We start from the raw sequence: 72,089 nt of genomic DNA, 5'->3' as shown, positions 1-72,089 counted from the left end.
TTACATTACAGAACAAGTTTGAACAAGACCTTGACTTAACTTTGGAGTGACTGACAAGTAGCGGACATGTATTGGCCTTTACCTGTGATCCTGAGTCTTGCAGTCCTCAATGTTGGGTCCTTGGTCTGTTCTGTTCCTGGCTCTGGTCTTCCTTCTGCTGGTTGGGTTGATGGTCTTCTTCGTTGGCCGGTGATGGTCACCATTGTGGTTGCTGCTGCAGAGAGAGTTTGTGGGGTTGCACAGCATCTTTTATCCCTGGGGATTTTGCGCTCTTTTGTGCGGTCCCAGGTGGGTCACCAATCAATCAATCAAGGTTCGATCACCCTGATCGATAAAGTCCAATCAAGGTCTGCCACTTTGGTAGGACGTGTCCTTACTGGCCATGTCCGTTGGTGTCCAGGGCATATAGGCCCTTCCAAATAAGGAAAGTAGGCTCCGTTGTGTCTGCTAGCTGAGTGAAATTAACATGTTATTCCTATTGTCCCAGGATTGCCTGGAGATGGCCTTTTTCCTGTGTATTTGCAAGAGTCTTGGCTGCAGTTTTAGTGTTTATTCTGAGCTGCAGCCAGCTTATCCTCGATGTTGGCCACTTTTCCCAGCATCCCTTGCCGGATGCTATTTCAGGTGGCCACAATCCCCTCTCATTCTTCTAAACTTCACTGAATACAGGCCTAGTCGACGCAATCTCACCTCATATGACAATCCTGGCATCGCAGGAATCAGACTGGTGAACCTTCACTGCACACTCTCCTTAATTAAGGAGACCAAAACTGCACAAACTACTCTAGGTGTGATCTCATCAAGGCCCTGGATAGCTGTTCCTGTACTCAAGTCCTTTTGCGTTGAAGGACAATACCATTTGCCTCCTTAACTGCTTGTTCTACCTGCGCGCTTACTTTCAGTAACTGGGTGTACAAGGGCACCCAGATCCCTTTGTACATCAATATTTCCCAATCTATCACCATTTAAATAATACTCTGCCATTCTGCTTTTCTTTCTGAAATGAATAACTTCACACTTAACCATGTTATACTGCAGCTGCCATGTATTTTCTTACTCACTCAACTTGTCTAAATCACCTTGAAGCTTCTTAACATCCTCCTCACCACTCACATTCCCATCAAGTTTTTGTATCATCAGCAAACTTGAAAATATTACTTCTGGCGTCCTCATCCAAATCGTTGATGCATATTGTGAATAGCTGGGGCCCAGGTACTGATCCCTGAGGGATCCCACAAGTTGCTGCCTGCCACTTCAACATAGACCCATTTATAGCTACTCTCCGTTTCCATGCCAATATACTACCCCCAATCCCATGTGTTTTAATTGTGCACACTAGCCTCTTATGCGGAACTTTATCAAAAGCGTTCTGAATGCCACATCCACTAATTCTCCCTTATCTATTCTACTAGTTACATTCTCAAAAAACTCCTGGAGGTTTGTCAAACATGGATCGGAATTCTCGGGCCGTTCGCTGGCAGAGAGATTCTCAGGTCCCACTGGCAGCGCACGGTGGGTTTCTCAGCGGCGTGGGGTGGCTTCAATGGGAATTCCCATTGACAGCGATGGGAAGAGAATCCTGCCGCCAGCGAACAGCGCACCGCCTCCCGCCACCACGAAAGACACGGCTGGGAGGCCAAAGAATCCCACCATTGATTTCCCGTTCATAAATCCATGTTGACTTTGGCTAATCCTGTTATCGCATACTTTATTATAGACTGGAGCATTTTCCTTGCTACTGATATTAGGTTAACCAGTCTCTAATTCCATTTTTTCTCCCTCCCTCCTTTCTTTAATAGTGGAGTTACATTTACCAGCCTCCAATCTGCCGGGACTGTTCCAGAATCTACAGATTTTGGAGGATGACAACCAATGCACCCATTATTTCCATGGCCACCTCCTTTAGTAGCCTGGGGTATAGATTATCAGGTCCTGGGGAGGTTTCAGCTTTCAATCCCATTTATTTTTAGTAATACTAATTTCCTTAAATTTCTCCTCCTCATGAGATCCTTGGTTCCCTAGCATTTCTGTGAAGTTATTTGTGTCTCCTGTTAAGATCCCAGACCAGACCCCGACACTTGTTAGGACACTGGACAAGAAACCTAAACACTTTTTTTAAATTTGTAAAACTGTGAGGAAAGGATACTTCAATCCAGGTGTGGTTCCACTGACAAATAGGGATATGTTATATTAAAACAAGCTTTATTATTAATATTGGATTAAACTACATCAACATCACAGAAAAATAGCTTACAATTACCAGATAAACAATTCGTAACAATAAAAGGGAAACACTTTGGACGGGATTCTCCGACCCCCCGCCGGGTCGGAGAATCGCCGGGGGGGGGGGGGGGCGACGTGAATCCCACCCCGCCGCACCGACGCCTGCTGCGGAATTCTCCTGCGCCGGTTTTTGGGCGGGGCGGATATCGCGCGGTGCCGGTCGGGGGACGTTGGCAGTGGCCCCCCTGGCGATTCTCCGGGCCCTGATGGGCCAAGCGACCACCCGTTTTCAGCCAGTCCCGCCGGCGTGGATTAGACAAGGTCCATACCGGCGGGACCTAGCTTTGAGGGCAGCTTGCGGAGTCCTCAGGGGTGCGCGGGGGGATCCGGCCCCAGGGGGGGCCCCCACGGTGGCCTGGCCCGTGATCGGGGCCCACCGATCTGCGGGCGGGCCTGTGCCATGGGGGCACTCTTTCCCTCCGCGCTGGCCTGTGCAAGGCTCCGTGATGGCTGGCGCGGAGAAGAACCCCTCTGCGCATGCGCAGGAATCACGGCAGTGGTTCTGCGCATGTGCCAGAACACGCTGGCACTCCTGCGCATGTGCCAACTCACGCCGGCCGGCGGAGGCCCTTCGGCGCCGGTTGACGCGCCGCCAACCACTCCAGCACCGGCTTAGCCCCCGGAAGTGCAGAGGATTCCGCATCTTCTGGGCGGCCCGATGGCGGAGTGGTTCATGCCACTCTTTGGCACCGGTACGGCCCGCCCCGCCGATTGCAGGAGAATCCCGCCCCCTAACTTCTAACTGATACGCCCTCTATCTACAAACAAGCAAAGCCCATCACAGGTCAAAAGCCACTTGTTAATAAAGTTAGAAAACACAGGGTTACTTTTGGTTCTCTGGCTAGAGATTTCTTGGAAAGACTGCTTAGAGAGAGAGAAACGCTTTCAGAAACCAGCTGCAAGCTTTGCTGTCTTTTGGGAGACCAAAACTAAATCTGACAGAATCATCGAATTTACAGTGCAGAAGGAGGCCATTCGAGGAGGTCCATCGAGTCTGCACCGGCCCTTGGAAGGAGCACCCTACTTAAGCCCACGCCTTCACCCTATACCCGTAACCCAGTAAAGCCACCTAACCTTTTGGACACTATGGGCAATTTAGCATGGCCAACCCCCCTAACCTGCACATCTTTTGAAGCCTTTAGCAAAAGCATCTGCTCAGCTTAAAGCTCTTAACATACTAAAATCTAAACTGCCCCTACAGACGTGGCTCTTCTCCTTAATGATATCATCTCTATTCCCACTAACTGGGTTATGACCATCTTACTAAGGCTAACCTCAACCCCTCAATCATCTAAATCCCAGGGAACCTTCTTTCTGTAAACACAATTCCATTACCCCTATTTATGTAAACAATATACATGGTTGGGAAAAATGATGATCTCACCTTATACCATCTTAATTGCACATTTTGCAGCCACAGAGTTTGGATACCTTAACCTAGATTATTTAATAATATTACTGCAACAGATATATATGCCTGAACACAGGTTTTTAAAAACATTACTGCAACAGATATAACATGCAATATATATATCAATTTCTCACACTCCCTTTGTGAACACAAAACTAAAGAAGTTGTTAATTGTTCTGTTATTTCTTTGTTCTCCCTTACACATTGTCCTGTTTTGGACTGTGAGGGACCTACATTTGCATTCACTAATCTTTTTCTTTTTACATACTTATGAAGCTTTAATTGTCTGCTTTTATATTGCTTGCAAATTTATACTCATACTCTATTTTTCCCCTCTTTATCAATCCCCTTGTCCTCCTTAGCTGAATTCTAAACTGTCCCCAATCCTCAAGTTTGCTACTTTTTCTAGCAAGTTTATATGACACCTGTTTGGGTCTAAAACCATCTTTAATTCCTTTTGTTAGCCATGGTTGGGCCAGTTGCCTTGCGTTTTTGCACCAGAAAGAAATGTATAACTGTTGCAATGCATTCATTCCACCAATATTAGCCATTGTCTATCCACTGCTTGCCTTTTAATTAAGTTCCCCAATCTATCTTAGTCAACTACCGGCTCATACCTTCTTATTTTCCTTTGCTTAGAATTAGGACCCTTGTTTCAGATTGGACTTCTTCACTTTACATCCTAATGATGAATTCGATCATGTCATGGTCACTGTTCCCTAAGTTACCTTGCACAACAAGGTTATTGATTAACTCCTTCTCATTGCATAATACCAAATCTACGAAAGTGTCTTCCGTAGTTGGTTCCTTGACATATTGGTCTTAAAAACCATCTTGTACACACTTCAGGATTTCATCCGACACAATATTATTGCTAATTTGGTGGGCCCAATCTATGAAGCTTAAAGTGACACACGATTACTATAGCATCTTGTTACATACAACTCTAATTTTCAGTTTAATGTTATCCTCTACATTACCAGTTCTGCTTAGAGGGCTATAGACAGTCCCACTAGTGTTCTCTGTCCTTTGTGCCTTCTTAGTTCCACCCAGGCTGATTCCGTCCTGAGATTTTCTGAGCCAATATCCTCTCTCAGTATTTCCATGATTTCATCCCAGCCCACCTCCTTTTCCTTTTTGCCTGTCCTCCCTGAATATTGAGTACCCTTCAATATTCAGCTCCAGCCTTGGTCACCCTGCAGTCATATCTCCATCATCGCTATCATATTGTACCCATTTGTATCTATTTGTGCTGTTGGTTTGTCTATCTTATTGTGAATGTCCTATGTGTTCTGATTCAGTGCCTTTAGACTTGTCTATTTAATATTTTTATAATTCCTGCTCACGCTGACACGATTCTAGGTCTCGTTGGCAGCGCATCTGGGTGGCTTCAATGGAAATTCCTATTGACAGCGGCGGGGGCAGAGATTCTTGCCACCAGCGAATGACGTACTGCCTCCCACTGCCAAAAAACATGCAGCTGGAAGGTCAATGAATCCCACTCGTAGTGTTTTCCTACTATGACCCTATTTGCTTCTAGCCCTTGTTTCCTCTGCCTTCCACTTTTGCTTTCTACTTTTCTAGTCTTTCATTTCTATCTTTGTTTCCCTCTCATGAGTCTCCCTATTCAGGTTCCTATTCCCAATAGCACTAACAAATGCTCCTGCAAGGATGTTGGTCCCAGGTTGGCACTGCCAACGTGCCAGGGGACAGTGCCAAGGCATTGCACTGCCATGTCCCCGACCACCCCGGGGCTACAATGGCATTCAAGACCCCAGAGTGGTCATCGCATCTGGACTTTGTGGAGACCAGTAGTAATTCACGCTGGCACCACATCACGCTGATGGGTGGGAATATAGCACATACCTTGAAGATTTGGCGTCAAGCCGGCTTCGCATATTGAACTCTATTTAAATGCATGATAATCAGGGATGACATGAACCTGATTACGTCTGCTGGAAGGGCCTGGGAACACTGCAAACTATTTGCCGCCCGGTGCAAATCCCATTTCAGCGCTCTCCCGGCATTTTCCCGACAATGCAGGATTTGAACCGGTTGCAACATGGCTGGAAAAGCCCCTCCAAACCCTCCCCCGCACCTATGTACTGAACGTGGGGAGGTAGATTTTAAGAGTGATAAAGGTGATTTTGAACACTTGAACAAGAATCTGCAAATGTATCCAAATGTAAGAGGTCGAATTTTGAGTTGACTAGTAGAACTGTGGACTGGGCGAAATCCAATCATAAATCAGATTCCTCTCCTCAAAGAATAATTTTAATGCTGAGTGGCCCAGCCAAACTAATTGTGAAACAAATAAAACTAACAAAATAAAGTTATGATAATAAGAATGGAGTAAGGAATGTGACACCCACAATATCTACCGCCTATTCAACCCTGGAGCCACCCATCCATGGCTCCATCATCACCCATCAACGTCAATTGTTGCTCCTCCCAACACCTCAAATTGAATGTTCTAATTCATGCTTTTACTCCCTCTCTGGCCTAGCCTCTTGTGTAACTCTATCGCTCTGATTTCTTACATATTCTATACAAAATAAACCAGTGCATTGATTTGCAATTAGAGCCTTTGTCACTTTTCAGGAGTAGGAGACATGCACATGGGGGCACACATGTGACAATGACGCTGGTCCCAGGTTTAATTGTTGTTACTCCTGGATTGTGGTATCATATGGATAGATATTGGGTAATAAAGCATTCAGATCAAAACAGAAATCCCCGCAAGCCACGGGAAGCCAGTGTATATGATACTGCCATGTTATTCCACCTTTGTTAAGGGACAGAATTTGAATTTACATCTCCAGTTCATTAACCTGGACCACTGGATTCCTCGTCTAGCGACATACCAGCATGTTACTACACCTGCTGTACATGCTGAGCTAAAACAAGAGTGTCTACATTTAGCTAGCGTGGTGATCTGAAGCTACTTTTCCCAGGTAAATAGTACGGGACTGAGGGTTAACCATATAAAGCAAGATAAAAGATCTACCAAAGGTATCCAATCACTTGTGACTTTAAAGAAATGGCGTACCTGTCGTTGGCTCACAAAGAATGTATTGTGACAGTATCAGAATGCACTATGCACACAACATTCTTTTCCACTTATATAAGCTTTGTCCTATAGCTTAAGGTATTTTAAATAAACTCAGTAACATAAGATGACAGTTCTACTGTAGAAAAAAAAGCTGTAAAATTTATCAACAAACCAATAAAAGTGCTTTGTAGTGTCCTGGCTTAAGTTTCAGGAACATTACAGAGAACCTTTAAGGTTCTATAATGGGAGAGTGTCAGATGATACACTGCAAGATTTTTGCTGAGGAAGAGGTCAGGATTATACCCTACAGTGCACAAATGTGATACTTTACCTTTAAGCACTTGTCTCTCTGTTGTTAAAAGTTTCAAAGTCCAGGAAATCTTTGAATATCTGGTTTAAACTCTGAGGCTTATGTATTATTTTTGTAGTTTGGTAATAGAGGGGCAAAAAGGCCATGCATAGCAGCACATCAGTTAAAATCTTGCTCGGTGGTGTAATGCGGAGATCAGCCCCGGTAATTGTCAACTCATGTCTGTAGCCACCTGGGTTGGCCAAGTCCTGATTTAAAATGGAGAACAGCAAAGGCTGAACGGAAATTCAGCCAACATAGGCAGAAACTAGCAGGTGCAAGTTACTGTGTATTAAACTCTGCAAAGCCCAGACAGCATCGATACAAGCAGCCGTCTGCATAATAATGTAGCCGCCATCTACATACTAATGAGCGATCCCCGGGAACAATCGAAACATTTGGGATAAACAAAGCCAAACCAGACTCCCCGGCGCCAGCAGGAGCCAACACAAAAGAGGTTAACGGACACCTCAAGACAGCCCAACGATCAGGGAACCGCTCCAGTATTGGAGAAATCGAACCAAGCGATTGGAACAAAGTCCAATCACTTGAAACCAGGTACAGGGTCCACCCCGAAAGGCGGGAAGCCCCTGGGGACTATAAAGTTAAGCCCCCAAGTTCAAATCGTTCTTCTTGACCGGGTCACTCAGCAATGCGAACCAACCCTTGACAGTGACCGGTGCAGCTGCCGCCGATATCCAGTAAGTCTTAAGTCAACGCTCGCTATGAGATAGGCGCTCCTAGCTACCAATCCGTATCAACATCGAATCCCGCAGACTCCGAACCCGAATGAAAGGCCATTTGTTCCCCTGACCTGGTGGGCCAGTCCAAAGCTAAGTATAGGCCTGTTAGTTGTAGAAGTAGCTTAGAAGTAGAATTTGTGCATGTGTAGCGATTACTGTGTATAATAAATGTGCTTTGATTTGAATCTTACTAATCGGTGTATTGAGTTATTGATCATTACTTAAACTTGAACCTCGTGGCGGTATCATAAAGATACCTGGCGACTCGAGAGCAAAGGTTATAAAACAGAGCCAATTGAACCAACCAAAACTTCGCAACATGTCTTAGTGTAGAACTAAGACCCAGCCCTTGAGAGGAATGTCCTGGCACAGGACAGGAGACTGTCGTGTTGGGTGTTCTGATGTACAAACGATCCAACACGGCTGGAGATGGTGTAACTCAATTTTATTAACTACTCAACTGTAACAGCACACTGCTAACTTGGGTACGTGCATTACCAGCTAATCTGTGGCAGAGGCTTAAATATCATGACAGAGGCTTTCAAGACATTTGATTTCCCTTTAAAGCATTGAAACATACAAACTAAAATAATAAGGTGCAAGTATCTGATAAAATACTGTTATTGCTATACACCTGGGTTTTGTAGTTTGAAATATGCAGTCAATGATTTCTAGAGGACAATAAGTAAATCAAAAAGAATTACTGGTCAGCATGGGCTCAGAAGGTCCTGTGGGTCACCTTCATTCGGCTAGACCGCCATTCATCTGGACTTGTCAAGCCACCAAGGTGAGATGTGTAAGACCGAGAGAGTAGGGCTGTCAAAGCACAATCCACCTTCACTGCAATCAGCTCACTTGCTGGTGAGTCTTGTGGGCACACTGTACCGATTCCTGCATTCACATCTCATTTGTTCATCCTCGCCTGAGCTAAGCCATGCTCCAATTGGGCTCCACAGCCACGTTAGAACACATGACAGATTACTCTAAGGGCGCAAGGAACAGCCATCATCAATAACAAAGAGTTACCCCATCTCTGGATCTGTAAAGATTTAATCACCTGCTAATGCTCGCATTCCTAGCACTGTTTGGCATCTTTGAATTTGTCTATATATGTGTTTCTGGAACAGACCTCTTCATTCACCTGAGGAAGGAGCAGCGCTCCGAAAGCTAGTGACATCGAAACAAACCTGTTGGACTTTAACCTGGTGTTGTAAGACTTCGTACTGTGCTCACCCCAGTCCAACGCCGGCATCTCCACATCAAGAGAAACCAATGATAGAACAAAGAACATAGAACAGTACAGCACAGTACAGGCCCTTCAGCCCAAAGTGTTGTGCCGACCATTTATCCTAATCTAAGATCAACCTAACCTACACCCCTTCAATTTACTGCTGTCCATGTGCCTGTCCAAGAGTCGCTTAAAAGTCCCGAATGACTCTGACTCCACCACCTCCGTTGGTAGAGCATTCCACGCACCCACCACTCTCTATGTAAAGAACTGGGGCGGGATTCTCCGCAGACAGGCGGGGCGGGCCACTCCGGCACTGAGGAGTGGCATGAACCACTCCGGCGTCGGGCCGCCTGAAGGTGCGGAATCCTCTGCACCTTCAGGAGCTAGGCCGTCAGCGGAATGTTTGGTGCCACGCCAATCGGCGCGGAAGGGCTTGGCGACATGCCAACTGGCGCCAACGAGCCTCCGCCAGCTGGTGCGAGTTGCCGAATGCGTGGGAGCACCAGCTTGTGCTGGCGTCATCCCAGCGCATGCGCAGGGGGCGGTTCATCTCCGCACCGGCCATGGCGGAGGTTGACAGTGGCCAGTGCGGAGGGAAAAAGTGCCCCCACGGCACAGGCCCGCCCGCGGATAGGTGGGCCCCGATCATGGGCCAGGCCACCGTGGGGGCACCCCCCGGGGCCAGATCCCCCTGCGCCACCCCAAGGACTCTGCAGGGTGCCCGTGGAGCCAGGTCCCACCGGTAAGGACCTGTTATGATTGACGCTGGCAGGATCCGCCGAAAACGGGCAGCCACTCGGCCCATCGCGTGCCGGAGAATCGCCGGGGGGGGGGCGGTGCCAGCAGCCGCCAACTGGCGCGGCGTGATTCCCACCCCCGCCAAAACCCCGACGCTGGAGAATACGGCAGCTGATGGGGGCTGGATTCACGCCTCCCCCCCCGGCGATTCTCTGACCTGGCGGGTGGTCAGAGAACCTCTGACATCTCCCCTCTCCCTTCCTTCAATCACTTTAAAATTATTTCCCCTCGTGACAGCCATTTCCGTCCTGGGGAAAAGTCTCTGGCTATCCACTCTATCCATGCCTCTCATCACCCTATACACCTCTATCAAGTCACCTCTCTTCCTTCTTCGCTCCAGTGAGAAAAGCCTTAGCTCACTCAACCTTTCTTTATAAGACATGCCCTCCAGTCCAGGCAGCATCCTGGTAAATCTCCTCTCTACCCGCTCCAAAGCATTCACATCTTTCCGATAATGAGGCGACCAGGACTGGACACATTATACCAAGTATGGTCTAACCAGGGTTTTATAAAGCTGCAGCAAAACCTCACGGCTCTTAAACTCAATCCCCCTGTTAATGAAAGACAATACACCATACGCCTTCTTAACAAGCCTATCAACCTGGGTGGCGACTTTGATGGATCTATGTCCATGGACCCCAAGATCCCTCTGTTCCTCCACACTTCAGAGAACCCTGCCTTTAACCCTGTATTCAGCATTCAAATTCGACTTTCCAAAATGAATCACTTCGCATTTATCTAGGTTGAACTCCATCTGCCACTTCTCAGCCCAGCTCTGCATCCTGTCAATGTCATGTTGTAACCTCAGGGGTCCACCCCTCTCTGTGCTGGTTCACACTCTGAAGCTGCTCTCCTTTACCTGCAGTTTAACTCATCACGTTTGCCTTTGCCCCCCTTGTTTCTCATTCTGACGTTCCTATCCTTTTTCTGCGACTCTCCCCTTGCTGCTTCTCACTCTGAGTCTGCTCTCCCTCTTCCCACAGCTTTAACTGGCCGGGCCCGCCTCTCTCTGCCATGTTTCTCACTCTGAATCTGCTCTCCGTTTATCTGCTGTTGTATCTGGCCTACTCCGCCTTTGTCCGCACTCTTGATGATGGCAAGTCAGTAATGTATCCAAGATCCACTTAAAATAAATTTAGTGTACTCAATTCCTTTTTTTTCCCAATTAAAGGGCAATTTAGCATGTCCAATACACCTAGCCTGTACATCTTTGGGTTGTGGGGGTGAGACCTATGCAGACATGGGGAGAATGGGCGGCACAGTAGCATAGTGGTTAGCATTGTTTCTTCACAGCACCAGGGTCCCAGGTTCGATTCCCGGCTTGGGTCACTGTCTGTGCAGAGTCTGCATGTTCTCCCCGTGCCTGCGTGGGTTTCCTCCGGGTGCTTTGGTTTCCTCCCACAAGTTCCGAAAGACGTGTTGTTAGGTAATTTGAACATTCTGAATTCACCCTCTGTGTACCTGAACAGGCGCCGGAGTTTGGCGGCTAGGGGCCTTTCACAGCAACTTAATTGCACTGTTAATGTAAGATTATTATTATGTGCAAGCTTCTAAGATCCACTTTTAATCACCTTCCTCAGGGCCCCCTAACTTATGCTACACAATCTAAACCTGTGATCTTCCTAGATTCTCTCACTGCCTGAGTTATCAGAAACCTTGCAGGCAATTTAACAAAACTTAGGTCCACACATGTGCAAATTTCCAGAACTTCCTTTGTAAAACATGGACCTGTTGTTCACACTTGCGAGGGTAACAGTCATGAGGAGTGATGTTATGGTAGCAAAGTGGTTCGGTTACTGGGCTGGTAGTTCAAAGTCTCCAAACTAATAACCTGAAAACAAGAGCTCAAATCCCACCATGGCATCAGGGGGAATGTCAGTTCAATTAATAAATCTGGAATGAAATACTTAGTCTCATCATTAATAATGACAAACTACAGACTGTAGTAAAATCCATTTGGTTCATTAAAGCCCTTTCGCGAAGGAAATCTGACAATTCTTACTACCGTGTGATTTCAGACTCACAAAGCAATGCACTTGACTCAGATGGTCTTGCAAGGCATTCAGTTCTCCAGGAAGTGGCTCACCACCATTTTCTCAAGGACAATTAGGGATGGATAATAAATGCTAGCCTTCCAGCAATGCCCAGGTCCTGTGAATGAATGTTTTTGAATCATTGACGGTAGCAATCATGATTGTCTCACCCACAGAAATGCAAAATACATTGGCGGGATTCTCTGTCAGCTGATGGCAGAATCGGGAAACTCAATTAGGCAGAGAATCGGTTTAGATGGCGAAAACGTGGCGGCGCTGATTTCACGCCAAATCACTATTCTCCGGTGCCTCGACAGTGACGACAAAACGTTCCACTCCTCATGTACGGTAAACACCTTTGCCATATCATTAACGGGCCTGACCCGTTATTCTCCGGGGCCTCCATCGGGGTGAATTCCCAATAATGAGGTTCACTTGTGCTTTTAAAAATCGTGAAGCAGGCACCGTGGCTGCTGAGGGAAAGAGACATGGTACGGAAAGTGTCCAACATCACCATAGTTTGCTGACAGTCATGCCGCTGGCTGGGGGACTTCTGCCAGGGCCAGGGGAAGTAGCGGGGGGTGGCCAGGAGGTGGGCTGTGGAGTCGGTGTGGACGGGCATAGAACACCATTGCCACGGCCTGAAAGGCAGCCAAGCCACTGACTGCCCACTGTGAACCCAGGTCCACAGGTCGAATTGGTGTCATCCAAGGTCACCCCCCTAGTCGACCCATCAACGGGTTGGGCATGCTCCAGGATAGCCCGTGCCATCTTGTTGGCTGGGATGAGTGTGTGTGGGGAGTGAGGTGTGTATGTGCGGCTGCAGCTTGTTGACCTCCCGAGTGCCAATTGCGAATCCGGCAAATTCGGCACCGTTTCTCATTGGAATCAATTGTGTCCCGCGTGACGCCGGTGGTAGCCCCTTAACAGTCGCTGAATCGGTCCAGGTGCGGCGCCAGTCTTGCTGTTGTGAAAGTCCACAAATCATGCCCTGGCATCAACACTTAGTCTCAGGAACGGAGAATCCCGCTGAAGGCCTATCAGTGGAAGAGAGAAATACTTCGAAGATCAAAAAGGATTTTTATTTTATCAAAATGATATATATGTTGGATCACATGTCTCTAAACTTGATTAAGCTTTAAATAGGAATAGTCCATTTTGAAAAGTCACTTCTACACATTTCACACTAGGGACGTGATCTGGGACCTTCCGGTCCCGTCGATGCCACACCCCTGTCGGAATTTTAACGAAGATTGGCTTTGCTAACAGCGTGTGAGAGGTCAAAATCAGAGGATCTTCAACTCAGCAGGTTCAATAAGCGTGTTCGAGTGAAGGCGGTTTTGCACAGGTGGGAATGCATCACAAATATGTTTGCTGTTCTTTAAAGCAAAACTCGGTACTCCTCTGTGCAGTACAACATTGTGCATGGTATAGAGAGTGTATTGTCACTGGTACAGATAACAGTTAATGGGGAGCTCTGGCTTCCCTATCTCAAAGTGACACAGCAAGGTCACCAAGAGAGAACAAGCAATGGTCACAAAGAAAAATGAACGAGGAAAAGAATTATCAGTGAGTGAGTTCCCCCAAGACCCTCAAATACAGTTCCCGCGCAGGGTCGGGTGCGTCCCAGAAATCAATTAGGAATGTTTACATTGGCTCACTTTTGGCTGTCGCTTGATTCAAGAGTGACGTCTATTCAGGGTTGCATGTTTCTGCCATGGGTCTTCATGTGACTGAACAGGCCAATTCTTGACCCACAGATCTTTGGGCACAGGAGGCTGGACACCCCATGAGGTAGCGGGATCAGGAATGGCGGATTTGCTTCCATTTCCTACCTGCTCTGCCGCCGCTCTGCCCCATCATTATGATGTTGGGTCTCAAAGCACGATGCAGCTTAAGGATAAGTTGTCCTTTGACCGCAGAACCCACTTGATGGAGATCCTCCTGTTGCCAGGAGTAGGACAGCCTGTTTTTAGGGCACCTGTTCTAGTCCCCTTTGTATTTGGGGTAATAGGGGTTTTCCTGAAAAGGCTTGATCAGTCACAGATGATTCTGTCCAAGAATGCTTCTGATAGGTGCCCCCCACTGCACTTAGTCTCAAAAACAGAGAATCCCACCTATATATTCCAGACCGTTGCACTGCAAAAAATATGCAAGTCTATGAGAAAGAGCAGGGGAGTAGCGTAAATTGGACAGCTCTTTTAAAGAGGGGGAACAGCTAGGCCGGATGGGACATATGGCTCCTTCTTAACCATTCTATGAGTCATGTGTGGTGGTATGGCCCTACGTGGGCCACATGACCAGGCTGGCGACATTGGGGTGTGAGCACAAAGTCAGGGCTGGTGAATAGCATTTGGAGCCAGGCCGAAGCCTTTGGAGCATGAACGCATGAACCCGGGGCTCGAGGTTGTCGGTTGGAGCCAGAGCATTGTTAGGAGTCGGTCTATATAGTTGTGCTGTTAAAACCCTTTGTGCATATAATTGTCCTTAGTCAATAAATCCTTTGACACATTAAGTCGCTTCGAGTTATTTCACTATGATAGCAAAAAGGTTCCATCTGTTGTGCTACAGGCGGAGACTCTTGCTCTCACAAGAATTCGTGTTTACGTAACACAGTCGACAAAATTCTTGCCATTAAATCTCAGAATAAGATTGAAGGTGGAGCTCATGATCGACATGGATTCAGACTGCAAAGGCAGGCACAAATTGACTAGGGCCTGGAAATTCTGCTGATTACAATGCATGCAATGCTGCACGTCCTAGATTAGATCATGCAAAAGATATTATTCTTCAAACAGATGTTTGTTTGTTTTTTAAAATAATTTTTATTAAAGTTTTCACAAAATATCAACAACAAAATGTAAAAGGAACCCAATAGAATTAAATACAAAACAAAACAAAACAATCCAGTGCCCCCTCCGCCATATACATAAATAATATATTAACACCCGCCGAAACACATAGCAAACATAGCAAATATATACACCCCCTCAGATCCCCAAGTTTAGACAAACAAAAATAAAATAGAACCCCCCCCCCCCCCCCCCGGGTTGCTGCTGCTGCTGACCAATGTCTACCGTTCTGCCAGGAAGTCCAAGAACGGTTGCCACCGCCTGAAGAACCCTTGCACCGATCCCCTTAAGGCAAATTTCACCCTCTCCAATTTAATAAACCCCGCCATATCGTTGATCCAGGATTCCACGCTTGGGGGCCTCGCATCCTTCCACTGAAGAAGAATCCTTCGCCGGGCTACCAGGGACGCAAAAGCCAGAATACCGGCCTCTTTCGCCTCCTGCACTCCCGGCTCCTCTGCAACCCCAAATACTGCAAGCCCCCAGCCCGGTTTGACCCTGGATCCTACCACCCTCGACATCGTCCTCGATACTCCCTTCCAAAATTCCTCCAGCGCTGGGCATGCCCAGAACATATGGGTGTGGTTTGCTGGGCTCCCTGAGCCCTAACACACCTGTCCTCACCCCCAAAAAACCGGCTCATCCTTGTCCCGGTCATGTGTGCCCTGTGCAGCACCTTAAACTGTATGAGGCTGAGCCTTGCGCACGAAGAGGAAGAGTTCACCCTCCCTAGGGCATCTGCCCATGTCCCCTCCTCAATCCCCTCCCCCAACTCCTCCTCCCACTTACCTTTCAGCACCTCCATCGAGGCCTCCTCCTCCTCCTGCATCACATGGTATGTTGCCGAAATCGTCCACTCTCCAACCCACGCCCCCGAGAGCACCCTGTCCTGTACCGTGCGTGGCGGCAGCAGTGGGAATTCCACCACTTGCCACCTGGAAAACGGCCTTACCTGTAGATACCTAAAGGAGTTTTCCTGGGGGAGCCCGTACTTCTCCTCCAGCTCACCCAGGCTCGCGAACTTCCCATCCACAAACAGGTCCCCCAACCTCCTTATCCCTGCCCTGTGCCACCCCGAAAACCCTCCATCTATTCTCCCTGGGACAAACAGGTGGTTCCCCCGTATCGGGGTCCACACCGAGGCCCCCACTTCCTCCCTGTGCCGCCTCCATTGCACCCAAACTTTGAGGGCAGCCGCCACCACCGGGCTCGTGGTATACCTCATTGCAGGGAGCGGCAGCGACGCCGTTGCCAGCGCCTCCAGACTCGTACTCTCACAAGACGCCGTCTCCAGCCACTTCCATGCCGCCCCTTCCCCCTCCATCACCCACTTGCGCACCATCGGCGCATTGGCGGCACAGTATTACCCACAGAGGTTGGGCAGCGCCAGCCGCCCCCCCCCCCCCCCCCCCCCCCCCCCATCCCTACTCCGCTCCAGGAACACCCTTCTCACCCTCGGAGTCCCTCGCGCCCACACAAACCCCGTCATACTCCTGTTGATCCACCGAAAGAAGGCCTTCGGGATAAGAATGGGGAGGCACTGGAACAGGAACAAAAACCTTGGGAGCACCATCATCTTGACTGACTGCACCCTACCCGCCAGGGACAGCGGCAACACGTCCCACCTCTTGAACTCCTCCTCCATTTGCTCCACCAGCCTTGTGAAATTAAGCCTATGCAGGGCCCCCCAGCTCTTGGCCACCTGGACCCCCAAATACCTGAAGCTCCTCTCCGCCCTTTTTAGTGGGAGCTCGCCAATCCCCCTCTCCTGGTTCCCTGGGTGAACCACAAACAACTCGCTCTTCCCCATGTTGAGCTTGTACCCTGAGAAATCCCCGAACTCCCTGAGGATCCTCATTACCTCCGGCATTCCCCCCACCAGGTCCGCCACATATAGCAGCAAGTCGTCCGCATAGAGCGACACCCTATGCTCTTCCCCACCCTGCACCAGCCCCCTCCAGTTCCTCGACTCCCTCAGTGCCACAGCCAGGGGTTCAATCGCCAGCGCGAAGAGCAGGGGGGACAAGGGACACCCCTGCCTCGTCACTCGATGCAACCAAAAGTACTCAGACCTCCTCTTGTTCGTGGCCACACTCGCCATCAGGACCTCTTACAACAGCCTAACCCACCTGACGAACCCCTCCCCAAACCTGAACTTCTTCAGCACCTCCCACAAGTACCCCCACTCTACCCTATCGAAGGCCTTCTCAGCGTCCATCGCCGCCACTATCTCCGCCTTCCCCTCCCTCGCCGGCATCATAATAACGTTCAGGAGCCTCCGCACATTCGCGTTCAACTGCCTACCCTTCACGAACCCCGTCTGGTCTTCGTGGATGACCTGCGGCACACAATCCTCAATTCTCGTGGCTAAGACCTTCGCCAGCACCTTGGCATCTACATTTAACAATGAAATCGGCCTGTAAGAGCAACACTGCAGGGGATCCTTGTCCCGCTTCAGGATCAAGGAGATCAGTGCCCGGGACATAGTCGGGGGCAACGCCCCCCTCCCTTGCCTCATTGAAGGTCCTAACTAGCAACGGGCCCAACAGGTCCACATATTTTTTGTAAAATTCGACTGGGAAACCTTCCGGCCCCGGTGCCTTCCCCACCTGCATGCTCCCTATCCCTTTGGCCAGCTCCTCCAACCCAATCGGGGCCCCTAATCCCGCCACCAGTCCCTCCTCCACCTTCGGGAACTTCAGTTGGTCCAGAAAGCGGCCCATCCCTTCCTCCTCCAGTGGAGGCTCGGACCGATACAGTTCCTCATAAAAGTCCCTGAAGACCCCATTGATACCAACCCCACTCCGCACCACACTCCCCCCCCCTCCCCCCCAATTCCCCCAATCTCCCTAGCTGCATCCCACTTCTGAAGCTGATGTGCCAGCATCCAACTTGCCTTTTCCCCATATTCATAAATCGTCCCCTGGGCCTTTCTCCACTGCGCCTCCGCCTTCCTGGTGGTCAATAGGTCTAATTCAGCCTGGAGGCTACGCCTCTCCCTCAACAGTCCCTCCTCCGGCACCTCCGCGTACCTTCTGTCTCCCCTCACCATCTCCCCCACCAGCCTCTCCCTCTCCCTCTGTTCTCTCCTCTCCTTGTGGGCCCTAATGGAGATCAGCTCTCCCCTAACCACCGCCTTCAGTGCCTCCCAGACCATTCCCACTCGGACCTCCCCGTTACCGTTGGCCTCCAGGTATCTCTCTATGCTTCTTCGGACCCGCTCGCTCATCTCCTCGTCCGCCAACAGCCCCACCTCCAAGCGCCACAACGGGCGCTGGTCCCTCTCCTCCCCCAGCTCTAAGTCTACCCAATGCGGGGCATGATCCGAAATGGCTATCGCCGAGTACTCGGTATCCTCTACTTTCACAATCAGTGCCCTGCTCATAACAATAAAGTCGATCCGGGAATAGGCCTTATGAACGTGCGAGAAGAATGAAAATTCCCTCGCCCCCGGCCTTGCAAATCTCCAAGGGTCCACCCCTCCCATCTGGTCCATAAACCCGCTCAGCACTATAGCCGCCGCCGGCCTCCTACCCGTCCTAGACCTGGAGTGATCCAGTGCCGGATCCAACACAGTGTTAAAGACCCCCCCCCCATTATCAGGCCCCCCACTTACAAGTCCGGGATTCGACCCAACATGCGCCGCATAAAACCCGCATCGTCCCAGTTTGAGGCGTACACGTTGACCAGCACCACCCTTTCCCCTTGCAGCTTACCACTTACCATTACGTATCTGCCGCAATTGTCTGTCACAATGCTCGACGCCTCGAACAACACCCTCTTTACCACCAAGACCGCCACCCACCCCCCCCCCGATTTTTGGCATCCAGCCCCGAATGAAACACCTGGCCTACCCACCCCTTCCTCAATCTTACCTGGTCTGCCACCTTCAGGTGTGTCTCCTGGATCATGACCACATCCGCCTTCAGCCCCTTCCGGTGTTCGAACACCCGGGCCCGCTTAACCGGCCCGTTCAGCCCCCTTACGTTCCAGGTTATCAGCCGGATCAGGGGGCTACCCGCCCCCCTCCCCCGCCGACTAGCCATAACCTCTCCTCGGCCAGCCACGCGCCCGCGCCCCATGCCCGGCCCGTTCCCCACGGAGGCAGACCCCCATCCCAACACCCTCTACTCACTCCAGCTCCCCCTTGACCCTACCAGCAGCAACCCGGTTCCCCCCACCCCACCCCTGCCCAGCTAGGACCCCTCTTAGCTGCATTGCTCCCCCCATTGCACTCCCGCAAGTCAGCTGACTCCTGCTGACCCCGGCCGCTCCCGCCTCTCCTTCAACTCCTCCCATTGTGGGACTTCCCCTCCCCCGCCATTACCCACCAGCAGGCTCTCCGCCTCCCCCTTCCATCCCAAGCGTGGGAAAGAACCCGCGCTTCCCTGCCCCGGCCCCGCCTCCTCCAGCCTTCAGCGCGGGAAAAAGCCCACGCTTTCCACCTGCTCGGCCCCGCCTCCTCTGTCGCAGCTCCTTTTACAGGCCCAGTCCCCTCACCCCTGACCCGGGCCTCACCCTCCCCCGCAGGGCCCCATCCCCCTACCGGCCATCAACCCCCTACTCCATTTACTTGCCCCCCTCCAAGAGCCCACCCGACAGACCCAACCAAAATAGTGCCCAACCCACCCTAACCACCCACACCGAACCAAAACTGAATAAGAACAAAGAACCCCTCCCTCAAAATGTAACACACCAACAGCAATCCCCGACCACCCATCCCGACCCTCAGTTTGTGTCCAGCTTCTCGGCCTGAACAAAGGCCCACGCCTCCTCCGGGGACTCAAAATAATGGTGCCGGTCCTTGTAGGTGACCCACAGACGCTCCGGCTGCAGCATGCCAAACTTCATCCCCTTCCTGTGCAGCACCGCCTTCGCCCGGTTGCACCCGGCCCTCTTCTTCACCACCTCCACACTCCAGTCCTGATATACTCGAACCTCCGCGTTCTCCCACCTGCTGCTCCTCTCTTTCTTGGCCCACCTGAGTACGCACTCCCGATCAGCGAACCGATGAAACTGCACCAACACCGCCCGTGGCGGCTCGTTAGCCTTGGGCCTCCTTGCCAGCACTCTATGGGCCGCTTTCAGCTCGAGGGGCCCCTAGAAGGACCCCAGTCCCATCAGCGAGTTTAACATGGTAACCACATAGGAACCCACGTCCGACCCCTCCAGCCCCTCCGGGAGGCCCAGGATCCGCAGATTATTCTTTGGGCAGCACAGTAGCATTGTGGATAGCACAATTGCTTCACAGCTCCAGGGTCCCAGGTTCGATTCCGGCTTGGGTCACTGTCTGTGCGGAGTCTGCACGTCCTCCCCGTGTGTGCGTGGATTTCCTCCAGATGCTCCGGTTTCCTCCCACAGTCCAAAGATGTGCAGGTTAGGTGGATTGGCCATGATAAATTGCCCTTAGTGTCCAAAATTGCCCTTAGTGTTGGGTGGGGGTGCTGGGTTGTGGGGATAGGGTAGAGGTGTAGACCTTGGGTAGACCTTTCCAAGAGCTGGTGCAGACTCGATGGGCCGAATAGCCTCCTTCTGCACTGTAAATTCTATGATCTATGATCGACCAAATCTCCACTCCTCGAACCGTTCCTGTCATTTCTTGTGGAGCGCCTTGTGCGCCGCCACCTTTACCGCTAGGCCCAAGATCTCATCCTCGTTATCTGAGATATTTTGTCGGACCTCGCGGATCGCCACCCCCTGGGCTGTCTGGGTCTCCAGCAGCTTATCAATAGAAGCCTTCATCGGCTCCAGCAAGTCCGCTTTGATCTCCCTGAAGCAGCGCTGGATAACCTCCTGCTGCTCCTGCGCCCACTGCATCCACGCTGCCTGGTCCCCACCCGCCGCCATCTTGCTCTTCTTCCCTCGCACTTTCTTTGGCTTCACCACCACTTTTTTAGTCGCCCCACTCCTGGTCCAAGCCATACACTGTCGGGGGAATGTTGCAGTCTTCTTCCCACACCGGAAAATGTCGAAAACATTCCGTTGGGGCCCTGAAAAGAGCCCAAAAGTCCGTTCCAAACGGGAGCTGCCGAACGTGCGACATAGCTCCGCATAGCCGCAACCGGAAGTCCCTTCAAACAGATGTTAACAAATTGGTAAATTACATTAATGTCTTCTCTCAATCTTCCAGCCGAATTTCTGTCCCTATTCTGGCCCCACAAAGAAACCTATCCTTGTGTCTACCATGGTGCTGTGCAAACAGCTTACGATGATTCACAGGAACAAGCCTGGGCTTATTGTTCAGGCTATTTTGCATGTTACAAGATCACTTATAGTCACTTGTTGGTGAGGTGTGGTAATTATTACACAAGATACAGACCACAAGTTGTATGTGGATTCCACATCCAAAACACTTCCTGACTGATGGCAAAGAAGCTCAGAGCCTCAATTACATTTCTGATCACTTCAGTTAGTCAGACTTTTTTTAAAAATCGTGGGCAGGATTCTCCGTCGGCTGACGCTAGAATCAGGAAACGTGATTGTGCGGAGAATCGGTTTTGATGCTGAAATCGTGTCAGGCGCCGATGTCACGCCATCGCAGAATTCTCCGGTGCCTCGTCAGCGGCGTCAATGCGTTCCACTCCACAAGTACAGTAAACACCGTTGGCATATCATTAGCGGGCCTGAGCTGGTATTCTCTGGGGCCTCCGTGATTCTCCGCCTCTACTGGGGGGAATTTCTGACTGCGAGGTTCACTTGTGCTTTTAAAAATCAAGAAACAGGCGCCGTGGCTGATGAGGGAGAGAGAGGAGGTAGGACACGGAGAGGCGCGGTCGTTGTCTGCCGGTACTGACACCAGCCAAGTTGGCTGGCAATGGAGCGGGGATTGGGGGTGTGATGGGGGACAGGCTGTGGGGACGGGTGTTCCCCCACAGGACTGGGGCAGTGTCCAGGCACAGACCGCCATTGCCACGGCCTGCAAGGCAGCCATCTTGCTGCACACCCCACTGACCACCCACCTGGGCCCCTGGTTCTGCAGAGTGACACCGATCGCATGTGTGCCCCCACCCCCGCACCCCACCACCCACTCTCCCATTCCACCAGTCTCCACCCACCACTCCACCATCCCCGCATTCCAGCCCTACCCTCCATCCCACCAGCCCCCTCCCCAGCCCCCACTCACCCACCCCACCACCCCCGCGCCCCAGCGCCTACCCCAGCACCCCACCCTCCACCGTTCTGCACCCCCAACCGACAACCACCCGCTGGCAGTAGCCCCTACAGTGAGCGCCAGATGGGGGCCGCAGAGCGCACCGCTGGCGAGGACCAGCCAATGATACCCCTGGCAGCAGGGACAAGTGACAGGGCCAGAGACCGCATGGTGCCGGCCGGCCCCAGTGGCCTCAGTTGGCACTGCGGCCTCTGCGTGACCCCCCTCCCCCACCGATGGGACCATGCTTGCATAGGTGGGAAGGGGGACATGCAGAGTCCGCAGTGCCAACTGGGGCCACTGTGTAGCCCAGTGGACCTGGTTGGGCATGGGGGCATGCACCATGCTAACATTTCAGCCTTTCACCCCATACAGACAATGGATATTGGAATACAACCAGCAATGGTGGCCTTCCTCCTAGTGGCCATAGCCCTGTGGGATACGCTGCAGCTGTACGAGCTGGAACTGCTCACAGAGGAGGAAGCTGCAGCAGCGGAGCGTGCCCTAGAGGAACAGGAGGCATCCGCTGAGCCGCCCAACAGGCCGAGGAGGAACAGGTGCAAAGGGTCCAGGAGGTGATTGATGGGATGCATGTCGCCCTACGAGCAGCTGCAGATGTCAGGCCGCTCTACACAAACCGAAAGGGGTTCCACTCGACGAACCCGCAGCTGATATGTGACCATCAGATGGGCATCATGCACGTCTGCGCCCGATACCCGGGCAGTGTGCACAATGCCTTCATCCGGGCACACTCGATGATTCCCTACCTCTTCGAGGCGCACCCCCGGCTGGGGGTATGGCTTCTGAACAACAGGGTTTATCCGCTGCAGTCATGGCTGATGTTGCCTATCCGATGGCCATAGACCAAGGGGAGACCCGCTACAACGACGCCCACACAGCGACCAGGGGTGTGATCGACAGGTGCCTCGGCATCCTGAAGATGCAGTTCAGGTGCCTGGAGCACTCTGGAGGGGCCCTCCAGTATGACGCTGGGACAGTCCCCCGCGTCGTGATGGCCTGCTGCGTCCTCCACAACATCGCGCAGCAGAGGGGCGATGTGCTGGCGGAGGAGGAAGAACGCTACATCTCCTCCAATGGGGAGCATGCGGGAGAGGGTGAGTATGGACTGGACATGGTGCCCAGGCAGGCATGGGAGCGTATGTGCGCCAAGGCCAACGAGCAGGGGACGCTCTGATCGCCTCCAGGTTTACTGATTGGGGAGGGGGAGGGGGGATTGGTCAGGATGCGGACATCACATCCCGCCCCCACCCCCCACTGGCCGAACTGCAGTCCCTGAGCCAGCCCACCCCCAACGCCCACCAGTTCCCCTCCCCCACACACACCTGTGGCCAGCCGGAAGCAGCCCACCCCTCACATCCATCTGACAGAGCACTGAGGCAGGTTGTAACAGTGAACAGGTGCTTAATGTGCAAACATTTATACAGATACGTGCCCTAGCACCTATCATTAAACTGTGCCCTGCACCTGTGCCAACTTAACCAGTGTGCAATTTTCTTGCTTTATGGGCCCTAACACCCTCACGCTACGTCTAGGTGGATCCCCAGGCAGTACATCACAAGTGGAGGCATTCAGCTGTGATTCCCACCCTGCGTCCTAGGTCCCCTTTGGCACCCGTCTTCTGGGGCGACTGGATGGGCCCAGCTGCTGGTCAGGTGTCCCAGGTTGCGTGGTGGTGCGCTGTTCTGCCCGCTGCGGTTTTCCGGCACCTCCCCTGCGGGAGTCACCGGCATGGACCTCATCACCTCCTCCTCCCTCTGGGTGCCCATTGCCCCCAGGTACTCATGGGCCGGGGGTGCGGGCGGATCTATCCTCTGAGGCTCCCCCGCCAGATGGTGCTGCCAGTCCTGGAGGCCCACTGTCGTCTCAACCAGGGTCTGCATTCTCGCAGCCATGGAACACAGCGAGTGGGCCATCTCTGTCTGGGAATGCACCACATCTCTCTGTGACTGTGCCACAAACTTCTGGGTCTGTGTCACATCAGCCAGTGACTGCACCATCTCCCTCTGGGACTGGGCCACCTCCCTCTGCATCTGTGCCATGCTGTCAGCACCTGGACAATGCCGGCGCGCTGTCAGCCATGGCCCGCTGTGGCTGGGCCATGCTCAGGAGCACCATTGCAATGTCCAGGTGGCTTTGGCACATAGATGCCTGTGAGATGGCAGCCCTGTCCCGAGCCTCAGCCAGCACCTACACAGAATGCTCTAGGCCTTGGACATGCTGATCCATGGCCGAAACCCTCGCTTCCAAGGCCTCCATGCAGACGCCACCCGTGCAGTGTTGGCCTGGGTGCCACACATGGTCGGCACCACCTCCTGCTCGTGCATGCGGTTATACACCTCCACCTGTGCCTGCAGGTGCTGTATGCTCGCCGACTACCCCTCATGTCGTTCCTGGCTCTGTGACTGCATTTCCACAATCAATGGGACTGTCCGTTCAAGAAGCCCGAAACCCGTCACCAGATAGTGTCCCAGGAGTCTCTTCCCTAAACTGCCCAACCGAGGTGAATATCTATGGGATGGTGGAGGGTGCTGGAGACGGCTGTGCCGGGAAATCCATGTCATCCTGGGACTCGAGCTCCAGGGGTGTCCTGCATCTCGGTTATATAGGTCACCGTGTCGGTGTCCTCATCGCTGCTCAGCACCTGGGGATCTGGCTCTGGCTGGGGCCCGGGGTGGAGGGGGCGTTATGGGATGGTGGGTGTGGTTTAGGAATGAGGGTGATGTGAGTGATATTGCCGGTTTCCACCCATACTTTAGCTCAAGCCTCAAGCCTACTGCAGCAAGCATGCTTTCGTTACCTCCCCATTTGACCATTCCAGCGCTCTCCTGACTGCCCTTGAACCCCCTGTGAACTTGAGGTCATCCAAAATTCTGCTGCCTGGGTCCTAACTCATACCAAGGCCCATTCACCAATTGCCCTCTCTACTCACTAACCTACAATGAGTTCCAGTAAGGCAACTCCTCAAATTTGAAATTCTCATCCTCCGTGGGCTTGAGCCCTCCCTATCTCTTTAATTTTCTCCAGCCCCATAATTCTCCAAGATACATAGACAGCTCCAATTCTGGCCTCTTGCGCATTCCCTCTTCTAATCACTCCATTGTTGATAACTGTGCCTTCAGCTGCCTGGTCCCTCAGCTCTGAAATTACCTCCCTAAACCTCTCTGCCTCCATATCTCTCCCCTCTCCTTTAAAATCTTCCTTCTTATGGTCACTTGCCCAAGTATTTCTTAAGTGGCTCAGTTTTAAAGTTTGTTTGATAATTGCTCCTGGAAGCAATTTGGGTTATTTTACCACATGGAAAAGGCTATATAAATACAAGTTATTCTTTCACATTCATGGGGTGTGGGTGTCGTCAGCAAAGTCAACATTGATTGCCCATCCCTAATTACACTTGAGAAGGTAGTGGTGAGCTGCCTCCTTGAAGCGCTGCCGTATGTGCGGTAGAGATACACCCACAGTGCTGTTAGGGAGGGAGTTGCAGGATTTTGACCCAGTGAAGGTATAAGTTATCATTCTAAGTCACAATAGTGTGTGGTTTGGAGATTGGTGTTGCCATGCCTCTGTGGCCCTTGTCCTTCTATGTGGTAGAGATCACGGGTTTGGAAAGTATTGTCGAGGAAACTTAGTAAGTTGCCGCAATGCACCTTGTACACTGCTGCCATTAAGTGTCGGTGGTGAAGAAAATTAATTGTGATGGTTATTGTTTCGTCTTAGATGGTGTTGAGCTTCTTGAGTGGTAGTATCTTACATACCTTCACACCCATACTTTTTTTTTATCCTTTGGGGAATAGTGGTAGAGGAGTCCCAAACTGATTATTCAACCCGTATGACTGTGACCTGAACACTCCTTCCGTGGCTAACAAGCCCTAGTATTGGCCTCAAACCTGACCTTCTGATCCAGAGGTAGTGACGCTACCCACTGTGCCACAAGACCTCCTGTTCTAGAGTGTTGTTGGAGCAGCACTCATCCAGGCAAATGGAGAGTAACCCATCACACTCCTGACTTGGGCCTTGTAGCTTGTGGACAGGCTGTGGGGAGGCAGGAGGTGAGTTACTCACTGCAGAATTCCCAGTCTCTGTGGGGAGGCAGGAGGTGAGTTACTCACTGCAGAATTCCCAGTCTCTGTGGGGAGGCAGGAGGTGAGTTGCTCACTGCAGAATTCCCAGCCTCTGTGGGGAGGCAGGAGGTGAGTTAATCGCCACAGAATTCCTTGCCCCTGCTCTTTTTGCTGAAGGAAATTTCAGCCTTTTATCAAAACGGACCATTTTTTCTCCATGGAGGAATTGCGCAGAAGCAAATTACTTGGACTTGAGGGCCACTTTTCGAGTTGAAGCTATCATCTTCCATTGCGGCTGAACTGGATGAACAGGATATTTTGAAAAACAATCAGAACAGACATACTGATGCAATCTTCTCCATCACTGACACCCCTCCCAACAGACCATAATCATCAGTTATGCAGCAAAGTAATTTTACTATAGTAGAAGCATGGGGATTATTATGACATATAATAATGCAGATGAAGTGTGCAGATAATTATTTACCGTGAAGCGGCAGCAGTAATAATTACAACCTATTAAAACTTGAATGTCCATAATTACATGTCTTCTGTAGACTGGGTAAGGGCCAAGCACTTGAACTGTTGGGAAAAGTAAAAGCACACCTTTAAAGTGAATTGTTTTGATGATATTGTATTGTGAATCGCTGAGGTCAGAAATTAGGGCTATCGATTCTGTATAGTATTTTTGCCCCTGATTGATGATTGATGATTGACAAGAATTGAAGGGAGATAAGGAGAATTATTTTTACACAGCAGGCTGTTGTGATCTGGAATGGAGTGGTGGAAGCAGATTCAATCAAAACTTTCAAAAGGAGATTCAATAAATAAGCAAAGGGGAAAGTTTTGCAGAATTTGGAGGAGAAAGTAGGGGAGAGGGGCTAATTGGACAGCTCTTTCAAACAGCTGACACAGGCACGATGGGCAGAATGGCCTTCTGTGCTGCATCATTCTCTGATTCCTTGAAGAGTGGAAATCAACATAGTGTAAATTAGTCGTTTGGTAGAACAGAAATTGAGCACTGCTGAAAAAAAGAGACATCCTGTCGAAGCTTTTTACTTTGCACTCTACAGGAAAGATCATAGAATCATAGAATCCCTACAGTGCAAAAGGAGGCCTATTGGTCCATCAAGTCTGCACCGACCCTCTGAAAGAGCACCCTACCTAGGCTCACTTACTCGCCTCATCCCAACAACCCCTTAACCTAACCTACGCATCTTTGGGCATTAAGGGGCAATTTAGAATAGCCAGTACACCTAACCTGCACATCTTTGGACTGTGGGAGGAAACGGGAGCACCCGGAGGAAACCCATGCAGAAACAGGGAGAACATGCAAACTCCACACAGACGGTGACCCAAGACCGGAATTGAGCCTGGGTCGCTGGCGCAGTGAGACAGCAGTGCCAGTCATCGTGCCACCAAATGCAAGAATACCAAATTTTAAAGGAAGAAACAATTGATTCTGCATGGGAAAAGGCCGCTGTTTGTTTGGCAAGTGGACTCTGATTGGTCGAGGCACTGCCATGGAGGATGCACCGGTGAATTATCATGCTCAGTGCTTTGTTTAATTTATAAAGGCAAAATGCCTGGACATGTTCCTTTAGCCTACAGAGGAGAGATCCCTGAATGTACATAGCTTCTAGCAAGTTTAAATTTGAGTAATAAGTATAAATACCGGTTAAAATTTGATGTTTGATGTCCCCGTACGTCAGACCATAGGAAAGCAAATTTCGCGGGCTGATATCACTATTTGCAATGCTGGGACGGGCTTCCTTATCTTGATGGTAGAATTGGACATTAAGGGGCAATTTCTATCCATATTTTCAATAGTCTATGATTCGGACCCCACGTAAGTTTTAGCAATGGAAACCCAATGATATCCAAATCCAAATTTTTTTTTGATTCGTTCATGGGATGTGGGCATTTATTGCCCAATCCTAATTGCCCTTGAGAGTCAACCACATTGCTGTGGGTCCGGAGTCACATATAGGCCAGACCAGGTAAGGACGGCAGATTTCCTTCCCTAAAGGACATTAGTGAATCAGATGGGTTTTTACGACAATCGACAATGGTTTCATGGTCATCAGTAGGTCGTTGGTTCATTTCCGGCTCGAAGGAAGCCGCCCTTCCCTTTAGGGCAGCACGGTAGCATTGTGGATAGCACAATTGCTTCACAGCTCCAGGTTCCCAGGTTCGATTCCGGCTTGGGTCACTGTCTGTGCGGAGTCTGCACATCCTCCCTGTGTGTGCGTGGGTTTCCTCCGGGTGCTCCGGTTTCCTCCCACAGTCCAAAGATGTGCAGGTTAGGTGGATCGGCCATGATAAATTGCCCTTAGTGTCCAAAATTGCCCTTAGTGTTGGGTGGGGTTACTGGGTTATGGGGATATGGTGGAGGTGTTGACCTTGGGTAGGGTGCTCTTTCCAAGAGCCGGTGCAGACTCGATGGGCCGAATGGCCTCCTTCTACACTGTAAATTCTATGATAAATTCTATGAGTAGACTTTTAATTCCAGAATTCTATTGAATTCATATTTCACCATCTGCAGTGTCGGGATTTGAACCTGGGCCCCCAGTATCAGAAAACAAGCTAAATGGAAGAGGCAAAGGGAATGGCAAGAAAAAGAACCATGTAGACAGTAGATATAGTGATTAGTGAAGCATTATACCATGTAAGACAGGACATAGGAACATAGGAATAAGAGGATGTCATTCAGACCTTTTTTGGGGCCTCTGAATTACTAGTTACTAAGTGATAATACCACTACGCTATTGCCTGTGACACAAACTACCTTTCATAATCTTGTACATCTCCATTGGATCTCCCATCACTATCCGTTGCTCCAAGGAGAATAACCCCAGCTTCTCCAACCTAACCTTGTATCTAAAATCCCACATCCCTGGAACCATTCTGGTACATTTGTACTTATTCTGGTACATTTCCTCCTCATTGTTTCAAGGACTCTCACATTTCTCCTCAAGTGTGGTGACCGGAACTAGATGCAATACTCTAGTTGTGACCTAACCAGAGTTTTCAGAAGTTTCAGGCTAACTTCCCTACTTTTTACTTCTTCCAAAGTGCATTACCTTACACTCCTCTGCATTAAATTCCAACTGACAATTGTCTGTCCTTTCAACCCCTCGAGCCTGTTCCAGCATTCAGTGAGGTCATCGTTGATCTGTGACCTAACTCCATATACCTACCTTTCCCCATATTCCTTAACCTATGATTAAAAAGACCTCATTGCATGTGTTTAACATTAATTAGTATCAGGCAAGATAATTATATTTCTATCGTCATTGTAACAGAATCTGTGAGAGCTGTAAATGATTGTCCAATGGCGACAGTAGGAGTATAGGGTTACTGCCACAACTGTCTTCAAATCCACACTTGTGAAAATAGACCCCATTGATCAATTTGAAAGAAGCCATTTTTTAGTAGTGGGCCACCATTGAGTTGATGAACTGAATGGCCACCTCTGTGCTGTAATGATTCTATGTTTTCCTTCTAATTGAGACATGGAACAAGACTGAACTTGACGACAAGTTTAGCAGCTCGTGATTTCCAGGTCACTGTTCGTGTCTAAAATGAATAACCTGTTTCTTATCAAACATTGAGACACAAGTTTACAGAGACTCCACATCAAGATGTAGAGTAATGTAAAGTTTAAATGTTTTTTTAATGTATACACATACACTGATATAGATAGGCAGTTGAAACACCTGAATGCAGTTGGATTGAAGAAACTGACAGAGGATAACCAGTCTTAAATACCATCAGAAATGTGATACTATACTCTACCAGCTGGCTTGGCTGCATGACATGAGATACACATTCCTGCTACACCACATCTGTGCGCATCAAAACACGCAGAATGAAGCTGTTAATAAAAAGCCAGCACAGCACAACCACAATGTGTGATGTCGGCCTGGAAACATTGCAGAGGAGGACAATGCACACCATTGGGAAAATCCCAGCTAAAATGATTCAGATATTGTTCAGGAGACAAAGAGGTCAGTGGGGGTGTCCTAAAAATGCACCGACGGAGATTTCCATTTTTAAAATAGTTTTGAAACTTTTTAAGGATCTCAGTGGGTCCAAAATATTAGTCCGTGCCGCTCATTCTTCAGACTGAGTGCCGTGATTAAATCTAAGTCAGAGAGTCAGAGGTTGCGCTGTGCTCACAGTGGCTGTAGCTACAGGCAGATGAGTTCTATCACTGACTTTACCACCAGCCCAAAGAACATCCAGTTAAGATGTTATGCATCAACCTCCTCTCCCTATCCTGCCCCCTTCCCTCTGTCCCAAACAGGAAGCCATATGACTCTTTTCAGTTTAAAACCCTTATAAAGTTAGTCTTTGGATTGACTACAATGAAGGTCTGATAGGATCAGCTGCAACTCGCCAAAGAAAGATTTCATGTTAAATTGAAATTGATTCTGTCAAGGGAGGTGGACGTTTTATTGCATGAATCTTCTTAAAATATTTAATGTGTGGTGCTAAGATAAGACATATGTTGCACAGCAAGATTCAAAATCCAAAATATAAAACATAGCTGTCTTAAAGATGTAATTTCTTCAAGAAAAATATCATAATACGTGGCAAAATAACTAGGTTGTCTAAGGTTCAACATTTTATTTGTAATTTCTGGATTGTCTCCAAGTTTTGCAGTTCAGCCATTAAGGACAGCTTACAGGCACAAAGCAAATACAAAGTAAAAATTCACCCAGAGTAAAATCATTGCAGAAAGTCTGATGGCTATATCATTGAGCCCCTAGAGAGCAGAAAGAGGCCATTTGGCCTATCAGGTCTGGGCAACTAAGGGGCAATTTAGCATGGCCAATCCACCAACTTGCACATCTTTGGACTGTGGAGGAAACCAGAACATCCGGAGGAAACCCACGCAGACACGGGGAGTGTGTACAAACTCCACACAGACTGTCACCTGAGGTCAGAATCGAACCCGGGTCCCTGTGAGGCAGCAGTGCTAACCACCATGCAGATAGGTGTGATATGGTACATTTTAACAGGAATATTAAGAACACCTCAGACTCCTTGTAAAATAATGGGGTAGAAGGCTAAAGGGATCTGGGGGTTCACATAAATCACTAAAAGGACCAACACACATTAATAAGGCCAACGGCAGAAGAGCACACTAAGGTGAATTTCTGGAGAGAAAGAATTGAAAAGCAGTGAGGTTATGTTAAACCTGTGTAGAACGTTGATTAAACCACTCTTAGAGCACTGTCAACAGTTCTCTGGCCTATGTGTTATACAAAAGGATGTGGGACACTGGAAAAGACATATAAAAGGTTTTCTAGAATGATTCCAGAGGTTATACCCATCAAGAATTTTTAAGCAGTCTGGGGCTCATTTCCCTGATAAAGAAAAGACTAAATGAAAATAGAATTCTTCCAAATTCTGAAAAGGTTTAATAGGGTAGACTTAGAGAAGCAGATGGAATCTCCGTCAGCGGGATCCTCCGTTTTGCCCGCAGCGCACTCAGGCCGCGCGGATTTCCCGACAGCTTGGGGGTGCCCACAATTGGAAACTGGCCGGTTGTCGGGAAGGAGGATCAGAGAATCCCGACCAAGATGTTTCCACTTCCTGGGGGAGACCAAAAAGAGGGCCACAAATATTAGACAGTTTGCAATAAATCCAAAAGGAAGCTTCTTTACTCAGAGAGTGGTGAGCATGTGGAACTCCCTACCACTTGAGCCAAGCAGTTTTGATGTATTTGAAAGAGAGCTAACAACCCAATTTTATCACTGGCCGAGCAGAACTGAGGTAGACAAGCAGCTGAAGTCAAGCAAGTGGCTTTATCTCTGGGCAAGTTATTTTGGAAAATTGGCAGTATAAATGTCAGTGAGTTAGTTAACACTGTTAATGTTGACAAAACCGCTTAACAACAAATAATAAAAATTCCTGGGATAGGACGTGATTCTTTAAACAATTAGTAGCATTGCCTAAAATCAGTTGATAAATAAAATGTTATTTTAATACTCAATGTGGCAATAGAGTTGGGAGGTAGACCTCTGAAACTTGCTGCATCCAACCCCCACATCTAGGCTAAATTGCAACAATTGACAGACCAAAATCGACAATATTGGCAGAAAAGTGTGACCACATTGGAGACAGGGAGTGTAATAATGTATTGTTTGCGTGGCAAGAATCCAAATCAATTTTTGAAGGGGAAACTTTTATCCAAGAGGCCAGAGAAATTAGTGAAGAGTGCTTAAAAAAATCAGGTAATCGTCTTATAAATAACTATTTACATCTTAACAGCAGTCAGGATTAATAAAATCACCTAGATCTCCTTACACTGAGTATTAATTGAAAGGTTGGATTAGACAGATAAAACAACTCAGCACATGCAATCTGGTGAAATATTTCACTAACACAGCACCTGGTGGAGTCTCTGAAAAACTCCAATCAGGATTTGTAAAACGAAAGACATGCCTTTCCATAACGCCTTTGAAAACCGGGGGCATCTCAAAGGGCTTTATAGTCAATGGAATACTACTGTGGTGCAGTCACCGTTATAATTACAAAATACAGCACCAATTTGTGCAGAGAAAGCTCCATAGAATCCTCAGCTTTTCCGTAGAATCCCTACAGTGCAAAAGGAGGCCATTTGGCCAATTGTGTCTGCATCAACTCTCCAAAAGAACACTCTATCTAGGCCCACTCCCCCGCCCTACCCCCATAACTCCACACATTTATCGCGGCTAATCCACCTAACCTGCACATCTTTGGACACTAAGGGGCAATTTAGCAGGGGCAATCCACCTAACTTGCAAATCTTTGGACTGGGAGAAGAAACCGGAGCACCCGGATGAAACCCACACAGACACAGGGAAAATGTGCAAACTCCACACAGGCAGTGACCAAGGCCAGAATTGAAACTAAGTCCCTGGCGCTGTGAGGCAGCAGTGATAACCACTGTGCTGCCCACAATCAGTAGTGCAACAATGATTAGATAATATGTGTGTAGTGTTGATTGAGGAATAAATATTGGCCAGGAACCTGGAGCACCTGTCTGCACTTCTTCAAAGTAGTGACCACCTGAGAAGGCAGGCAAGGTTGCAGTGTAATGTCATACCTGAAAGACAGTACTGGCGCTGACGCCTCGGCCTAGATTTTCACACTCGAGTCTGGGCAGAGGACTTGAACCCTCAGCCTTCGAACTTCAAGGCAAGAGTGCTACCCACTGAGTCACAGCTGGCACCACCAGCCTGTCTTTAATTATTTTCATGATGATTTAATCACATTTTAGGAACTCTACCACCAAAGAAGCATCAGTCACTTTAAGACATCAATAGCATCAAGATTAACTTTAATGAGCTTCTTTGGGCTAATGTTCTGAGTTTGATGCAGTTTTAAACCATTGGCTAAGATCCCATTGACGAAGTTAGAAAGATTCTTCCAAAACAAATGTGGGATGTGACTGATAATGGGAAAGACAGAATATTGGCAAATTCTTGGTTTTGGAATGTCTGTCAACATGTTACTTGTGCCAATAGTTTGTCACCACAGTTTGCTTAATAAAGAGCCAGAATTGGTCCGACATTGAGATTTTGGTAAAGACTGCCTTGATTTGGAAACAATATTACTTCACCAATACTCAGGTAGCAGGTGGCTAATAGTTTACCCGTCATCTCACGTAGAATGATATAGCACAGAATGTGGCCCTTTGGCCCATCATGCCAGTGTTGGTCCTTGAAATAACAATCCAATTTGGCCCATCCCTTGCACTTACCCGTTGACCCTGCAAAGGTTTCCTATAATTAGGGCCGGAAAGGAGTCCACACTGAGCTGAACAGGTTGAGTCAAAGGAAAAAGGTTTTAAGCAACAGAAAGAGGACTGAGCAGTTACAGGAGCCAACCCACAATTCATGGCCCTCCGGTTTTACACAGGATATAAAGGGGGGTGCCCCACCCCTCAGTGGGGGAGGGGAATATCAATCCCCCGGTCTCACAAGTGCCCCATGACCTGCATTACCCCAGGTTTTGACATTTCCTTTGGAAGTATTTATTCAATTCTCTTTTGAAAGGTACTATTGAATCTACTTCCAGTGTCGTACAGCATGGTGGCGCAGTGGTTAACACTGGGACTATGGCGCTGAGGACCCAAGTTTGAATTCCGGCCCTGGGTCACTGTCCGTGTGGAGTTTGCACATTCTCCCCGTGTCTGTGTGGATTTCACCCCACAACCCAAAGATGTGCAGGTTAGGTGGATTGGCCATGCTAAATTGCCCCTTAATTGGAAAAAAAATAATTGGGTACTCTAAAATTTAAAAAAAGGAATCTACTTCCAGTGTCCTCTGGTTATTGACCCCACTGCCAGTAGGAAATTTCTGTCGTAAACTCCCACAAGCAACACTAATATGATAATCATCAGATAACCTATTTGAATGTTGTTGATTGAGGTGTTAATATTGTCCTGCTTCTATTGCTTACAGGTCACATATCCATCTAAGAGGGCAAACAAGGTCTTGTTTAACTTAACACCTGAAAGGCAACACTCCAAGAGCACAGCACTCCCTCAGTACTGCACTGAGAGCATCAGCCAAATCTTTGGAGCAGGACTTGAACCTGCAATTCTCTGACTCAGAGTTGTGATGATCTGAGCCACAGCAAGTCAATGGCAGGTTTGCTAGCATCTCTTTGGCATTCCCATCTCCTGCCTTTCCCATTGTTATAACCCAAAAGGGTCTTACAGGGTGGGAACAATTAACTTCCCCGTGAACATTGCAGAACGTGAGCTCCCCCATAAAGGCGGCAGGGAACCTCTAAACAAGAGAATGACATATAAAGCTGGTCAGTTTGGCACTGGCAAGGCAGACCCATTTGGGATCTACCATGTGATGTATATAATAGTTATTGTCAATAAACTATGTTTCTTTGAACTATTCAATGTGGACTCCTTTGTGGCCTTATCAAACCCATCATATCCCACTCCCCAACTTTGTTTTTGGAAGAATATTTCTATCTTCACCAGCGATGCCGCCAGGCCATTCCCAAGCGGGTTGCTGGCTAGAAGGATTGTAATGGGACTTTGGGAATGTTCATATTAAATATTGGAGGAATTTGAAACTCCTGTTGGCTGTCTCAGATTCAATTCCAGCCCTCCCAGCTATTTGAGTGCCATTGCTGTATCAATTGTGTGAATTGTAGGTGTTCGATGGTCTACAGTTCAATGAATCAGAAGATGGATCTTGCACTATTCCTACACTCAGCCTGGCTGATACTCCTTGAACAATTGTGAAGTAGAGAATCAGATGGGTTTCAGGTTGTTGGTGGTGATTCATAGGAGTGGAATGAATGGTATGTCAACTCGAATTTCCACGCTCTTTCAAAACCGTTGCGGTTGTAGGGGCGACAAAGAAGCAGATGGGGTCGATTTTGGTTCGGCCAATTCTCGGTCTTAGGTTCAATGTTGTGTGACTAATGCGCACCAGAACATAAAGCTTAGTAAAGGTGAGGTCATCCATTTTGGACCAAACACGGATAGATCCATGTATTATTTAAATTATGTGATGTTAGGAACATTCAAAGTCCAGAGAGCTTTAGTAATCCATGTATAGACACGGCTAAAATGTGGTAGTCAGGTACAGAAATACTCAAAAAAGCTATTGGAATACTAGCTTTTTGTAACTAGAGGACTAGAAAATAAAGATGAAGAAGGTTTCTATAGTACAAAGCCTGGCTAGACCACATCTGGAGTACTGTACACTAAGGGCGTGCTGTATTGTTAGACGTGCAACCTTTCAGATGAAGAGGTAAACTGAGGCATTGTCTGCTCTCAGGTGATTATAAGAGATCCCAGGGCCCTATTTTAAGTCATAAGGGGAGCAGTTGGTGTTAGACCTGGTGTCCTGGGGCCAATAATTATCCCTCAATCATAACCATTAAAACAGTTATCTGGTCATTGTCAGCTTGCTGTTTGTGACAGCTTGCTGTGTGAAAAATGGCTGCCTACATTACAATAATGGCTACACTTCAAAGAAGCGCTTCATTGGCTGCAAACTACTTTGGGTCATTTTGACGTCATGAAATATTATATTGCTTTCTTATAAATGCTCAGAAAATGTTGCCTATTATTTTTCTAATACGATAAATAGGTGCATATTGATCTTTTTACCATGCACTATAATTTATTCTGTCAGGTGAGGAGAAGGAATGAAGACTGTTATTACTGGATAAAAGCGAATTACTGCAGATGCTGGAATCTGAAACCAAAAGAGAAAATGCTGGAAAATCTCAGCAGGTCCTGCAGCATCTGTAGGGAGAGAAAAGAGCTAACGCTTCGAGTCCAGATGACCCTTTGTCAAAGCTCATATCAACGCAGGAGGGCTAGGATGGGCAGGTTATGGGGCCCGGGCAGGCACAAGAAGCCGCACAACATGTGAGTCAGGGTCGGCGTGCACGGGTCGCTCTAACCGAATTCTGAATTCTGAATTTGTTTTATTGTCACGTGTACCGAGGTACAGTGAAAAGTATTGTTCTGCGTACGGTGCAGACAGATCATTCCAAGGATGAAAAAAAACCATAGGGCATTCATTGATACACAAAAAAAACCTTACGGCATACATAAATACAAAATGTAAAACATACACATAGGCATCGGGTGAAGCACACAGGAGTGTAGTACTACTCAGTAGAGAAGATGTGTGAAGAGATCAGATCAGTCCATAAGAGGGTCGTTCGGAGTCTGGTAATAGCGGGGAAGAAGCTGTTTTTGAATCTGTTAGTGCATGTTCACAGATTTTTGTATCTCCTGCCCGATGTAAGAAGTTGGAAGAGTGAATAGCCCGAGTGAGAGGGGTCTTTCATTATGCTGCCCGCTTTCCCAAGGTAGCGGCGGTGCAGAAAGAGTCATTGGATGGGAGGCGGATTCGCATGATGGGCTGGGCTGTGTTCATGATTCCCTGTCACTTCTTATGGTCTTGGGCCGAGCAGTTGCCATACCAGGCTGTGATGCGGCCAGATAGGATGCTTTCTATGGTGCATGTGTAGAAATTGGTAAGAGTCAATGTGGACATGTCGAATTCCCTTCGTTTCTTGAGGAAGTATAGGCACTGTTGTGCTTTCTTGGTTGTAGTGTCTGTCATGATATTCAGGTAAACATCATAGCACATACATACTGATGGACAGATCAACGGACCAATCAACACACACACAACACCACAGCCAATCACAGGCAAGAGCATACACAGTACAAGACAGGGAACATGACACTTCCTGAGCATTCCAGCAGGAGACAGCTCAGGGCATAGAGCTCATAGCAAGCCACTCAGACATCCACCATGTGCTGAGTGCCACTACAAGATAGTATTAGGAATAGGTCCACAGATTCTAGGGTTATGATCGAACCTCAGTAACCAGTTTACCACTGTAAATAAATGTTAGCAATAAAGCTGAGTTGTACCATTCGCAACAATGTTGGTTCGTCTGTGTAGCAGAGTACTGTTGCTCTTGTGCGGAGTCGCCAAAATGTTGCTCGTTTTAGCTGAATTAGACGTTTTGAATTCTCCCTCAGTGTACCCGAACAGGTGCCGGAGTGTGGCGACTGGGGCTTTTCACAGTAACTTCACTGCAGTGTTATTGGAAGCCTACTTGTGACACTAATGTAGATTATCATTATAAATCTCCATGATCGATGGGACTGTGTGTTCCAGACGCCCGAAACCCGTCTGGGCGGCAGCTTGTCCCCAGAGTCGGCCCACCCTCCGACCATCGCCCCCTTCGAACTCCTACCTCCGCCTGCTGTAGCATCTCTGCGATGGTGGGCGGTGGTGGAGACAGCTGTGACAGGAAATCAGTTTTAATCCCTGGACTCGAGCTCCGGGGTGGCCTGGGTCTTGGGTCGATGGCTTGCGTCCGTGTCGGTGTCATCGTCGCTGCCCGGCACCCGGGGCTCTGGCTGTGGTTGGGGGCCCGGGACACCAGAAGGACCCGTCCCATCAGCAGCAGGTCCTGCAAGACAAAAGACAGGACACATGATCAGACAGTGGGCCAGCGTGGAGGGGTGGGGGGAGCCGTGTGGAGCGGGGGTGAGGGGCTGGTGTGGGTGTGGTGTGAAGATGGTGCTGGGGGGAGGGTGACACATGTATCACGGGGAACAGTAACTCACTTCCTCACCTGACGCCAAACTCCACACCGGCGACTGCCCTCTACTTGGGCCCGCCAACCACTCCCATGGCTTCTCTGCTGCGGTGAGGGGCTGCAGGTTCGGGTGGTCCCCTTCCAGTCTTTTCCTGCTTGGGCGGCCTTCTCCTGGGGGAGGGGAAACAGAAAACGCACAATGTTAGGCAGTCCGATGTATGCAGCCCAGGGGGTAGGTAGCTGCTGCCTTCAGTGGCCACAGCACCCGGTCATGGCGGTCAGTATAGGGGCTGACATGTGTTGCAGGGTGGCGGTTCGGACGTCCTCCGTGTGGGGGGGTGGTTATGGGTGTGTGGGACGAAGGTTGATGCCAGGGCACAGTGCTGCCTACTCACCCTGGCCATCCTGCGGAGGTCGTGCAGTGTTGTCCTGCATTGCTGGCTGGTCCGGATGGTGTTGCTAATGGCATTCCCAGGACCGGACAGCAGTGCAGGAAGAAGCTGCATGATCTCCTCAGGGCGGCCAGGGTGGATAGGCAGCACTGTGCCCCTGGCTTCTCACATATCCATAACACCCCCACCCGGAAGGCAACCAAACCCCACCCGCCGGCATGTGCCCCACCCTGCACAACATGCCAACACCTACACTGGAACACTGCAACACCTCGTACTCCCCCCTCCTTTTGTCCCTGGCGCATCTGGTGGGCAGTGACAGAACAGGGCAGTACCACACCACCTGGGACACTTGGGCAGCAACCGGGCACATCCAGGCCCGGTCGCCCCAGAAGAAACCCGCCACAGGAGACCCAGGTTACATGGTGGGAATCACAGCAGGCCACATCCACTCTTGATGTACTGTCTGAGGATCCATCTACATGTAATGTTAGGGCCCGTAAGGCGAGAAAAATAGACACCAGTTAGGTTGACACAGGTGCAGGGCACAGTTTTGTGATAGGGGCTTGGGCACGTATCTGTATATATGTCCTCACATTAAACACCTGTGCACAATGTTATACCTGCCTCGGTGCTCTGTCAGAAGGGTTTGAGCAGTGGGTTGATCTGGGCTGGCCGCAGAGTGTGGGTGATGTGGGGGGGGAATGGGCTTGGTTCTGAGACTGCAGTTCAGACAGCGCTAACCGCTCTGATGTGCCACGCCCCCCCCCCCCCCCCCCCCACCACCACCAGCGCAGGGATTCGATGGGACCGTGTGATGGAATGGCCAGCTCGCATGCGGGGATCACCCAGGTGGATGGTGGAAAGTGCTACCATTGGCAGGAGTCAGACGTTGTCAAACGATGCGGAGCACCAGAGCTCATTGCAGAGTGGTTATGTCGTCATCCTCCATCCCATGGACCAGACCCGTTGTTAATGCTAACCCAGGGCCCCCACCTCGTAGTGCGGCAGCTAGGTATCACAAAGGGAGTTGCAGGCGTGCGGTGGGGTGTGGGGGTGGGATACGGTGTCTGTGCCCCTGACCAGTCAGAGCATGACGTGCGCGTTGGCCCTGGCGCATACATTGTGCGTCCTTCGCTGTTTGCCTGGGCCTCATGTCATGCCCATCCTTGCCCTCCTCCACATCCTCCTCGTTGGATGATGCCTAGCATTCATCCCCCTCCTCCATCACATCACCCCTCTGCTGCAGCAGGCCACCACGATGCAGACGAGCCTCCCAGCGTCAAAGTGCAGGATCCCTCCAGAGCCGGCCACGCACCTGAACCGCATATTCAGGATGCCAAAGCACAGCTCGATCATTGGTCTGTGGCCTCTGGATAGCCGTCATCAGCCACGATCACAGCCGATAACCTCGGTCGCCCAGGAGCCAACCCCTCAAAGAGGCCAGGAATCGCCGAGGGTGCCAGGATGAATGCATCGTGCACACTGCCCAGTTATCGGGCGCATCTCCTGGGCACAGACCAGCTGCACCCCTTTCAGTTTGTGTAGAGCGGCCTGTCATCTGCAGGTGCTCGTAGGGGGACATGCATCCCGTCAATCACCCCCTGGACCCAGGGGGATCTCAGCAATGGCAACGAACCCCGCTGCTCGAGCATCCTGGTGGGCTCGGTTCACATTGAAATGGATGTATTGATCCGCCTGGGAATATAATGTTTCCGTGACAGCGTGAATGCACCTGTGCATTGAGCTCTGTGAGATCCCAGACAGGTCCCCACTCAGCGACTGTAAGGACCCCGTGGCGTAAAGATTCAGGACGACCGTCACCTTGACAGCCACTGGGAGCAGGTGTCCTCTCCCATACCTCCGCGGTGCCAGGTGCGCTATGATCTGGCAGATACGTTGCACTGCCCACCTGCTCAGCCGGAATCTTCAGCAGCATTCCTGGCCCTGCACATCCTAGAATGGCAGGCATTGCCGGTACAGGCGAGGCCTCATGCGGTGCCTCCTTTGCACCTCCTCCTCCTCCTTTTCCTCCTCGGCCGGTTGAGCGGCCGGCTCTCTATCCTCAGCGGCTGCCTCCTCCTCTCCTGGGGCATGCTGTGCTGCTGCATGCTCCGTTGCTGTAGCTTCCTCCTCCTCGGGCAGCTCCCGCTCGTACAGCCGCAAGGCATCCCCCAGGGCTGCGGCAACTTGGAGGAAAGCCAACATTGCTGGTTCTATTCCAATATCCAGATCCAATGGGCAACACGGTGCCCCAGTTGGCACTGCGGACCCTGTTTCCCTTCCCCCCCCCGGGCCCCGTCAGTGCCAGGCACCGTGGGGGCCTCCAGCCCTGGCCAGGGGTGCAGTTGGCTGGCGCTGCCCTTGCCAGCGGTACACTCCCCCCCCCCCCCCACGTCTGGCGCCTCCCTGTAGGGGCTACTCTGAGCGTCCCTCTTGGGTGGACTGCGTGATGCCCCAGCGGTGGGTGGCAGGGGGAGTGGTCACATGGAGGGTGCGTGCGGTGTGGTGGGGTGGGAGTGGTAGAGTGGGGGCTGGGGTGCGGGAGCATCCATACCGCTGGTGTCACTCTGCAGAACCTGGGGCCAAGGTGGGGGGGGTCAGTGGGGTGCTCAGCAGGATGGCTGCCATGCAGGCTGCGGCAATGGTGGTCCATGCACCGCCCCAGTTCTGTGTGGGGGGAGGGTCACCATGGTCCCATGATTCTTCCCCCCATCGCCCCCCCCCCCCGCCCCCCCGGCCCTCAGCCCAGCCAGTGTCCAGCCCAGCAGCCCATGGTCACGCCTCTCCATGTCCTACCTCCTCTCTCTCCTTCATCAGCCATGGCACCTGTTTCTTGATTTTTAAAAGCACAAGTGAACCTCGCCATTAGGAATTGCCCCCAGTGTATGCGGAGAATCCCGGAGGCTCTGGAGAATACCGGGACAGGTCTGTTTATGAGATGCAAACAGTGTTTACTGTACATGCGAGTGGAATGCATTGACTCCTCCAAAAGTATAATTTCTCTGAGAGCTTCATACGTTTGGTCTATTTTCAAAGCCCTTATCCACCTATCAAAATTATTCTGTTTGATCCTTTCAAACTCCATGTATGTTTGACCAGGTTCTTTCCTTAAATTTCTAAACCTTTGTCTGTAGGCTTCAGGCACTAGTTCATATGCACCTGAGATGGATTTTTTTCACCTCATCAAATGACTCAGATACCTCCTCTGATAGTGATGCAAACACTTCACTAGCCCTACCTAGCAGCTTTGTTTGAATCAGTAATACCCACATGTCCTGTGGCCATTACATTTGTATAGCTACCTTCTCAAATGAAATGAAAAAGGTTTCTACCTCCTTCTCATCAAACCTTGACAATGCTTGGACATAGTTAAATAGATCCCCACCAAGCCTTTGACTATGACGCTCTTTCTCACTATCCTCATCACTATCATCCAACTGTACGTTTTCCTTTACACCTGCCAATTTTAACTGACTGTCATGTTTCATGGCCATTTTCTGAAGTTCAAACTATCTCTCTTTATCTTTTTCCCTGATCTGTATCTCCCTTTCTCTTTCTTTTTCCTCTCTATCTCTTTCGTATTCAAGCTGCTTGAATTATTTCTCCTGTTCCATTTGTTTAATTTGTAACTGAGTCAAACTGTATCTCAGGCAACTTGAAATGCTTAGCCACCGCCATAATTACCTCATCTTTTCACATTTTGTCAGGTAATGTTAACTGCAATGTTTTTGCCAAATCTAACAATCTGCTTTTAGTCTCTGTCCATAAGGTACTGAGTGTGACCGTCTCCACCCCCAAAAACGTCTGAGCCTCTGAAAGAGCCATTGTCCACAACACATTCCCTACTTAAACTAGAATACCACACCTGAAAAGCAACCATACATGATCACCACTCACTGTCTTTAAGTTCACTAAGCCAATCCAATAGATAGACTGTTATCCCGGACGAGCCCTCCATTTGTTATGGGCCAGGGTTTAGAGAACCCCAAAGTGTATCATGGAGTTCACCTGACCCACAACTTTTAATAGATTGTGGTATGGGGAGCACATAGCCCACTCTACTGGTGTGGTACAGCAGAAATGGAAACGTATTCTTTAAAGAAAAACAATGTTTATTCTATGAACTCAAGTTAACCTTTTTAAAGCATATAGTGAACATCTTAGCAACCATCAATTCAAATACAACCCCCAAAGAATACAACATTAAGTAATCCTTAATAACTTTCCAAACAACATCCAGAAGACAAAAGAAACACCTTTTAACAGAAGCACATCAGATTTACATTCACTACTGAGAACATTTCTAATTCTGATCAAGAGATAGTCTTTTCATGGCAGAGAGAACAGCAGTACACCTGCTTTGTCTGGCTTCAGCTCCAACACTGAAAACGAAACCAAAAAAGCACAGACACACCCAAGCTTTTCTCAAAGTGAAACTAAAAAGCAGAGCCAGAACTCAGCTCCACCCACACTCTAACATGAGCAGCCAAACATTTCTTAAAGCGACATTCTCATGACACAGTAAAAGTCTTAAAAGCATGCAATCTTGGTCTTTTGTTAACACTGGCAGCCTTTGGGAAATTCATCTTTTTTTGAAAATTATCAATCTCTATGTGGATCGTAACAGAATATGAATCAAAGAGCAATATTTGACTGAGTAATTCTTTGTTTCTTTCTTTCTCTCATTACCATCCTCTTTTGTCTTGCACCATCGCTCTTTTTGTCACATAATCTCTCCTGCCTACCACCTTACCACATACTTCCCCTTCTGTCCTTTCCTCCACTGTCCCTATCCTTGTCTCTATATTTGCTTAGAGCCTATTTTATCTCTAATCTTGGGTGTTCTAAAGAAAGTTTGTTTTGGGTTTTACAATTTTCAGCGGGTGAGGGAGACGAAACGTTGAGTGTGTGGTCTGCTAGCCCCTGCACCAGCCATTTCAGATTGTTGAATCAAGCATTGGATGGCCAATCAGCAGTTGTCTGTGGGAAAGAAGCTAATTAGCAAAGTGAAGAGCGGCTTCACACTCAATGAGGCATCTCGGCCAGAACATCATGTCGAAGAGATATTATCCTGGAAACAGGGAATCAGTTGTAGCTATGAATTTAAAATCCCCCTGCTGTCTCAGTCTCTCCTTATTTCTTATGGAAGGTTCAAAACAGTGAATAAATTATGTTAGAGAACATACAAACATTGCTACCTTCCCAAGCAGAACATGCTGCTACATTCAACCATTGGCGTGGTCACTGGCCATTCCTTCTGCCCTTGTGCCACTTCATCATACCTGCCATGAAATACTCCCAAGCTTTTTCCAATCTGGCACCCAAATAATGCTGAGAACAATAACAAAAAATCCATAAAATTGGCTCTACGATAAAAACAAATGCTTGTTAACTGGTGGTTTTAAAATGATGTCTGGACTTCCGGGTTCTATGTCTACTCACCTGGTGTGACATCTGCGACTTGGAAGACTACATTATATTGTCGACCAAATGGCATCAAACTGTTTTTACGTTCACGCTGGGGCAGAGGGACACCCAATTTGAGGTTGTAAAATCCAGCCCACCAAATGGTTTCAAGAAAGAAAGAGAAGTGGAAAGGATTTGGGAGGGAATTCCAGAGCTTAGGGCACAGGCTTCTAAGGACATCCATGGACAAGGTCTTCCAGCTGTTCGCATTGGTGGCAACGTCTGGTCCAACAGCACCCTCCCTCCCTCCCCTCCCCTCCCCTCCCCCCCCTCCTCACCCCCGCCGCAGGATTCCCGGCAGCGTGGGGTAAGTTCAATATGAAATTCCTGGGGGCTATACTTAACTTTGCACCCCCGGGGGATCTACTCAACTGATTCACGTTTTTCAGAACTTGTAAACTATGCCGACGTGATGTATGAATATTCTTGTGGCAGGCAAGGGGCTCAATAAGAATGTTAAAATGTATCAAAATGTATTTAAGTAAGGGGCGTCATTCTCCGACCCCCCGCCGGGTCGGAGAATGGCCGTTGGCCGCCGTGAATCCCGCCCCCGCCCCCGCCGAAGTCTCCGCTCCCGGAGATTGGGCGGGGGCGGGAATCCAGCCGCGCCGGTTGGCGGGACCCCCCGCTGGATTCTCCGGCCCGGATGGGCCGAAGTCCCGCCCAGAAACTGCCTGTCCCGCCGACGTAAATCAAACCTGGTATTTACCGGCGGGACCAGGCAGCGTGGGCGGGCTCCGGGGTCCTGGGGGGGGGCGCGGGGCGATCTGACCCCGGGGGGTGCCCCCACGGTGGCCTGGCCCGCGATCGGGGCCCACCGATCCGCAGGCGGGCCTGTGCCGTGGGGGCACTCTTTCCCTTCCGCCTCCGCTACGGCCTCCACCATGGCGGAGGCGGAAGAGACTCTCCCCACTGCGCATGCGCGGGAAACTTTCGGCGGCCGCTGACGCTCCCGCGCATGCGCGGGGAAACTGACAGCGGCCGCTGACGCTCCCGCGCATGCGCCGCATTTCCGCGCCAGCTGGCGGGGCAACAAACGCCATTTCCGCCAGCTGGCGGGGCGGAAATCCCTCCGGCGTCGGCCTAGCCCCTCAATGTTGGGGCTAGGCCGCCAAAGATGCGGAGACTTCCGCACCTTTTTGCCGGCGCGATGCCCGTCTGATTTGCGCCGGCTTTGGCGCCAGTCGGCGGGCATCCCGCCGTTGGGGGAGAATTTCGCCCAAGGTTCCCGCCATCTCTGGGCGTGAACCTTGTTACATCACCGACGAGGGCCGTGGAAAATCGGAAAATGCGATCTCGCTAGAGAATCGTCTTTTCTGATCCTTGCTGACGGCTAACATGGGTAGAAAATTGCCCCTAAAGTCTTATTTACAGTTATAAAATCGGTGCGATTCCCACTGGCTCCGGCAGCATGACGCGGATCGCTATCTTCAGGCACTGGAAAAAACAATTTTCCCCATGTGAAAAACACTGCTCCTGAGGCACAACGGGTCTGATTCGCTTGCCCTGGAGATCATCTTTGTTGCATTTAAACGGCTCTATGGTTTAAGAATGAACATTTCGAGCAATTCGCAGTGGAATATGGATTCCACTGTGTGACGAGTTCACCACACTATCTACAGGCGAATTGTGAATTTGAGAAAGGGGTGAAAACCATCAAAATGTTGATGGAAAATAACAATGACCTTGAGCTAGTCTTACTCTTCTACAAGAAACATCAGTAAGGAATGACTTTTCACCAGTTGAATTTCTGATGGTGAGAAAGCTAAAACCCCAACTTCCTTCACTGCGACATCAACTTAGGCCCAAAATATCTTTACGAGACCATGGCAGAGTAAGGTGCAATGAGCAAACACACGGAGGGAAGCAATCATCAGGTATAACTGCCAATATAGGGCAAGAACATTACCCACATTAGAACTGGGCAAAGGGTCTGGATCAGAGACCATGAGGTGGAACGTGGAAGGTACAGTCTTGGACGGTAGCACACACAGTGGTTAGCACTGTTGCTTCACAGCGCCAGGCTCCCAAGTTCGATTCCCAGCTTGGGTCACTATCCATGCGGAGTCTGCACGTTCTCCCCATGTCTGCGTGGGTTTCCTTCGGGTTCTCTGCTTTCTTTTCACAGTCCAAAGATGTGCAGGTTAGGTAGATTGACAATGCTAAATTGCCCAAGGTGTGGTTACGGGGATAGGGTGGAGGATTGGGTCTAAGTGGGGTGGTCTTTCAGGGGTCGGTGCAGACCCAATGGGCCAAATGGCCTCTTTCTGTACTGTAGGGATTCTATGACTTTATGATTATTTTACATTCAATTAAGTATTCCAAATGGATGAGTAGAGAAGGTGAAACCAGACGATCTGTATTGTACTGATTAAGAAGACGGTGTCTTGCATATATCAACATATTTTTCTGCGACAGTTGTATCTATTCAAAATGATGTACAATGCTTTAAATGTATATGTGTGATGCAAGATCAAATTCGGTCACCTCTGGTCATATAGTCGATTTCGGCGGGAGAATCAGCTGGTGAGTCAGTTTCAGCGGGAGCATTGCGGAAGTGGCTGCTGGGAGGTAAGTCAACCTTTAAAAGCACTTGTCTTTGCAGGGGCAGGCCAGTCGATTTCGGCGTGAGAACAGCTGGTGAGTCAGTTTCAGCGGGAGCATTGCGGAAGTGACTGCTGGGAGGTAAGTCAACCTTTAAAAACACTTGTCTTTGCAGGGGCAGGCCAGTCGATTTCGGCGTGAGAACAGGTGGTGAGCCAGTTTCAGCGGGAGCATTGCGGAAGTGGCTGCTGGGAGGTAAGTCAACCTTTAAAAGCACTTATCTTTGCAGGGGCAGGCCAGTCGATTTCGGCGTGAGAACAGCTGGTGAGTCAGTTTCAGCGGAAGCATTGCGGAAGTGGCTGCTGGGAGGTAAGTCAACCTTTAAAAGCACTTGTCTTTGCAGGGGCAGGCCAGTCGATTTCGGCGGGAGTGGAGCTGGCTGGTTAGTCAATTTCAGCAGGAGCTGAGAATTTTTCTTTTCTTTAAATTAATTTTTTAGGCGGGAACAGGAAGTCGACCCGCGGACGTCTGGGAAGACCCTCACCAATAAATTCTGGTGGAGAGGAAACCCGAGACACTACACGTGTAGTGTCTCCCACCCGCCCTCCTCCTCTAACCTAATAATAAAACCCATTGGCCTGAGGTAAGTACCATATTTTATTATATTATTATTATTTTTTATAAAAATTTAATTTAGTTGTTAGCCAGATCTTGGTAGAAAGTGAGAGGAATGGCAGGGAAGGGAGTGCAATGTTCCTCCTGCAGGATGTTTGAGGTGAGGGATGCAGTTAGTGTCCCTGCTGATTTTACCTGCAGGAAGTGCTGCCATCTCCAGCTCCTCCAAGACCGAGTTAGGGAACTGGAGCTGGAGTTGGAAGAACTTCGGATCATTCGGGAGGCAGAAGGGGTCATAGATAGCAGCTTCAGGGAATTAGTTACACCAAAGATTGGAGATAGGTGGGTAACTGTAAGAGGGACTGGGAAAAAGCAGTCAGTGCAGGGATCCCCTGCGGTCGTTCCCCTGAGAAACAAGTATACCGCTTTGGATACTTGTGGGGGGGGGGGGACTTACCAGGGGTAAGCCATGGGGTACGGGCCTCTGGCATGGAGTCTGTCCCTGTTGCTCAGAAGGGAAGGGGGGAGAGGAGCAGAGCATTAGTAATTGGGGACTCTATAGTCAGGGGCACAGATAGGAGATTTTGTGGGAGCGTGAGAGACTCACGTTTGGTATGTTGCCTCCCAGGTGCAAGGGTACGTGATGTCTCGGATCGTGTTTTCCGGGTCCTTAGGGGGAGGGGGAGCAGCCCCAAGTCGTGGTCCACATTGGCACTAACGGCATAGGTAGGAAAGGGGACAAGGATGTCAGGCAGGCTTTCAGGGAGCTAGGATGGAAGCTCAGAACTAGAACAAACAGAGTTGTTATCTCTGGGTTGTTGCCCGTGCCACGTGATAGTGAGATGAGGAATAGGGAGAGAGAGCATTTAAACACGTGGCTACAGGGATGGTGCAGGCGGGAGGGATTCAGATTTCTGGATAACTGGGGCTCTTTCTGGGGAAGGTGGGACCTCTACAGACAGGATGGTCTACATCTGAACCTGACGGGCACAAATATCCTGGGGGGGAGATTTGTTAGTGCTCTTTGGGGGGGTTTAATCTAATGCAGCAGGGGCATGGGAACCTGGATTGTAGTTTTAGGGTAAGGGAGAATGAAAGTATAGAGGTCAGGAGCACAGATTTGACGTCGCAGGAGGGGGGCCAGTGTTCAGGTAGGTGGTTTGAAGTGTGTCTACTTCAATGCCAGGAGTATACGAAACAAGGTAGGGGAACTGGCAGCATGGGTTGGTACCTGGGACTTCGATGTTGTGGCCATTTCGGAGACATGGATAGAGCAGGGACAGGAATGGATGTTGCAGGTTCCGGGGTTTAGGTGTTTTAGTAAGCTCAGAGAAGGAGGCAAAAGAGGGGGAGGTGTGGCGCTGCTAGTCAAGAGCAGTATTACGGTGGCGGAGAGGATGCTAGATGGGGACTCTTCTTCCGAGGTAGTATGGGCTGAAGTTAGAAACAGGAAAGGAGAGGTCACCCTGTTGGGAGATTTTTATAGGCCTCCTAATAGTTCTAGGGATGTAGAGGAAAGGATGGCGAAGATGATTCTGGATAAGAGCGAAAGTAACAGGGTAGTTATTATGGGAGAGTTTAACTTTCCAGATATTGACTGGAAAAGATATAGTTCGAGTACAATAGATGGGTCGATTTTTGTACAGTGTGTGCAGGAGGGTTTCCTGAAACAATATGTTGACAGGCCAACAAGAGGCGAGGCCACGTTGGATTTGGTTTTGGGTAATGAACCAGGCCAGGTGTTGGATTTGGAGGTAGGAGAGCACTTTGGGGACAGTGACCACAATTTGGTGACGTTTACGTTAATGATGGAAAGGGATAAGTATACACCGCAGGGCAAGAGTTATAGCTGGGGGAAGGGCAATTATGATGCCATTAGACGTGACTTGTGGGGGGATAAGGTGGAGAAGTAGGCTGCAAGTGTTGGGCACACTGGATAAGTGGGGCTTGTTCAAGGATCAGCTACTGCGTGTTCTTGATAAGTATGTACCGGTCAGACAGGGAGGAAGGCGTCGAGCGAGGGAACCGTGGTTTACCAAGGAAGTGGAATCTCTTGTTAAGAGGAAGAAGGAGGCCTATGTGAAGATGAAGTGTGAAGTTTCGGTTGGGGCGATGGATAGTTACAAGGTAGCGAGGAAGGATCTAAAGAGAGAGCTAAGACGAGCAAGGAGGGGACATGAGAAGTATTTGGCAGGAAGGATCAAGGAAAACCCAAAAGCTTTCTATAGGTATGTCAGGAATAAGCGAATGACTAGGGAAAGAGTAGGACCAGTCAAGGACAGGGATGGGAAATTGTGTGTGGAGCCTGAAGAGATAGGCGAGATACTAAATGAATATTTTTCGTCAGTATTCACTCAGGAAAAAGATAATGTTGTGGAGGAGAATGCTGAGCCCCAGGCTAATAGAATAGATGGCATTGAGGTACGTAGGGAAGAGGTGTTGGCAATTCTGGACAGGCTGAAAATAGATAAGTCCCCGGGACCTGACGGGATTTATCCTAGGATTCTCTGGGAGGCCAGGGAAGAGATTGCTGGACCTTTGGCTTTGATTTTTATGTCATCATTGGCTACAGGAATAGTGCCAGAGGACTGGAGGACAGCAAATGTGGTCCCTTTGTTCAAAAAGGGGAGCAGAGACAACCCCGGCAACTATAGACCGGTGAGCCTCACGTCTGTAGTGGGTAAAGTCTTGGAGGGGATTATAAGAGACAAGATTTATAATCATCTAGATAGGAATAATATGATCAGGGATAGTCAGCATGGCTTTGTGAAGGGTAGGTCATGCCTCACAAACCTTATTGAGTTCTTTGAGAAGGTGACTGAACAGGTAGACGAGGGTAGAGCAGTTGATGTGGTGTATATGGATTTCAGCAAAGCGTTTGATAAGGTTCCCCACGGTAGGCTATTGCAAAAAATACGGAGGCTGGGGATTGAGGGTGATTTAGAGATGTGGATCAGAAATTGGCTAGCTGAAAGAAGACAGAGGGTGGTGGTTGATGGGAAATGTTCAGAATGGAGTACAGTCACAAGTGGAGTACCACAAGGATCTGTTCTGTGGCCGTTGCTGTTTGTCATTTTTATCAATGACCTAGAGGAAGGCGCAGAAGGGTGGGTGAGTAAATTTGCAGACGATACTAAAGTCGGTGGTGTTGTCGATAGTGTGGAAGGATGTAGCAGGTTACAGAGGGATATGGATAAGCTGCAGAGCTGGGCTGAGAGGTGGCAAATGGAGTTTAATGTCGAGAAGTGTGAGGTGATTCACTTTGGAAGGAATAACAGGAATGCGGAATATTTGGCTAATGGTAAAGTTCTTGAAAGTGTGGATGAGCAGAGGGATCTCGGTGTCCATGTACATAGATCCCTGAAAGTTGCCACCCAGGTTGATAGGGTTGTGAAGAAGGCCTATGGAGTGTTGGCCTTTATTGGTAGAGGGATTGAGTTCCGGAGTCGGGAGGTCATGTTGCAGCTGTACAGAACTCTGGTATGGCCGCATTTGGAGTATTGCGTACAGTTCTGGTCACCGCATTATAGGAAGGACGTGGAGGCTTTGGAGCGGGTGCAGAGGAGATTTACCAGGATGTTGCCTGGTATGGAGGGAAAATCTTATGGGGAAAGGCTGATGGACTTGAGGTTGTTTTCGTTGGAGAGAAGAAGGTTAAGAGGAGACTTAATAGAGGCATACAAAATGATCAGGGGGTTGGATAGGGTGGACAATGAGAGCCTTCTCCTGCGGATGGATATGGCTGGCACGAGGGGACATAACTTTAAACTGAGGGGTAATAGATATAGGACAGAGGTCAGAGGTAGGTTCTTTACGCAAAGAGTAGTGAGGCCGTGGAATGCCCTACCTGCTACAATAGTGAACTCGCCAACATTGAGGGCATTTAAAAGTTTATTGGATAAACATATGGATGATAATGGCATAGTGTAGGTTAGATGGCTTTTGTTTCGGTGCAACATCGTGGGCCGAAGGGCCTGTACTGCGCTGTATTGTTCTATGTTCTATATCAACAGGGATTATTCCATGAATCTAGGGCGTCATTCTCCGACCCCCCAGCAGGTCGGAGAATGGCCGTTGGCCGCCGTGAATCCCGCCCCTGCCGGTTGCTGAAGTCTCCGGTACCGGAGATTGGGCGGGAAACGGGCCGCGCCGGTTGGCGGGCACCCCCGCTCGATTCTCCGGCCCGAATGGGCCGAAGTCCCGCCGAGAAATTGCCTGTCACGCTGGCGTAAATTAAAGTAGCTATTTACCGGCGGGACAAGGCGGCGTGGGCGGGCTCCGGGGTCCTGGGGGGGGGGCGCGGGGCAATCTGGCCCCGGGGGTGCCCCCATGGTGGCCTGGCCCGCGATCGGGGCCCACCGATCCGCGGGCGGGCCTGTGCCGTGGGGGCACTCTTTCCCTTCCGCCTCCGCAACGGTCTCCACCATGGCGGAGGCGGAAGAGACTCTCCCCACTGCGCATGCGCGGGAAACTGTCAGCGGCCGCTGACGCTCCCGCGCATGCGCTGCCCCGAATGTCATTTCCGCGCCAGCTGGCGGGGCAACAAACGCCGTTTCCGCCAGCTGGCGGGGCGGAAATCCCTCCGGCGTCGGCCTAGCCCCTCAATGTCGGGGCTCGGCCCCCAAAGATGCGGAGCATTCCGCACCTTTGGGGCAACGCGGTGCCTGTCTGATTGGCGCCGCTTTGGGCGCCAGTCGGCAGACATCGCGCCGTTGGGGGAGAATTTCGCCCCTAGTTTTATTCCGTACACAAATTGCAACATTCTGCAATTGATCGTGTAATGAGGTGACATGCAGCATGCAGTGTTACAACAGAATATAAAACTTTGAACAATTTTTATTAAATAAACATTTTCTGTATTTTACATGGAAAATAAATTTAAACAAATGCAGCTCTACTATACTGAGCCATAAACAAGATGGTGGGCGTGCTTGTTTTAAGGTCCTACGCAGACAATTCTTGGTCTTAACCAAAGGAATATGTTAAATTGGACAAAATTACCTTATGCACTCTTGGACAGCCTTTCATCTTCCACCCCTGCCAAACTTGAGATCATCCTAAACTCGACTGCCTGTATCCCAAATTGTACCAAGTCCTGTTCATCCATTATTCCTGTGCTCACCAACCAAGATTGGATCCCACAAAGAGAATTCGAAACGTCCCCCGCCCTTTGTGTGTGTAAGATTGATTCCTAATTTCACTCCTAAAAAACCTGGCCCTCATTTTGAGATTACATCACTTGACACCAGCCTTTCCAACCAGAATTTCTCTCTATCACCCTGCTTTGGTGCCACCAATATCTTGAAATCTTTGGGAAAATCATCCCTTAAGATTAGACATGTTCCTCTTTTACTTTTTGAAGAGTTATAAGAATTTTTGTTTTGGCAAAGCAAACATTTTCCAAAATTCTTGACATTTCTTTCAAGTCTCTGCGGCAATTGAGTGAAAGTTGTGGTTTCCTTTCTGGCTTACCCTGTTGTATTTCCTCAGCAATCATTTTGGAAAACGTTGACTGTACACTTCTCCATGATGTTGTTCCCTTTGCAATGTTTTCAATCAGTCACTGAAAATAAGTCATTCAAGTTGTGCCAAAGGTGAGAGGTGGCTACCACTCTACCTGTGCTCTGCTAATTCAACCACAAGATTTCATTATAATTATCACCACCTTCTTCAAAGAAACAAATTAGCACTAATGCTAATCTGATTCACCTTTGGAAAAATGTGACTGCGCAACCTTTTTGTTTAATTTATTCATTGAGTGTGAGCATCACTGGTAAGGTTAGCACTTGTTCCACAATGAATCCCATTGATGTTCAATGTGAGCGCATCCCAAACCCCAGAAGGGAAACTTGAAATGTCGGTTCTTCACATGACGAATGTGATATAAAATAGTTACTTTAGAGATATTAGTTACTGTAATGTAGAGATAGGCCAGTCTCATTCTGGTGAGTTCACAGACAAAGGATTTCAGACCGCATGGCAAAGCAAGGAGGAGGTGTGTCCACCAAAGGAGGAGAAAAGGATGCTGGGTAATAGGGGCCAGAGGAAGGGATTGGAAGTGAGCCAATCAGAATGTCTGACTAGGTCAGGAGGGGTATAGGATGACCTATGGGAATCGTGTATGTGAAACTTGATACCATTTGAATTGATTTGCAGAGATCCCTTTGTCTCTTTGTTCATTCGCTTTCCGGGGTGTAGGAGACTGGATGTGTCTTATGCCTCTGTGAAATGAATCAAGCTTGCAAGCCAAATAAAATAACTAATGCTGTACCTGCAAATCCATCTCGACTTTTATTGAGGCCAGACTGACGGGTAAAGAAATTTGGAATTTGTCATTTGGTGCCGAAAACCCGGGATTTCTCAAGACGGTTCTGACCAACTGCGAAATCAGAATTAGACTGATTATGAACAGGAGGATGGGGAAAAAGGGCCCACAATGTACAGCTGGAAAATGACCGCGCATTGATTTTTCCCCTCTTCTTATCGTCTGATTAGTCTGGTCACTCGCGGTTGGTACGGAAAGATCGTCTCGACGAAATCAAAGGTCAGTCTGGGGATTAGCAAATTAAACTGATGGGATATCATAATTGATAGTTCAGTTTTGGGTTAATTGTGTTGTTCACGACTGATGTGATTTCAGCAGATGAGGGGTCAGTTAAATAAGTGTTTTTAAATCTGAAGATGGTTCAACTCCATGTGTGAGTTCTGATTCGGCTTGGGTTAGGTTATGGGTTGATGTGACATCTAAAATTGAAGGTGGTTCAACTCCATGTGTGAGTGTTTTAAATCTATAGTTGATTAAGCTAAAATTGTACCCTTGGACTGTGGTGGCGAAGGGCGCAGTTCTGAGGACTAGTTGAGATTGTGGGGAATGCTGCATATTGGTTGAAGCAGAAGTCTCTCAAAGGGTTAACAGCAGCAGCCAAAGTTAAAGACGACAGACTGTGCTTCTCACTCAGGCCTTGAGATAACAGCAGCAGCCTGTAGTGTAATTGGATACCTTTCCTTTGAGTCAGTGAACTCCAGCAAAGTTATGTTTTGAATTAATTAAAGGAAACCAGTGGGTTTCTCCACCTCTTTGATAAAAGTTATTATTTTCGAAAGCAATTGATTGAAATTGCCAGAATCGTAAGTTTTACTTACTTGAAATAATGTTTATCTCATTTTATTTGTGAATTAATAGAAACTTAAAGAAGATCACTGACACCATTTTAAAAAGTGTAAATCTGGAGATGATAGTTAACTTTGCCAACATTTTTGTGAATGTAAGAAAAACTTGTTAAAAGAAAAATTGTTAAGATAAAGAATTAATTAAGTTGTAAATGTTATACAAATTTGTGTTAAGCAAATCGTAAATTTAGTTCTGAGTTGAGATCAGAGCTAAGCTTGCAAGTTGCAGTAATTCAATTTGAATTTTCAAACATTTTTAAGTTTTAAAAGAACACTGTTAGAACCTTTTCAATCGTTTTGCCAAGAAAAAAAAAACGCGCAACTAGAGACAGGGAAGGCTCGGGTCAAACAAAAGATGAGCTACGTAGTTCAATGGCTGGCCTTGAATTGACAGAAAATGATTAATTCAATAATTTAAAAATGTCAGTAAAAGTTTTGACTGCACCTGTAGCATTGTCTGCACTAATTCCAGAACCACCAGAGTATAATAATTTATATCCAGTCACTGCTCCCCAGATTCCAATCATGCCAGTAACTCCAGCCCTTTTTGGTTGATAGTGTGGGTCCCGATTTACCATCTTCACGATCAGTAGAGAAAGAGGAGCTCTGTTCCGCAAGCCCAGTTAGCTCTAGGACCAGATTTCGGACAGCGCGAGAAGGGCTTGATCCTAACCAGAAACAATTAAGCATACCACCTAAATCCCTCCAAACCAAGGGGAAACCACAAATTTCGAGAACAAAGGGAGCTGCAACAGATGATTTTGAAGAGAAAGAACTCCCTCTAGTGACAGGGAGGGATGTCGAAGTCTTGGAAGAACCAGAGGAAATAGCTAGAGTGCCCCCTGGTGAGACTCGGAGACAGTTGCCGATTAGGAAGATACCAATCACCTGAATTATGCTAGCCACGCCGCACTTCAGCAAGCCCATGCATTAAACGACGATAGACGGACACAGATCCTGAATGGGTTGAATAGCACATTTCAAAAGCCCATAAATATTTCTGCTATCTTAGACCTGAAACCTAAGAAGACTGAAGAGCCAGAGGAATTTCTGGAGCGTTTTAATGAAATCTACCGTGGGCAGTCAGGCGACTTGCCATATCAAAATGGTCAGAAGAGGGAGCAATGCATGTTTTAATTGCGGCCGTGCAGATCACTGGCAACAGGAATGCCCCTTTAAAAGACAGGCAGCAGAAGGAGATTATCCGACCCAAAGGAGGGGGTACCCACCAAGGGGAGGACAGACGAGATACACTGACTTCTCCCAGGCAAACCCTTTCCCAACACAGGATTGACTAGCTAATTTAGTCATAAGGACTCTCCAATCGGACAGGGAACCTATTATCTCTCTGCAGATAGGAGATTAACATCACTCATTTGTAATCGACACTGGAGCAGCCTTGTCTTCTGTGCAATCAGAACTTCGACTACCATTATCCGACCACACGCAGCAATTGTCGGGGTCCCAAGGACAGGTGTGTGAGTATCCTATTTCTGAACCTGTGACAGTCACTTACGAAAATAAGTCTGCAGATCATCAGTTTGTAGTGACTACTGGATTGGACTGTAACTTGTTGGCCAGCGATTTACTGTGTATCTTCCAGCTACAGCTAGAGTGCGGAGACGAGGGGGTAACGGTTAAATCATGGAGGATGAGACAACAGTGCTATATTTCTATCACCCCCCAGTGGTGGACGTTAGACATTGAACATTCACTGCATCACGTTACCCTGGCCTATGACAGAACCAGACAAAACAGTGAGTTGGAGGACAAATACCGGCCATTAATTGGGACCGAATGGCCAGTCAAGGTTACAGCCACAGTCACAGGAAAAGAAGGTACAGCCGATTTTGTTACAATACCACCACATTTATGGCCACAGTCAGCTTCGGTAAGCCCTCATATTACACGTCAGGTCCACGACCAGTACCATGCCAGGGATCTGGGGCAAATGGTAAGGAGAGCAGTGGATCATTCGGATCCAACAGAGTACGCACTTCAAGTCATGCCGGACGGCACTGCCATAAAATATTTTGAGGTCCCTGAAACAATTAATACTCGACTGCAGCATCACTGGGGACATGATGTTTTGGAATATGTCAATCCACAGGTCTGGGCGGAATACCCATCACAATTGGGAAAGACAAATGTTACACCTATTAAGGTAACGATTAAGGATCATGTAAAGCTACCTTCCATTCGGCAATACCCCCTGAAATCCCAAGCTGCTCCGTCTATAGACAAATTAATTCAAGAGCTGTTGCCACAGGGTATTTTGGTCCCTTGCCAATCAGAATGTAACACCCCCATACTTGCTGTGCCTAAACCAGCCAAACCAGACCAGTACTGATTAGTACAGGATTTACGTTCAATCAATGCCATCGCATAGCCGTTACATGCTCTCACCCGCCGACAGGATATTACGGTGTATAGCTCCCACTCGGTCATCGCACTACTGAGGCAACTGCAGACTCAGCATCTTACTGCAGCTCGTCAGAATAGGTATGAGGTATACCTTTTGAACAATCCACGTCTGACATTTAAACACTGTACCACTATCAATCCAGCCTGTTTTCTTAGTGGTCCCCCTGTCCATGAAGACGCACCTGGCCACGACTGTTTAGCCTTGATTCAGGAAACTACCACAATAAGGGACGATTTGAGTGACATTTCGTCAGAACAACCTGACATGATTATGTGTGGTCAAATATCACACAGGGGTTTAGTTAATGACTTACTGCAGGCCCTCCTTATGCCCGCGCAGATTTCCGTTATTAAATGCGCTGCCCACACAAATGGTAAGACCCCAGTTGACGTTGGTAATGAACGAGCAGATTGTGCAGCGCGGACAGCCGCGCAAATTCAGCAAGTGATGGTGCCTAAAATGTTAAGTCAGACTAAACGATCTACTATAAATATGTCTGCTTCTGACAATTCAATGCCAACCATCCAAGACGTCATAAGGTTACAGGAGGACGCTCCTGAGAGTGATAAACAAATGTGGAAACGGTTAGGTTGTACATATGATTCTGTTTCCTCTTTATGGACCACGCCAGCACATCAGACTTGTATGTCTGATGTACTGGCTTTATGGGTCATCGAATGTGTACACTTTGCAACTCATTGTGGGGCTCAGAACTCTAGTGATTTGTTGCTGGACACTTGGTGGCACCCTAAAATGCAGGGGTTGGCCCAGAGTATCAGTAATCGGTGTTTGATTTGTCAGCAATATAACACCGGAAAAGGTATCCCTTGTGGGAAGGGGCAAACCCCGCGTTGCCCAGTGGTCCCTTTGAGACGCTCCAAATGGATTACATTGAGTTGGAAAGGTGTCAATGTTATAAATATGTTTTGGTCATTGTGGATGTGTTCAGCAGATGGGTCGAGGCGTATTCGACTATCGATAATAAAGCTGCTACTGTGGTTAAAGTTTTGATGCGGGAAATCATTCCCCGGTACAGTAGACCAGCTCAGTTGAGTTTGATAACGGGCCTCATTTTCTTGGACAGATTAACCTGCCTCCCTTCTCCAGTGCTATTTTCCAGGTGTGGAGCATGATGGAGTGGCTACGCACCGTCTGTGTGATATTTGGCCTCACATCGCTTGGAGTGGTATTGGCGATGGACATGGAAAAGGGGAATATTATCTATATTTGTAACCCCAACCAATCTACAAGGATACATCACCGATGCAAAGGTGATGTTCTTCGCTGCCCCCATATACGAGGACATGGTATCGACTCATGGAAGGTCGCCAAAGTTAAGGAGAATGCAGGAGTCATGAAGCATTTGCACCGGTCCCGGCGATGGGAAGGGAACATTATATGGACATTGCCTTGTTTTTGGAGTACATGTAAATTTGATTTTGGATGTGTTAAGATTGGTGCGATAAAGCTAACATCAGACCGTCAGGAGTGCATAGGTCGAGGCTATGAGAGAGAGAGAGGGACTAGAGAGAGGACGGGGCGAGTGAGAAGGGAAGTACAGCTAGAACGTAGGCTACCGGGAGATACACTTAAGTTAGTTAAAGGCCAAACTGAGGAAAACCTGGGTAGTATGAATCTCTTCTACCAGGTTTACCACCGCTTGTATGGCCACGGACGGGTTGTCTGCTACCCGAACCCCGCAGCGGTGTCTAGGTTATTTTCTGCTTCACCGCTTTGGGGCACTCCCCAAACGGTGGTTCATTGTCAGCGTTCCGAGCCACTGCCTGAGCAAGTCACTCTTCCGTACGATCCGGGTTCAGCACCACCGGCTATTTGCCTTCCCCTTCCTCGGAATAATTCCCATTCACAGTATGATAGGCTGCAACGGTGGAGGGCGTATATACCTAGCCACTTCACTCCCAATAGGGATTCCCGGTCGTACGAGAATTGTTTCAGCAATGAAGGATACGGCTGTTTGCTGGAAGAGGTGGAAACAAATAGAACATATCTGTTCCCCACCTGTACGGACAGGAGGTGCCATATCACCCAGGCGTCTGGCCAATGCGTTTGTTACAACACCACTTGCATTCCATTGAACGCCGGCCTCCAGCTCCTTTGTGGCTGGGCGAATGTCTCTCATATCACTGTTGGGACTAGGGCTTTCCGCATTGCTAGGCGGCCCGAATGGGCGTTTCGGAGCTGGATAAACTGGGCTACTGGGGGATCCTTACGCAACCGATATACTGATTGTGATGCTAGCCTGCACACGGAGCAAGGATACTACTTTTTATTTAATGGCACAGCGACCAATGTTTTGTCACCCCCATTTCCCCGCCAAATTGCTATTGGGACTCTAGTCCCTACCACAGTCCCCTGCCCTTCGGCGTGGAAGCTGCATAATCAGTTAGCACGCCGGGCAGTCTCGGCTGAATTTTGCAAGAACTGGAAAAAACCTCAGGTTCTCGCACCCAACCATGGCCACTCAGCCGGGTGGGGGATTCTGAGCGTCTTGACACTGGGAGGTGTGGGAGGTTCCTTGGCTGTCAGTGATCGGAATTATTTTATTTGTGGCCTTACCATCTTGGGAAATGAAACCTTGGGAGCCCTCAGGGCAATAACCAAGGAATTGTCTCAGCTACGGTTGTTTGCAATGCAGATCCGGTATGCTCTTGACTACCTTCTGGCCCGTGAGGGTGGGGTATGCGCCATAGTGCAGGGTAAGTGTATCATGGGAGTTCAGGACTTGACCGCTAACATCATTAAATTTATGGATCGCATACGGGATCACCTGGATGGAATGCAGGATCCTGGCTCTTGGGGTAACTGGGGATTTGGAGGTTGGAAGGACTGGTTGATAAATATGGCCATGTATTTAGTGGTGGCTATTGGCTGCATCTTTGTGGGCCCAGCCATCCTTAAATGTGTGATGGGTAGAATGCGGGGTACACTGGAACAGATCAATGCCCCTAAAATCTTAGCTGTCAAAATCCATGAGGGTGCAGCAGATGAAGGGGGGCTACGCCAGGAATTGGAAATGCAGTGACAGATCTTTTTAGATGAGGGACCATAGCTATGGATTGGATAGTTCGGTTATCATGGAATGATAAAAGGAGGGAATGACAAATGTGATATAAAATAGTTACTTTAGAGATATTAGTTACTGTAATGTAGAGATAGGCCAGTCTCATTCTGGTGAGTTCACAGACAGAGGATTTCAGACCACATGGCAAAGCAAGGAGGAGGTGTGTCCACCAAAGGAGGAGAAAAGGATGCTGGGTAATAGGGGCCAGAGGAAGGGATTGGAAGTGAGCCAATCAGAATGTCTGACTAGGTCAGGAGGGGTATAGGATGACCTATGGGAATCGTGTATGTGAAACTTGATACCATTTGAATTGATTTGCAGAGATCCCTTTGTCTCTTTGTTCATTCGCTTTCCGGGGTGTAGGAGACTGGATGTGTCTTATGCCTCTGTGAAATGAATCAAACTTGCAAGCCAAATAAAATAACTAATGCTGTACCTGCAAATCCATCTTGACTTTTATTGAGGCCAGACTGACGGGTAAAGAAATTTGGAATTTGTCACACAGTTTATTTTTGCTATTTGGAACAATTTGTGAGAAAAAAAGATGAAACCCGTTGAGGAAAGTCTTGTTGGAAATTATTCAAATAACAAAATGTTTATTAAACCTTAAAACACAACAAGAAAGAAAACAGTAAAAAAACATTTACAATGAACTACAATAATGATTACCCAGACAATATACATGATTTACATCCCCCAATACAAATCTATCTACTTTCCTAAACCCCACGAATACATCTTCCCCAAAACAACATCCCATAGGTTTTAACACTATGAGCCAAATCCAGCAAATAATGGCCACACAGGACCATAGCTTTCGTTTGGAAACTTCTTCTAGTTTAGAGTAGAACATCTGGGTCCAACACAGGCTGCTTCTTCTGCTTTCAATACAACAGTTCGACCCTCTGAGAGAACAAAAACTCTGTTTGTAAATTGTGCATGGCTATGATCAGGCACTAGACTGCTCGGCTCTACTTTGCTTCACAAAGTATCGGTTTTACCCTGTGACTAGGCTAATCTGCAACTCACAAGGCCTTAATGCAGCTAAATCCCTATCAGTTTATTTTTTTATCCATTCTTCACAGTTGCCCCATTCCCACATGCTCTTGAATAGCCTACTTGAACTGGGCAGTCCATGTGGCGTAGGTGCACCCACAGTGTTGTAAAGGAATTCTTTTTCTTAAAAAGATGTTTGAACCTCTCTTATTGTTTGGAATATTTAAGGTGAAGCACGAAAAATAGGTTGCCATTTATATAGCACTTCTCACAGCTACCAGCAAACTCAAAGCATTTTGCAGCTAATGAAATACATTTTAAAGTGTAGTCAAGGTTGTAATGTGAAAAAACACTGCAGCCAATTTGTGCACAGCAAGCTCCCACATACAGCAATCTGATAATTGCCTCATGACCTGTTTTTGTGATGATGATTGAGGGGTAAATATTAGCCAGGACACCAGGAATAATTTCCCTTCTCTTCTTTGAAGCAAGGTCAATAATTATGAAGGAGTGCTGGTTTCTACCTGATGAAGATTTTACTCTTTGGGGAGCGGGACTGGTTAAATAGCATTTTTCAGAGAAACCACACAGGCTCGATGGGCCAAATGGTCTCCTTTTGTGCTGTGACAACTTTTGAATTCTATTTACAATATTCAACTTTTATCGCTTAATATTTCTAATTGCTGCAACAAAAGTACATATTATATAAGATCTATAGCTGCTTCTTGCTTCTTGATTTTTCACATCCAAATTCACCAAAATTTAATATTTGGATGATTCATCATTAAACAAAAATATAATTGCATCCTTGATAAGAATATTAAACACAAATGGCTCCTAGAGACATTGAATAGGATGCTAGAAGTACCTCCATAAACCAATCTAATAATATAACATGCAATGCCTTGGATCAATAACTTATATTATGTTCTCAGCCTTCAGGATTGGTTAACTGATTGGTGCAGACTATTTTTTATGTTCGTCTTGGACAATGGTTACATCACAACATGAAAAGAATGGTTACTTCCCAAACAGTTCAGCTGAGCCAAGTTCGCCCACAAAGGTAAATCAAGTAGAATTTCACAATATCTAATCTTACAGCCCAGGGCTTTCATTCTTGATGTCATTGGAATGAGGCGTTGGTGAGTTCTACAACGGACCGTTCCTCTGGGTTACTGTTATTGTAGTGTCTTACGGGGTGTCTTACGGGGCGGGAACAATTAATTTCCCCGTGAATCTTGCAGAAATTGAGCTCCCCCGTTAAGGGGGCAGGGTCCTCTAAACAATGTATATTTGGATGATATATAAAACCGGCCAGTTAGGCACCGGCAAGGCAGACCTAGTTGGGATATACCTTGTGGTGTGTATTATAGTTATTGTAAATAAACTAAATTTCTTTGAACTACATGGTGTGAACTCCTTCGCCGCCTTATAAAAGTTGCCATCCAGCTCAAAATTACCATCTGAAACTTCACAGTTGCATTCTTACAAATTTGAGTTCATTAATGATCCATGGAATTGTGGCAATCATGATATTTGTTGAGCTTTAACTTGTACTCTTGATAGTGCTAATTATATGAGGTGGTTAACTTTCAACCTCATACCTGGTAGTTCTTCAGGTTTGTTTCGATGTCACTAGCTTTCGGAGCGCTGCTCCTTCCTCAGGTGAATGCCTGCTTCTTACTGTGCTCACCCCAGTCCAACGCCGGCATCTCCACATCCTGGTAGTTCTTGTAATAGTGAATTACTGTAGGGCAGCAGGGTGGCGCAGTGGTTAGTGCTGCTGCCTCACGGCGCCGAGTTCCCAGGTTCGATCCCGGCTCTGGGTCACTGTCCATGTGGAGTTTGCACATTCTACCCATGTTTGCATGGGTTTCGCCCCCACAACCCAAAACTTTGGGGGCTTTGAGTCCCTTCAAGCTGATAATATCCGTCTCCGGTCTACCAGAGAGGCAAAGCCAGAACGTCTGCCTCTTTCTCCTCCTGGAATCCCGGATCTTCCGACACCCCGAAAATTGCCACCTCCGGACTCGGCGCCACCCTTGTTTTCAACACCTTGGACATGACATCCACAAACCTCTGCCAGAATCCCCTAAGCTTTGGGCATGCCCAGAACATATGAACATGGTTTGCTGGTCCTCCCGCACACCTTGCACACCTGTCTTCCACCCCAAAGAACCTGCTCATCCGGCCACTGTCATGTGAGCCCGGTGAACAACCTTAAACTGTATCAGGCTGAGCCTGTCACATGTTGTGAACGCGTTGACTCTGCTCAATGCATCCGCCCAGAGGCCATCTCCTAACTCTCCTCCTAACTCCTCTTCCCATTTGTGTTTCAGCTCCCCAGTCTGTGTTTCCTCTGACCCCATAAGCTCCTTATAAATAGCCGAGACTCTCCCTTCTCCCACCCACATTCTGGAAACTACCCTGTCCTGTATCCCCCTTGTTGGTAGGAGTGCGAAGGTTGAGACCTGCCTGCGTAGGAAGTCCCGCGCCTGCAGGTACCTAAATTCATTCCCTCCCGTCAGTTCAAATTTCACCTCCAGTTCCCTCAAGCTGGGAAAGCTTCCCTCGATAAGCATATTGCCCATCCTCTTGATCCCTGCATCTCCAGAACCCTCCATCTAACCTCCCCGGGGCAAACCGGTGATTATTGCAAATTGGAGACCAGACTGATGCTCCCTCTGCTCCCACATGCCTCCTCCACTGCCCCCAGACTCTCAGGGCCACGACCACCATGGGGCTGGTGGTGTAGAGTGCCGGCGGGAACGGCAGAGGCGCCGCTCTTCTCCTGGCCACATCCGCGCTCAGATCCTGATATATACGCAGGACGCGGTTCTCCCATTTACAGCTCCGTGTCTGCCTGGCCCACCGTAGAATGCACTCCTCTCCTTGTCCAGGAATCTCACCACTAATGCTCTCGGGGGTCACCTACACGCGGCTTCCTCGCTAGCGCTCTGTGCGCCTTGTCCACCTCCAAGGGTCGGGTGAACGCCCCCTCCCCCAGTAGCTTCTCAAACATACCTGCTATGTCTGCCCCTGCATCCATTCCTTCGGATCCCTCCGGGAGACCCACGATTCTCAGGTTCTTCCGGCCGGACCTGTCTCCAGGTCCTCCACCTTCACCTAGAGCCTTTTCTGCTGGTCTCTCAGCATCCCCACCCCCGACTCCACTGCAGCTTGGTGCTCCTCCTGCTCAGTCCGTGCCTTCTCCACTTTCTGGATCGCCCGATCTTGAGCATCCAGTCTGAGTTCCAGCCGTGCAATCAATTCCTTAATCGGGGCCAAGCATTCCTGTTTCTCCTTGGCGAAGCCCTCCCGTATCAGCTGCTCCACGACCGCTGGGTCGTCGAGCCCAACAACTGGGCAACCAGAACTTTCTGGGGTTCAGAATTCCAAAGAGCTACGTCCCTCTAGAATGAAGAAATTTCCGCTCCATCAAAAACTATGCCCCCCCCACCCCCACCTTCCCCAGTTCTATGCTCCCCCCTCAGTGAATTATAGGTGAGGCACATTTTAAAACCATGCTGATTCCTGCGAATATCTTAAGAGGAACATTGATAGAATCCTACATAATGATCATGAGCATTTTCTCCACCTCCTCATCTTGGACAGACCAAATCCTGACTTCAATCTTACCCCTGTTGAGAATATTGAGACAACATTCATTGTCCTCCAATTTTCAGCTGGGGTACCTGTAGCTGTGGGGAGGTCTTGTGGCGCAGTGGACATGATAGCCGAGGAAGGTGCCTTCACCACACGCCCAGTCAGGTTGAGTACCAGCATGCCAATCCTTCCAAAATTGCCAATGGCTGATGATAAGAGTGGAAGAGACAGCTGGTCAGACATGCTTGATGAGGAGTAGCGCCTCTCAAGCTATAAGCTCCTGACGGCAGACCTGTTGCAGGAACAACTAGCTATGGGAACTGATAAAAGTCTGTCTTAGTGCAACCATTAGGTGTAGAAAGAGAATTGGAATGAACTTGCGTCTGTAAAAGTCTTTTCAAAGTAAAAGCATTAACCGTAGCGGGGGTCACCTTTCTTCTATGGTGGAACTGAAGATTCTCATAGAATATCATATCATGGAATTTACAGTGCAGAAGGAGGCCATTCGGCCCATCGAGTCTGCACCGGCTCTTGGAAAGAGCACCCTACCCAAGGTCAACACCTCCACCCTACCCCCACAACCCAGTAACCCCACCCAACACTAAGGGCAATTTTGGACACTAAGGGCAATTTATCATGGCCAACCCACCTAACCTGCACATTTTTGGACTGTGGGAGGAAACCGGAGCACCCGGAGGAAACCCACGCACACATGGGGAGGATGTGCAGATTCTGGGTTGTAAGCTTTCAGTCTAGGCAGGTGCCTTCTGACATTTAATTGTTTCATTGTGTTCATAGTGTACATATTACTGATACCCACACTTTTGATTGATTCCTAACCTAACATAACCGGCTGTAGAATAAGTAAAATCAAATAAGATAAATATAGGGAGCAATTTCCTATTGCAGACAATTCTAGTTACAGAGAAGTATCTTTAAGTAGAGAAAACTGCACTCTAATCACAAAATACTAAAATTAGAACCTAACTCTTCAGACCAATCACACACAGGAACTTTCATAATATTAAAAACACAGATGTTATCAATATTGTTGATGCAAATTAAGTTTAATTTGCTTATGTTCATATAAATTACATTACAATATTGAGTTCCCTTTAATTAAGAGGCTGTTTGTCACTGTGTCATACTGGAAGTACAGAGTTAAAATTGCTTCCTGCTTCTGTACTACCACATTGTTCGCTAAATTATTATATTTCATCTCATAATGACTTTGTCACCACTGGTAAGTCCATCTGAATATGCAATAACACTGTCCAACATTTTGTTTCCAGCTTGTTGAGTTTAATTCCTACTTACGTGACCGACCTTGCTTGTTATATCACAGCTTTGGATTGAAAATTCCATATTTTGAGAAGCAAAGCCAAATAATTACTGTGCGCACACAGAGTTTATTTCCAAGCATGCTCATTCAAGTATTAGTGTGTTATTTTGTATTTGCCCCAGGCCAGATCTGCTGTTAAAATTAACCAGCAAACAGCTCCTTGGTAACGCTGCAGTGATGATTTCAGAGGCTTTGCCAACATGCAGTCAGATATTTATCAGCACTAATCCCTTTCACCTGCACAATGATCTAAATAATTACGTTGGAGGTAACATGAGAAAGTTAGCATGGGGAGCTGACGCTGCTATCCCCACTAATGTGATTCAGGCTTCTGTCTGGAAAGGTTTCCTCATGCAGTCATTATTTAACTCGAGAGGAAGTGGTTGACAGCCAGAAACAATCCTTGAGGAAAGCTGAAAGATTATGAGGATACCGTAAGAGCTGAAGGAATTCATTAAGAGAAATACCTAACCAACTAAGGAACATCACTGAACAAATGAACAATACAAAAACAATGGTCCAGACCATAGAAAGCAACTTTCTCTCCTCCAATGCAGTCATTCCAAAGCTGCGGGAAACTGCTAAAGTGCATTGAATGCCATTTCGTATAAAATATGTCAAAATAAATGTTATGCTTGTCACTAATTTTCACTTAATTACTTCTATAGCCTCTAGAACAGTTTAAGACTCAGAGAAGCCAATTTGTTCCAATGAGTAAGACAAATTGCTCCAAGTAATGCATCATCACTTGTCTTTCTAACTCTTGGAAAATGCCAATTCAGATGAAACAGGTCAAACCAAAGGAACAAAGTGCTCCTTTTATAAAGGAATGCAAAACAATAAACTCCAAGTTCTAAGTCAAAGCAACAAGAAACTTATCAAATGAAAGCACAATGTTGTCAAATCTGCACTCTAGTCCCTCCAATGTCCGTCAGTCATGGAAGGCCTCAAGCATGCTGTTGGACACCGCATTCTCCTCTCGAGGGCCACACAAGCATGAACATAACTGTGAAAGGGAGGTAGGCTGTTGGATCAAATGGCCCCATTGGCCATGAGTTGCCTGGAACTGTGGATTGTCGCATTGGACAGGACAAAGACCAAACCTTTTTCCAATTGGCAGGCAGTGACTTGTGGGGAAGCGCAGGGATCAGGGGCGGGATTCACCGACCCCCCGCCGGGTCGGAGAATCGCCGGGGGCTGGCGTGAATCCCACCCCCGCCGGTTGCCGAATACTCCAGCACCGGATATTCGGCGGGGGTGGGAATCACGCCTCGCCGGTTGGCGGGCCCCCCCCGGCGATTCTCCGGCCCGCGATGGGCCAAAGTGCCGCTGCTGGAATGCCTTTCCCGCCGGCGTGGATTAAACCACCTTTGAACGGCGGGACAAGGCAGTGCAGGCAGGCTCCGGGGTCCTGGGGGGGGCGCGGGGCGATCTGGCCCCGGGGGGTGCCCCCACGGTGGCCTGGCCCGCGAACGGGTCCCACCGATCCGCGGGCGGGCCTGTGCCGTGGGGGCACTCTTTTCCTTCCGCCTTCGCCATGGTCTCCACTATGGCAGAGGCGGAAGAGACCCCCTCCACTGCGCATGCGCGGGGATGCCATGAGCGGTCGCTGACACTCCCGCGCATGCGCTGCACGGCAAAGTCATTTCCGCGCCAGCTGGCGGGGCACCAAAGGCCTTTGCCGCCAGCTGGCGGGGCGGAAATCAGTCCGGCGCGGGCCTAGCCCCTCAAGGTGAGGGCTCGGCCCCTCAAGGTGTGGAGAATTCCGTACCTTTGGGGCGGCGCGATGCCGGACTGATTCACACCGTTTTTGGCGCCGGTCGGCGGATATAGCGCCGATTGCGGAGAATCCCGCCCCTGTGCTGGGATCCCAACTGTTCACATTATATATTAATGATTTGGATGAGGAAACTAAATGTATTATCTCCAAATTTGCAGATGACACAAAGTTGGTTGGGTGGATGAGCTATGGGGAGGATGCAGAGATTCTTCAGCGGGATTTGGACAGGTTGAGTGAGTTGGCATATGCATGGCAGATGCAGTATAATGTGGATAAATGTGAGGTTATCTGCTTCGGTAGCAAAAATAGGAAGGCAGATTATTGTTTGAATGGGTGTAAATTGAGAGAATGGATACTCAGTGAGACTTTAGTGACCTCATGCATCAGCCGTTGAAAAGAAGGCAAATGGTATGTTGGCCTTCATAGCGAGAGGATTTGAGTATAGGAATAGGGATGTTTTACTGCAATTGTATACGGCACTGGTGAGGCCACACCTGGAGTATTGTGTGCAGTTTTGGTGCCGTTATCTGAGGAAGGATGTTCTTGCTATGGAGGGAGTGCAGAGAAGGCTTACCAGGCTGAACCGTGGGTTGGTGGGACTTTCATATGAGGAGAGACTAAGTCGGTTAGGATTATCTCCATTGGAGTTTAGAGGAGTCAGAGGGGATCTCATAGAAATGTATAACATTCTAACAGGATTAGAGAGGGTAGATTCAGAAAGAATGTTCCCTATGGTGGGGGAAGTCCAGAACTACGGGTCATAGTTCGAGGATAAGGGGTAAACCTCTTCGAGCTGAAGTGAGGAGAAATTTCTTCACCCAGAGAGTGGTGAATCTGTGGAATTCGCTACCACAGAAAGTAGTTGAGGCCAAAACATTGTGTGATTTCAAAAAGAAATTAGATATAGCTCTTGGGGCTAACAGAACCAAGGGATATGGGGGGAAAGCAGGATTAGGCTATTGAACTTGATGATCAGCCATGATCAAAATGAATTTGCGGAGCAGACTCGAAGGGCCAAATGGTCCCTCCTGCTTCCATTGTCTATGTTTCCATATGAACCCGCTCCTCAGTTCTCTGACTTTTTCACCGCTCAGTTTTCTTTCTATTGCTTTGCATTCTTCAGTTAGGAGAATTCCTCTTCCAGGATCATTTGAATTGCCATACCATATTCTTCTTCACTAATTCATTAAAAAATAACTGCCAGACTCACCTGTATAAAGTTCACCCGATAATATTGTTTTCATTTAATGATTAGTGTAATCGAGGTGGGTTCAACTCAAAAATCATGGGTCCTCAATGGCATCATTTCCATATCACTTGTGGAAATAATGTTAATAATGTTATACAAGCAAGGTGACCTAAATAATTGAATCCAGAATGTAGTGAATGAGGAGAGCTGAAAAACATTCCAGTTGTATTATTAGGACAGTGAATGATATAACAAAGTGAAAGCTTTAACTAATTAAAACAAGACAAATATTTCTCATTATGGGAAGAAGCAAAATAAAGCTGCTGCATTGACAGTTGAAAGATGTCGATTTGACCTGACCTTGTACATAATCCAACCTTGTTACGGTAAAGTTCTCTCTCTGTTGTCTGAATTAGTCCTAAGTTTTATGAGTTTGGAAATAATGACAACTTGCATTTATATAGCACCTTTAACATAGCAATGCATCCTAAGGCACTTGACGAAAACATTGGCAAGACAAAGCATTTTTGACAGAGACGTCAGGACAGAAAGCCAATAGCGTGGCAGGTTATAAGAAACATTTTAAAAGAAGGAAAAAGAGATAGTGAAGCAAGGAAGTTTAAGGAGGAAATTCTTGAGCTTTGGGCCCAGGCAACTGAATGCATCAATTGTGGAGAGATTAAAATTGGGAATGCACAAGAGGGCAGAACTGATGGAGTGCAGGAATTTTGGAGGGTTGTTGGGCTGGGGGATTACCAAGAGAGGGAAGGGTAAGGCCATGGAGGGATTTGGAAACAAGCATGAGGATTTTAAAACTTATAAATGATACAATACAAAACCGCCCATAGTTTGATAGTGAAGTTTGGTTTCCACTGTTGTTTGGTCACTTTTGTGTTGCAGCAAAGTGTTGGCAGCAGCAAGTGTTCTAATATGCCACTGAGGACCGTATCGGATGGTGCATTGCTGCCGTGGAGGTAGCAAGATCTCCTACGCTACTTATAAACCATGGCTTGTTGCGTTGTAGCATGTCTGCCCCTTTGTGAATGAGCAAAGAATCTTCGAAGAATTTTTAAAATATTAATTTCTTACTACCATACCAACTGTAGGGGCCAGGATCCTACAGAGATTTGTAACACCCATAATTGCTAAATATTGCTGAATATGTCAAGCTACAACAACAACTTGCATTTATATAGCATCTTTACTGCAGTAGAACGCGTTAATTTCTGATGGCTTATTCCCATCACTTTCTTGGACAAGGAGCTGAAAAATCCCAAAAGGGGCAAGGATGAGTGAAAACCAAAGAACAAAGAACAAAGAAATGTACAGCACAGGAACAGGCCCTTCGGCCCTCCAAGCCCGTGCCGACCATACTGCCCGACTAAACTACAATCTTCTACACTTCCTGGGTCCGTATCCTTCTATTCCCATCCTATTCATATATTTGTCAAGATGCCCCTTAAATGTCCCTATGGTCCCTGCTTCCACTACCTCCTCCGGTAGCGAGTTCCAGGCACCCACTACCCTCTGCGTAAAAAACTTGCCTCGTACATCTACTCTAAACCTTGCCCCTCTCACCTTAAACCTATGCCCCCTAGTAATTGACCCCTCTACCCTGGGGAAAAGCCTCTGACTATCCACTCTGTCTATGCCCCTCATAATTTGTATACCTCTATCAGGTCGCCCCTCAACCTCCTTCGTTCCAGTGAGAACAAACCGAGTTTATTCAATCGCTCCTCATAGCTTATGCCCTCCATACCAGGCAACATTCTGGTAAATCTCTTCTGCACCCTCTCTAAAGCCTCCACATCCTTCTGGTAGTGTGGCGACCAGAATTGAACACTATACTCCAAGTGTGGCCTAACTATAAGGTTCTATACAGCTGCAACATGACTTGCCAATTCTTATACTCAATGCCCCGGCCAATGAAGGCAAGCATGCCGTATGCCTTCTTGACTACCTTCTCCACCTGTGTTGCCCCTTTCAATGACCTGTGGACCTGTACTCCTAGATCTCTTTGACTTTCAATACTCTTGAGGGTTCTACCATTCACTGTATATTCCCTACCTGCATTAGCCCTTCCAAAATGCATTACCTCACATTTGTCCGGATTAAACTCCATCTGCCATCTCTCCGCCCAAGTCTCCAGACAATCTAAATCCTGCTGTATCCTCAGACAGTCCTCATCGCTATCCGCAATTCCACCAACCTTTGTGTCGTCTGCAAACTTACTAATCAGACCAGTTACATTTTCCTCCAAATCATTTATATATACTACAAAGAGCAAAGGTCCCAACACTGATCCCTGTGGAACACCACTGGTCACAGCCCTCCAATTAGAAAAGCATCCCTCCATTGCTACCCTCTGCCTTCTATGGCCTAGCCAGTTCTGTATCCACCTTGCCAGTTCACCCCTGATCCCGTGTGACTTCACCTTTTGTACTAGTCTACCATGAGGGACCTTGTCAAAGGCCTTACTGAAGTCCATATAGACAACATCTACTGCCCTACCTGCATCAATCATCTTAATGACCTCCTCGAAAAACTCTATCAAGTTAGTGAGACACGACCTCCCCTTCACAAAACCGTGCTGCCTCTCACTAATACGTCCATTTGCTTCCAAATGGGAGTAGATCCTGTCTCGAAGAATTCTCTCCAGTAATTTCCCTACCACTGAAGTAAGGCTCACCGGCCTGTAGTTCCCGGGATTATCCTTGCTACCCTTCTTAAACAGAGGAACAACATTGGCTATTCTCCAGTCCTCCGGGACATCCCCTGAAGACAGCGAGGATCCAAAGATTTCTGTCAAGGCCTCAGCAATTTCCTCTCCAGCCTCCTTCAGTATTCTGGGGTAGATCCCATCAGGCCCTGGGGACTTATCTACCTTAATATTTTTTTAAGACACCCAACACCTCGTCTTTTTGGATCACAATGTGACCCAGGCTATCTACACCCCCTTCTCCAGACTCAACATCTACCAATTCCTTCTCTTTGGTGAATACTGATGCAAAGTATTCATTTAGTACCTCGCCCATTTCCTCTGGCTCCGCACATAGATTCCCTTGCCTATCCTTCAGTGGGCCAACCCTTTCCCTGGCTACCCTCTTGCTTTTTATGTACGTGTAAAAAGCCTTGGGATTCTCCTTAACCCTATTTGCCAATGACTTTTCATGACCCCTTCTAGCACTCCTGACTCCTTGCTTAAGTTCCTTCCTACTTTCCTTATATGCCACACAGGCTTCGTCTGTTCCCAGCCTTTTAGCCCTGACAAATGCCTCCTTTTTCTTTTTGACGAGGCCTACAATATCACTCGTCATCCAAGGTTCCCGAAAATTGCCGTATTTATCTTTCTTCCTCACAGGAACATGCCTGTCCTGTATTCCTTTCAACTGA

At 48.4% G+C, this 72,089-nt stretch overlaps 1 long non-coding RNA gene across 1 annotated transcript; it reads right to left on the bottom strand.

Moving 5' to 3' along the window:
- Nucleotides 1–37,755: 37,755 nt before the first annotated feature.
- LOC140428301 (uncharacterized) lies at nucleotides 37,756–65,805 on the bottom strand. The gene is made up of 3 exons (XR_011948796.1): nucleotides 65,703–65,805; nucleotides 38,123–38,257; nucleotides 37,756–37,957 (listed from the first exon to the last, which is right to left on the bottom strand). It is a non-coding gene; the product is annotated as an uncharacterized lncRNA (long non-coding RNA).
- Between the last annotated feature and the right edge of the window lie 6,284 nt (nucleotides 65,806–72,089).

This window comes from Scyliorhinus torazame, chromosome 1 (genome assembly GCF_047496885.1).
Source record: "Scyliorhinus torazame isolate Kashiwa2021f chromosome 1, sScyTor2.1, whole genome shotgun sequence".
NCBI classification, from domain to species: Eukaryota; Metazoa; Chordata; class Chondrichthyes; order Carcharhiniformes; family Scyliorhinidae; genus Scyliorhinus; species Scyliorhinus torazame.
The sequence above is the reverse complement of the archived record's forward strand: the minus strand, read 5'-3'. Positions and strand labels throughout refer to the sequence as shown.